Source organism: Lolium rigidum, chromosome 4 (genome assembly GCF_022539505.1).
Source record: "Lolium rigidum isolate FL_2022 chromosome 4, APGP_CSIRO_Lrig_0.1, whole genome shotgun sequence".
Taxonomy (NCBI): Eukaryota; Viridiplantae; Streptophyta; class Magnoliopsida; order Poales; family Poaceae; genus Lolium; species Lolium rigidum.
In genome coordinates, this window is record NC_061511.1 from 132,244,176 (window position 1) to 132,316,264 (window position 72,089).

Consider the following 72,089-nt stretch of genomic DNA (forward strand, 5'->3'; position numbering starts at 1 on the left):
AAAGCACAGCAAGTGTAAACATGAGCATCGCTAGTAGTTGGTAAACATCTGGTGCAATAGATCTTCTGGTTATATAAATATTAAACGATCAATGCATGCATTAATGCAGCTAAGTATGAATTCAATGCATGCATTAATGCAGCTAAGCATTACTAGTCGGATATGTTGTTCAGAAATAGACATGTATGATCAACAAAACAAAAAATCACTACATGATTACACAACTGATCAACAGCTGCTAAGTATGAATTCAACAAGTGAAATCAAATTTGCTGGATTCATCACACATCGATGTAGTGAGGGACACTTAGAAATTTCAGCAGAAGTTCAAATTAATGATATCATCAGCAATAAATAAGTGTGCAGCTAATAATTAAGTACTGAAGTTACCCGAGTGGCACCAGCAAATGCACAAAATATAGAAAGAACACCAGTGCCACAGCCAACATCCAACACAACCTGAAAAGTGCCAATTCGGACATTCATGAGAGTTAATTTAGTAAACAGAAAGATGTACCCTCTTTGGTACCTATCCAAGAATATTGTGTGGTCTAGCAAGCAGACAAATTCTAACCTTGCCTGAAATTAAATCTCTGTGATGCATGATAGCATTTCTGTAAGTATTAGTCCTCACATGATCCTGCAATTAGCAATCTCAAGATGAATAAGAATTAAAAAACGATGATGCTGCATTAGCTCGAGACCTGAGTGATGCACTACTGAAATCACCTAACATAACAACAAAAAGAGGACTTGGTGCGACTATTAGTGGTTCATTCTGGTACATCTTTTTTATTAGGTATACTAGGAATACGATAGATACATTGCGGTACTCTGTGTCAGTGATTAGCCATACCAGCAATTCATAATCAATCAATACACCCCAGGAATGCAAGCTTAGAACCCAACAAATGACCAGATAGCAGCATCTGGAAATTTCCAGGTCCGGGACCGTTGGCAAACAACGCTACCGTCACAGCATAGCATTTGGGCAACAGCAGTGTTACAGTAGTGCCTCCATACAGGAATACACAATACGGACATATACGATTTTTCTTGTTAATTTTCTGATAAACCGAAGCAATCATGACACTGTTCTTTGTGTGGCTTATGTTGTGCTACATAAGGATTCGGGTAGTGGTATTTTACCTACCAAAGCCAAACAATACTTCAGATAAATGTTGTATGACCGTAAACATTAAGACTATCCATATCCTCTCACAAAAAAATATGACTCCTACAATGCTATATTTAGTCAATAAATAGCATTAACTATGTGAGCTCATACACTAACTGAACCTATGGCAAACACTAGTTCACATCAACGCAGGTGGTGGAACAGTAAGGAACCTCAGAGCAGCGTGATTTGTTCGACGGAGACGAAGTCAGGTCCACAGATCGCCGCCCGCAGTAAACAAAACCCTAACCCCCACCGATGCAACAGCCGTACAACCCTCCCAACATGGTTACCCGGAGGAGCAGAATCCACAGAGAGAGGAATGAGAGGGTGGTGTGCGTGAGCGCGGCGCGTAACCTTGAGCATTTCCTCGTGGACGCCGAGGTGGGAGTAGGCCTTGAAGTAGGCCATGTCGTAGTCGGTGCAGGGCGGCGGCGCGGGATGCGGCGGCGCCGAGCCGGCCTGGTCCGGAGGGGCACCCATGCCGCCGACGCGCCGCGGCCTGCGCGGGCGCGGCAGGTGACCGTTGCCGTCGGCACCGCCGGCGAACATCGGGGGGAAAGGTCCGTCGCTTGCGGCTTGTGGCGAGTGGGGCGAAGGACACTGGGACTGGGAGTGGAGACGGCCAACTACTTTAGAATTCAGTTTCCTCGCGTGGGCCATCTCGTGCTCAGGTGGTCTAACGGGCCCGCTACCGTGCACGCACTCTTGCGTGGGCACAAATTTAGGCCCATTTCTTCTGAGGCTGTCATGAGTGGCATGCCTACCAGTGAGCAGACAGGGCCCGTTTAAGTTCGAAATAGTGCTCTGTAAATATTCTTGACATATGTTTTGGGCATCCCTAAGAAAGTTCATGTATCAAAAATGAAATGTCCATACAACACTGCAAAATAAAATATACTTGTGTAAAACTATCCTCCATATATATGTTTCACCAGAAATAATAAAATTATTATTAATTAAAAGGAAGTGTGATGAATTTAAGAAAATAACCTACCTAGTTTTCGATATATTATACTGTTGTCAAAAATATTAATTTTGAAACAAAATACCTATTAAGCACATAACATAATATGGATGATCACTTTACTATAAGCAAAATAGTGAGCTACCCATGTGGATAGCAACGCACATCAATCTGGCCCTTGAATCAACCCTATAGATTTTCGCCATCCATCCAAACAAACGCCATTAAGCAGCGATTTCTTTTAAATAATACACTTTTTTTCTTATTCCAGAAATAATATTCAGTTTCGAGATTTTCCAGCAATAATACACTGTCGGGTTCAGGGAACCCAAAATTTAAAACTCGGAGTGCAGAAACCCGAGTGGCTGGGGAATCTGCCTCTACCGCCTGCAGTCGGACTTCTCCACCCCAAGAAGATGTTGTCGGCCTGGCGCGTTCCGAGTGCGCGCTGTCGGCTGGACAGCAGCAGGCATGTCGGGCTGGAGAATCCCGAGGCAAGGGAATCGGGTTCCCTGACCCCGAGTTGTGTCAGCTCCTTTTAAAATAGTGCGTCAACGTTGCCGACGCTGTTCTTCTTCCTCCTTCGTTTTCTCTAAGCTCAGCTCAGCTGCTCTCTCTCTTTAGGTTTTGCTCTCAGTTTCACCTTTATTTTCTCTCATTTCACAGCGATTTGTCCAATATTTTATCGTTATTTCACCATCAAATGTAGTAGAATCACCTGATCTGTAGATGGATTGTTTTGGGGACGTTTTGGTGGAGGTGATGTTGGAGGTGGTGGTGGTGGTGGTGGGTGGTGGGTGGTGTTGCTGTTTGAGGTGGTCGTGGTGCTGCTGCTGCATGGTCGAGGAGCTGGGCTGCTAACGGAGCTGTTTCGCACGCTTCAAGGGTAAACCCTAATCCCTGATATTATATGGTATAATCATGCATGTTGCGTTCATTAGCTTGCCAGATTAGTTACAGATATAGTTACCGGTAGAAAAATATTTATGTAGTAGGTCGTAGTTGGTATATTTATTTATTTACGAGGGTATGTGCTCATTTTTTTGACGAGTCTGTATTTTGTATAGGTGAGCAGATATGTCTGATAGAGTAAACTTTGTTGTTTACTTCAGTAATGGCACAGTCCAAAATACTCCGATGGAAGCTGATCTGGGCGAGTTTCAGTACGAGGAGTTGCATTTCTCAAACCCAAAAACAAGGCGGGTTTGTTAGTTGAAGGAGTGGTCGACCGTGAATTTCAGGCTTAATCCCGAAGCATACACTGTGGGTGTGCATGCTTTGTGGAGCAGCTCCAGTACCCAAATATTCTGGCGGTTGAAGCCGATTGAGCGGATCTCTTAGTGGGTGCAGTGGTTAGAAGTGTGCGAGCGCAGGGAAACTCACCCCATGGCCTTAATGCCTCCCGTGGTGAAGGAGGTCAATTCCCACAAGGCGAGGGTGAGTTCCATCCTGGCCAGAGCAGTCAAACTTATGATGCTGGAGGCAGCAGTTTCCAATCCGGGAAGAGTAGCCATGCAGCTGCTGGTCATGATGGCAGTGCCGAGGTTGATAGCGACGAAGAAGAAGAGCAGATGCGGAACATGATGGAGGAGTAAGATGAGGATGGAGTGGAGGATGAGCTCTATTCAGATCAATCCGATGGATCCGATAATTCTGATGACAACGAGGAGGAGGATATGATCCCCTCTTCTTGGAACCAGGATTTGTCGGAGACAATGATAGTGGATGACCGACATGATTCTTCCTGGGAGTACAACATAAAAACCATCTCAATTGGTGCTAGATATGCTGACAAGAGACATCTACAGGAAGCAATCACTCAGTGGGCAATGAACACGCAAAGGGTATTTAGAACCACCGTTTCAAGTCAGAAGTTCTTGACAGTGGTCTGCAGTGATGCTAGATGTTCATCAAGGGTGCATGGGTACTGTCCGGAGTATGACACAACATGGGTTGTGAGCGACTTCGTGCCGCACACCTGTGTCCTTAAGAGTATGATGTTGAATCACCGAAACCTTACCTCCACTTTGCTTGCTCGCCTGTTGTCCAAGGAGATTGTAGAGAATAAAGCGATGGGGGTCAAGCCATCCAGCAAAGAGTTCACCTTAAATATGAGTATGTAATTTCATATGGCAAGGCGTGGAGGGCTAAACAGACGGCACTAGAGAACAGATTCGGGACCTTCCTAGATGCTTATGACGGTGTCGTCCGTCTCCTCCAGACATTGAAGGACCGGAATCCGGGCACCTATGTGGACATACAAGACTTTGGGATACCAGAGTTCCCTACTATCAGGGTTCTGCAGAGGGTGTTCTTCGCATTCAGCATATGCATCGAGGCTTTCAACCACTGTCGTCCGATGATGTGTGTAGATGGAACTTTTCTGACTGGCAAGTACAGGGGTCAGATTCTGACATCCATTGGAATGGACGGCAACAATCGAATTGTGCCTCTCGCATTTGCATTTGTTGAGAGCGAGAACACTGCTAGTTGGTTATGGTTGTTCAGGCAGATGAAAAAATCAATTGTTAAAGATCGCCCAAATGTGTGCGTACTACCACTCTCAGCACCGGTACTACCGGGTTTTCTGAAACCAGTTTATTTTCTTCACCTCTCCAACCACGTCGAGTCGAATCGCGACACACACACAAAACTAGAAAACCTATCAACTACTAACTTGAGTCTTCCGATCTTGAGGTGTTCAACGAGAACACCATGCACCTGCAAATTTTCAAAGCAACTATGCACACGATGAAATATATTCGAGTGTTGTGTTATCAAACACACAAAACACTATGGAGAGACCTTCTCTTTCACTTGTATTCATCCATACACTCGTATTCATTCCATATGCCTATGATGGTATTGTTGATTAAGTAAAAAACGATATTGTTGATTGCTTCCATGAGTGAGTAGTTTAATTTGTTATTTGGGAAGATGGAGAAATCCTAGCAATATTATGATACGAAATAAAGATGATTTCTAACTTTTGTTCATGATTATGTGTTAGTTTTCTCTCTAAAATATTATATGAAGTCGACCATGTAATATTTGACTCCGAAACTAGAGAGGGGATTACCTTTGGACATGTGATAGTATGTATGTTGTTAAGTGACATAACATGTTGGTGTGTTATTGATGGGTGTAGAGTGTATACGCTTAGGTTGAGCTCCAAGTGCAAAGTTTATAGATGTGGAAGACGTGTTTTCCCCACGAGGGTGACTCGAGGGTAATATCGAATTCTCGGGGAACTATGTGTTAAGGCTTTATCTTCTTATCCTTCTCTTATGAGACCTGCAAAACAAAGCAAAATGTTTTGTGCCCTCAACCTCACCAAGTTGTTGTCAAGCACAAGGTGTGAGCAAAGATGTGAAAAGATAATAAATGCAAACAAGAAATAAATATCAATGATATGGATGGTAATGCAACGGTGCTAGAAACAGTGTGGTGTGTGGAACTAGTGGGATAGATCTCTCTACTTGCACAGCTCCAGAAAACAACTTGATATGCAAATGATGGTAAATAAATATGCAAGGATGGTGGAAACAATAATGGATGATATTTTTGGATTTTATATTGTGAATGCATGAAATAAAAGTGTTTTTGTATTTTCGGATTTTTAAATGGCTGAAAATAAAAAGTATGTATAAAGTGTTGGAAAGGTGTTTCTTATGATTAAAATTGGTCTGAGGTTCATAGTTTCACAAATGCACTCTCTCTTTTATAAAGTGGTAGACAATGGAACAGCTAATTGACATATATGATTGCAACATAAAGGTTTCATGATAAGTTACTAGTTATATGAGCATCACGTTCTAACATAGAGATCTTCTGTGTATTAATCTCTCTTATACTCCACCAAGATGCGAACTAAATCATAACATCCTAGTAATTAAGAAAAATCAGAGTATAGCATTAAGTTCTATGACATGAAGTTAAAATAAGAACATGCTAGATCTAGTCACTGGGAAGTGGCAAGGTCACCCCACATCCCCGGTAGCATGGTATTCTCTTTATCCCTAGTGAGGTAACAAAGTAAGGTAAACACCCGAGTGGATCACGGAATTTCTATCACTTTCACCGGCCACCCCTCGTTACTCCATCTAATGCATACGTTCCCCCTCACACGCCCTCATACACAAGTTTGATCAGAACAAGTAAACAAGAACGGGGTACATAATATACATCTACTTTCATAACTGAAAAAAAAACTATTGCAATCTCAAACATATATTAACTCATAAAAAGATCCTGACCGTAATCATGTTCAGTAGGTCATACGGTGCTAATTAGTGAAGCTCAAAGAGAGGAGAGATACATAAGTTACTTCTACAAACCCATAGTCCAAGGGTGGACTACTCCCTCTTCATCATGGTGACGATGGTGGAGTCGTTGGAGGAGGTGGAGACCACGCCGGCAGCGCCTCGCCGGAGTTTCCCCCCTCCAATCTACAGTTCGAGGTCTCCGTTTTCGTGTTTCTGTGCTTTTGCGGCGCTCCCTTCCGAAGGGCATCAGGGGAGTATTTTTATAGACGTTTTAGGTCAAGACGGAGGCACGGAGATGAAATTGGACGGCATCGGAGGCTCGAGGGACAGGATGGGGCACCCCACGCGGCCAAGGAATCTGGCCTCATGGGCCTATCCCTTTTGGTCCTCGGACTTCCTTCCGTGTGTCCTCTCGCGTCCGCCTATTGCTCTCAAAGGGCAATGGCCCTTCGGGGTCCTATTAAATGGCACCGCGGGGCCTCGTCGTCCCCATGAACCCTATCCCCACTCCACAATGCAGCCACCTACACAAGGCCTAGGTAGCTACCATGGCCCTGAAGCGGTGATTCGGGAAGAACGACCACGAGGCGTTGTCGAGCCGACGTCGCGCACCTGCCACCGCGCCCTTTCGTCTGACCACGCCAGCGGTCAGGAAATACGTCAACATCTCAACGGACATGGCACATACCTTTTGGGACGCCCGCGTGCCAATGTTGTGGGGATAAGTTCACCTCCCACATGTGTGGTACCTGAGCCCAGATAGGGTTCTGGTCCCCCTCATCCGGCTGCACGCACTGAATGAGATCCAACGCTGATGTGCACTCGACGACCCATGTACGTGGATGGGTCGCGCCACTGGGACCTCTAGTTCGACATGGAGCACGGCCAGAGGAGGCACACTTACTTTGCATGCGAGCGGCAGCGCCCGAGCCAGCACTAATGAAGGTCCCCACCAGCTCGTGACGGCTGGTGAAGGAGGAGGTTGTCGAGGATGACGCGCGGTACCTTCCACCGCCACTGCTGGCCTCGGAAGCAAAGGAGGAGGAGTTCTAGGCCGCCATCGAGAGCTCTATGTTCATTCCCGTCCGCGTGGCCACACAAGTGGACAAATCAGACAGGGTGATTCCCTTGGGTGCCGAGGCGCCCCATGACAAGTTGGCTGGCCAGCTAAGCCCGACGCACGATCATAGTAGTGCCACCCCAGTACGGACTGAACGTGCACACCACAATCATGCAACGATCGAGTATAGCGTCTCTCGTATTAATGGCTCCTCTCGATGACACATTCTTCGCTAACATTTGTGAGATAACCCAAGAACTTTGTGCCAAAAGAAAGATAACCTAAAAAACTTAGAGATCAGTTTGCGTCATCCTCATTCTTCAACGCCGCATCCGTGCTTCCCCGACGACGGCAACAACGTCACGTTCGTCTCATCGTCCTTCCATGGCGTGCAGCATTCTAGCGCCGTGCAAGCGAGCCCTTGCTCGGCTCTTCCGCATCCCAGCTTCCATCAGGGCCTTCCGGTTCCGTAAGTCCGCCGCCAAGATGAGCCCCCACAACCGCCGCCGCCGCCGCGGTCGCAGCTCGAGCCGGAGTCTCCAGCTGTTCAGGCCGCTCATCCGCTCCTCCTCCACGCCGGAAACCTCGACGGAGAGCCCTACCGCGTGCAGGGAAGCAGTGCCTGAGGCGCCGGTGCAAGCCGCGGCGCCCGTGCCGTCGCCGGAGACGCCAGCTTACGTGAAGATGGTGGAGCGGCTTCGGTCGAGGACGAGCACGTGCACTGGAGAGGAGAAGGATGCATGCCATAGCTTCGAGAGCTGCCTCATGGAGATTTTGACGGAGGAAGGGAAGGTGCAGGACGTGGAGGAGCTGCTGCAGTGCTGGGAGCGGCTCAAGTCGCCGGTGTTCGTCGATCTAGTCTGCCGGTTCTACGGCGATCTGTGCAAGGACTTGTTCTCCTCGGCCGGGGCTGACGACAGTGGGAACGCTGACAGGGACGAGGGATTAGTCTCCACGTCGGCCGCTCTGTTAGGGTAACTCATTGCAGCACCTTTTTTGTAACACAAAACATTCGGTTTCTCCTCGATGCTCCATCAAAATATGGAGCTGAATAATTCAATTTTTCAATCCAGGTTTTTATGCTGTACCACCGGCTCAACAACTACATAGGTTGTGGGCTAACCAATCAGCCCAAATTTAAACCAAGTTCAAATGGACATACTGTACTTTTTACATGATACACTCATTTAAGGGAGCTGGGTCGGTAACCAAATCCTTGCTCTTGAGCTTTTCAACTTTGACAATGCACCCAAACCCCGGACTCCCTCTGGACAGCAGAACATGACCAATTCACCAAGGAATTGATGCCAGAACAAAACGAGATGATCATCATCACTCTTCCAAATGAATCACTAAAAAGTTTGTGTAGATTTTATTCCAATTTCCAAACCTGTTTGGGGACTTGCAACACTGACGGTCAATATAATTCTACATGGATTAAAAACACTGAAACATGTAGCATAAGATGTTTGATGCACCACTTGAAAAACACATGAATTTTCCTGGAGAATCAAGTATTTGCAATAGCTCTCGCAATAAGAATGAGAAATTCCATGAGTTTGTGCTTGGATTTTCTTAGGGTCGCATGAAAATTAATCCATACAAAAAGTTTACATGGTTTTCAATCATAAAATTAGAAAAGCGTATACAATTTTTTCAAGAAATAGAATCCTGTAAATTTTCTAGAAAATCCCTTTGCATTATAGAGCCACTAAATAATTTTCTCTTTCATTGTAAAAAAAAGGGTTTTCTCTTTCGGTGAATGCGTGATGAGTCTAAGCTAGAGTTATGCTAAAAAAAAATGCCACATCAAACCAAAAGCCACAGATCCACAAAACGATATCCCAATAATCAGCATATATAAAATATACCTAAACAAAACTTGACGATGTCACAAACGCAGCTCTTTATAGATCGAGCATGATCATCTAGCTTTCTGACGAGGTTCTGCATAAGTGCCACGCACATCAGATCAACACGTGGCATGGTCGCATGGACATGGAGAAGCAATGCGAAAGAAATGCAGAATTATGTTGTCCTTGAATCAAGTCCAGATTAGCGGAAAGCAGGCAGTTTTACACATCAGATTAGTCTCGCTCCACATCACACAGGTCCTAGCCATCACCTGGGCAGGGCATGGGCACCACGTTCTTGGACCCTGAATCTGGCAGGAAGACTTTTATTAGTTTAGTTTGTTTAACATTCAAGACGATTCCCAGCACAAGGGTATGGCCCAGGTACAAGTGAAAAGCACACAACCAATGTGGCGCCACCACAACTAAAAGATCTTGAGCCTGAACCAACCAAACACTTGTATCATGTATGCCTTTCCCCATTTTCTGTGTACCAGAACAAATGGTCGAAAGTCCCAGGAGAATAGTTCTTAGTTTTCTTTTATTTTTCTTTGATCAATAAGGTAGCATGGTATATTATTTTTAAGCAGTAGGTGTAGCAAAGTAATGCATGATATAACTTTGGCATATTCGAGTCCTTAACTAAGAAAAAACTGAAAATGCTTTTGCATGCATGTCATTATTGCCAATACGAAGTAGCCAAAATAGAGAAATTTGTCAACCATCATATTTGCATAAACAATGAGTTAGAGAAAAGTGAAACATAATAACCTCTTTTGTATAATTGGTGAATATCTTTATCACCCACTTCTAGTTTGATTCTGAACCTGGTTACGTAGTGGTGATCCAATGACACAAAACATCTTTCTTTTTTCATTTGTTGCTAGTTTCTTCACACTGGTCCATGGAAAAAAAAAGCGCGCTATTTCAGCGCTAATTGTACGCTATAGCATTTCTAGACAGCCCACGCTACATCACTCCGGCGCTATAGCACGCTAATAGCGTATTTTTGGCCGACGCTATTTTGTTATAGCGCGCTATTTTTTTTCTTGCACTGGTCACGTGGCATACTTACACCAATATGCACAGGCATTTTCCCAGTCCCTTCTAGACTTCACCATGTGGGCGTTTTTGTAGTTTGGTCAAGATTCCCGAACAATAATCATCACAAAAACGTGACCCAAATGCAAGAGTAAAGGAGATGAGCACCAAACTACCATGCACACAAATAGTATGTTTACCGGTAATCTGGCACAGGCCAACCAACGTGTTTACTTACCTTCCTCTTCACTCTCGAACCCACACTAGCTAGCACATTTCTTTCCCTGAAAGGGGAAAAGAAGAATGGCTACTGAAGAAGGCGCCACAAACTACTTCAAGAATCATGATAAGTAGGAAAACCTACATGGTCACCACCTATCAATAACTTATAAAGTTAACTGTAAAAATGCCATCAACTAACTCATCAACTCCTCTTATCATGGACAAACTGTAATCAACAGAAAGTGCACTAGGAAAGGAAAACACAGGTACCTCCTCTTCGTTCGCCAGGTTGAAAGCTCCAAGGTATTCTGCTCAGGCCCGTTCCTTTAGTCTAGAAAAGTGTTCCCTGCTTTTCATCCTGATGAGGCGATGGTGAGTATGCAGCATAAAGTGATGATTCATTTCGACCACTTTGTTCCTTGGAATAAAGCAACCCCTTTAACACAGCTTCGCCTTATAAAACCCCTAGATGCCTTGGAGCAGGAGCCAACTTCTCACTGGGAAAGAACCAACCTAACTAGTAACAAACAGTTTCAGCAAACAACAATGGAGAGTTTCAACCAGGAGCATGTCATTGGAATTCCATTGTCTTCCTTGAGATATGCTGATGAAAGAAAACCAACCTGTTCTACTTTGGCCTGCAAGAAGGGTAATGATATCACGATCTTTTTTCCCGTTTCTCTTTGTTCCACCTACAGTGATGTGTCTGTCAATACTGATTTCTATCCTTTCCTTGGTGCAGATAAGAAGAATTCCATCATTTATCGGCTAAGCAAGCTAAGCCAGAAAACAGATAGTTATATGCAAGGCTTCAAGGAACACTGTAAGTATGCCCTCTAATATCTACTTTTCCCAACGAGAAGTTGATATACAGTTTTATAGACCAACCAGGCAACAATTCTCAATGCTAATAAATCTGTTTTGCCTTGCAGTAGCACTTGGACCGAAAATTTCAGAAACTGTGAAAGGGAAACTGAGCCTGGGTGCAAAGGTTCTCCAAGCTGGTAGCATGGATAAAGTCTTCAGGCAATACTTTCCAGTCGAGGAAGAAGAGAAGCTATTGAAGGCTTTCCAGTGTTATCTTTCAACCACAGCTGGCCCAATAGCTGGAATGCTCTTCATCTCAACTGAGAAGATTGCCTTCCATAGTGATAGGCCTTTGGATTTAACATCGCCCAAGGGACGCATCACAAGGGTCCCCTACAAGGTAACTAAAGAAAAATCCCCTGGTTAATATCTAAAGTTTACTGGACAAAAAATCTGGCTAATATCTAAAGTTTACTGGACAAAAAATCTGGTTAAGAACTATTTGGATGTTCACTTGAAATCGAAGCTGATGAGATTTTTGTACCTTCCACAGGTCATGATTCCTGCAAAGAGGATAAAGAGTGCTGCAGTGAGGGAAAACTTGTATAATCCTGATGAGAAATACATCGATGTAGTTACTGTTGACGGTTTCGATTTTTGGTTTATGGGTTTCATCAGTTACACAAAATCATTTAGATATCTTCAGCATGTAATCTCGGAGTTGAGATGACACTGTACTTCTATAATCTCAGTCATACTATGTACAATGTTGAAATGGTATATGTACATTGGACATGTAGAATTGTAGAATTGAACAATCATACTGAAATGAAAAGCATTATTTCTTGACGATGTTCTCAAAGCTTGTGAACGTGCGATATTCTCAAAGGCCAAGGAATCATGTTGATACCTTTTCCTTACCAAGTGGTTATAACCATATAGAGGCTCCATTCTGGAAAGAAAAAGTTCATCTAAACCAAATGTAGCATGAGAGTGATTATGTTGAAGGCCACATTTAATGTTTTGTCATTACAGAAGACTGTATGCTCATTTTCTACCTTATGTGACAGTTCTACTTAGCGACGATATTCTTAGGTGAACTCTGCCACAAAATCATCTTGGGATCATGTTTATATGAAAGTGGATTATCAACTCATATGGTCATCATGCTTTTTTTCGAGAAAACGCAATGACATTGCGTTTCTTTTCATCATGCTTTTATTGGTTTATTTAATTTCTACATGTTTTTTTTACACTGTTACCATTGGGAATAAAAAAGTGTAAGATTTTTCAATCATACAAATAAAAAAGCCTATAACCACAAAAAGTTAACATTGATTTCAAGAGAATGGGTTTTTTACAAAGCAAAACAGGCACCTCCGGAAACACTCACACCCATGCGTGTAAGTACAAAAGTATTTCCCTTGTTTTCAATCATAGAATTAAAAATGTGTGTAAGATTCTTTTTAAGGATTATAGTCCTGTAAATTTTCTACGAAATTCTTTTGCATTACAGAGCCACTAAATAGTTCTCTTTCGGTGAATGCATGATGGATCTAAGCTAGAGTTTAGCTACAAACAAATTGCCACGTCAAACCAAAAGCGACAGATCTATCCCAATAATCAGCATATAATATAGACCTAAACAAAACTTAACAATGTCGCAAACACAGCTCATACCGATGGCTTTATCGACGAGCATGATCACCTAGCTTTCTGACGAGGTTCTGCATAAGTGCCACGCACATCAGATCAACACGTGGCAGGGTCGCATGGACATGGAGAAGCATAGCAGAATTATGACGTCCTTGAATCAAGTCCATATAAGGGGAAACTAGGCAGTTTTACACATCAGATTAGTCTCACTCCAGATCACACAGGTCCCAACCATCACCTGGGCTGGGCATGGGCACCACGTTCTTAGACCTTGAATCTGGCAGGAAGACTTTTATTAGTTTAGTTTGTTTAAGATTCAAGACGATTCCCAGCACTAGGGTATGGCCTAGGTACAAGTGAAAAGTACACAACCAATGTGGCGCCACCACAACTAAAAGAAGATCTTGAGCCTGAACCTACCAACCTATCATGCATGCCTTTCCCCATTTTCTGTTTTCCAGAAGAAATGGCCGAAAGGCACAGGAGAATAGTTTTTGTTTTATTTTGCTTTGATCAATATGGTAGTGAGGTGTATTATATTTAAGTAGTAGGTGAAGTAAACTAATGCATGATATAACTTTGGCATATTCGAGTCTTTAACTAAGAAAACTGAAAATGCTTTTGCATGTCATTATTGCCATTACGAAGTAACCAAAATGGCAAAAAATGTCAACTATCATATCATGGACAAACAATGAGCTGGAGAAGAGCGAAATATAATAACCTGTTTTGTATAATTTGTGAATGTCTGTATCACCCGTTTCTTGTTTGATTCTGAACCTAGTTACATGGTGGTGACCGAATGACACAAAAACAATTTTTTTCTTTTGTTACTAGTTTCTTCAGACTGGTCACGTGGGGTTCAACATATCTACACCAACATTCACCAGCATTTCCCAGTTATTTCGAAACTGTGCATAAAAGTAAGTTTACCGGTAATCTGGCACAGACCAACCAACGTGTTTACTTTACCTTCATCTTTACTCTCCAATCAGCACAAGATAGCACATTTGTTTCCCTGGAAGGGGAAATGAAGAGCCTGAAGAAGGCGCCACAAACTATTTCATGGATCATGATAATTGATAAGTAGGAAAACCTACATCTACACCTATCAATGACTTATAAAGCTAACTGTAAACATGTCATCAACTAACTAATCAACTCCTCTTAACATAGGCAAACTAAATGCAACAGAAGGATAGAGACGGTAACCTAAAGGGGGAGATGAATAGGTTCTGCAAAATTTTATTCACTTCTTTTGCAATTTTAGGCTTTTGCAGATAAATAAAGTTGGCCTAATGCAATCTAGGTGAGACAGCCTATATGATGCGATAAACAACTTCAAGCACAAAGGCTATCAAGATAAAGTAAAGTGGATAAAAATAACCGAAGCACGCGGAGATGACGATTTTATCCCGATGTTCACTTCCTTGAGGGGAAGCTAGTCGCCGTTGGAGCGGTGTGGGTACCACGAAGGACCCCGAACGCCACGAAGGCTCACCGTCTTCTCCGTGAGCTTCTTCCACGAAGTAGAAGCTCGATCCACTAGTGGAGACCTTAGGGAGGCCTCCAATCCCGTGCAATCACAAGTCCATTGCTCCCGGCGACCGTTACCGCCTAGGAGTCCTCAACCTCCAAGAGTAACAAGATCGAAGCTTGAACTTGACACAAGGCTCAAATCACAAATTAGTTCGGTGGAAAGAGAGGAGGAAGAGATCTTTCAATTGTGTGGATCCTCTCTCAAAATCGTTGGTTGAATCTCTCTTGATCAAAGAACTGAGGGAGAAGTTTGCAAGAGAGTGTGAGAGGATCAAGAACTTGATTTGGATCTCAGAATAATGGCCAAGGTAATTGATCCCGAAATCATGGCTTTCCTTATGTAGGAAAAGTAGCCTTTTTTTAAAACAAGTCGTGCAGAAAAAAGAGAGGGGCCGATCATACCGGGTGAACCTGATGGAATCAAACGGAGGGGAAGGCCGGTATGACCGGCCTGAGGCCCGATCATACCGGGTGCTGTTTTTGGTCGAGGGGAAACGACCCGGTATGACCGGCCTGACTCAGTGGTTCAGAAGTGGGCGCACCTGGTCATACCGGGGGGGGGGGGGGGGGCAGGCCAAAAGCCAAGCACCCGGTCATACTGGTCTAAGGCCCGGTATGACCGACCGTTATGTCTGGTTTGGAAAAGATCAACAAAAAGGGTCTCCCGATCATACCGGCTTGAGGCCCGGTATGACCGGATGGGTTTTCTGTTTGACAATCAGAAAAATAGGAACCAATTGGGTTTTTTTTTTACTTTTGAACTTTTGTGTGAGAATTGGAGCAAAAGATAGATGTAAAAACAAGGTTTTTGAAAGAAGGGAATTGATTTGAGCCAAGTAACAAATAAAAGTTTCGATCCCCTCTTAATAGTGCGGGGTTCCTATACTCAATAAAACCAAAAAAAGGAAGGACTACCATGTCAAGTTCTTTCCGACTCCGTCTCGAGTCACTTCGACCTTCTTTTCCCTTTTCGCATCGTAACCCAACACCAAAGAGGGGAGAGGACTCAACCTATAGATAAGCTTGATATAAATGGTCAGTCATCTCTAACCTTGTATTCACCAATTACCAAAATAAAGAGTAGGGACATAAATTCTCTTTCAAAGGACTTCAACTTCACTACAGCATCTAAAGTAGCGTAAGAGCAAGGCTCCGAGACTGTCCTATCCAAGACCGAAGAATTCAGCATGGCCACCAGCAAGCGAACTACATCCCGGCGGCGTAGGCTCAGAAGATCAACATCCAAAGTCTTGCCCAATAGAGACCCCACAGCCCATAGACCCAAGAAGTGTCGGAGTGTGTGAGGAACTCCTACATGTAACCAGACTTGCTCCAAATCAACTTTATGAGGAACCGCAGAAGACTGCCAGAGTTCCATTTCCGTAGGGCGCCTGCTGATTATATCCCTGATCCCGACTTTGTTCCCTTCCTCTGGGAGAAGAGGAATGATGGTAATGACAAAGGTGGGGCACCTGAGGCTGAGGATGATGATGCTATGGACACTACTGAGGGCCGGGCTGACCCTCCGGTTTCAGCTACTTCTCAGGTGCACAGTGCTGGTTTGGGCGGGACTGCTGGGACACACACCCAGGTGAATAGTACTGTACTTTGTGTAAGTACGTTCTAAGGAAGAGACCGTTTAAAGTAAAATGATGTGTAAATAAATATTATGATCATTCTAAGCCAGAAAAAGGACATGAGAATACTTAGTTTTTCTACTTTAACGGTATATGCTGCTGAATGCACTGATTTGTAACTACCATCCCCACGGAAAAAAAAAACCTACCATTCAGCTACAGAAGAAAAAAAACTTGGTTGAACAATGGTCGATTAACCACAAACCAAACACATGCTAAGATCAGCATCTGAATTTAAGCTTTAGAGTTGTAAAGAGAACTTACAGGAAAACAGCCAAGAAATTATCTCTGCATACGTTAAAATCGATCAGAGCTTCTGCATTGAATTCACAGCTAGCAATTCACTTCGGGCTCATCACATACGCATGTTACGATCCATCATATATGCTGCATGAAGTTCACAGCAAGCCAGCTGACTGGCGACAGTAAAAACGAAGCAGAATATTCTGACTATCTGAAACTGCTCCATCCTAGGAATCCAATACATTACACTGCATCCGTGACATGTCAATTTGATGGTAGCACTCTTAATCTACTGTCATGGTTGCATGTGGTACATGTATATACTTTGGACACATGCTGCAACCTTGATAAATCATGTGATCTCGCTGCTGCTTTTACAAGTTTATATACCCATAAGAATCAATGGACAACCGAGACATGGAAACTAGCAAGCAACACCTAGCAAACTTCCTCTCCCCCTTGGCGACAAGTACCAAAAAGGGAAAAGAGACTACCGAGACTAATGGCCACCCAAGAAGATCACTCGTCGCCGGCGTCGTCGTCAGCATGGGCAGGAGACTCGGCGAAGTAGTCCTCGTAGCCTGCCTCCGGGAAGGTGAACTCAGGTAGCACGGACAAGGCTAGCACGGACAAGGCGAGAGCCGGAGGAGCTTCATCATCACTAACTTGGGTATCACCAAGTGCACGGAGGCGATCCTTGTACAACTTGATGCGATCATAGGCAAGCTTGTTGTGGTTCACAAGCTCTTGAGCATTGAACTTGCACATGTTGAAGATGGAGCGCTGTGCCTTGGCCATGAACTTCTCAAAGCGGCTCAGGGGTGATACCACCGGCATGTTCGGGGGCGCTACCACTGGCATTGGGGAATTCTTCTTGTTGTCAAACCGAGGGGTCCAAACCTTATGAGAGCAATCCATCTGAATAGATGGCACAAAGGCGTCGTCGATCATGGCTTGAATGAAAGGCCCATAAGGGAGACTGCGCCCTTGAGAGTAAGAGGCAAGGCGCATCTCATGGAAGATGAAGTCAGCAACATTGAGCTTCCGGTCCAAGATGGCCATCTCCAGCATAAGATCAATAGCGAAGTTCCTCACGGAGAGGTAATCACCACTTTTGGGTACAAGAGTCCAAGTGAGGCACTTGAAGAGGAAGGCATACTTGGGTATCATGGCGGTGGAGGTACCAACGAGCTTAGAAGCATGGCCCGGAGGATAAAGAGGTGCAAGAGCCTTTGGATGCAACGCAAGCCCATTGGCAGCATGAGAATGGATGCTATAGCCTTGTGCCCCATTGAGCCCAAGAAGGTCGGCAAACCTCGCAAAGGTGCATGAGAGGTGTTCCCCACCGGTCATCCAATGCACGGTCCTTGCTTTATCCTTGGCAAAGAAGCAGGTGGCATAGAATTGAAGGATGGCTTCCTCATTCCAATCTTGCTGAAACTCCATGATGCCCTTCAACCCTTTGGCTTCAATGATTTCCACCACACCTTGCCCAAGCTTCATCTCATTCTTGACAATGAATGGCATATCCATATGCTTGTGAGGTGAACACATGTGTGACCGCGGAAGGATACAAATGCTCTCATAGATATCTTGATGCTCGAGCTTCCAAAAACGAGGATCAAAGGCAGTCCGTTGAGACCTCCTCCCGTGAAAATCAAGTGTGAGACGAAGCTCAACATACTCATTGGAGGCCATGGTCCTGTAGTCAGCCGCCACATAACGCTTGTCCTTCTTCGGCACACTCCGCACCATCCTCCTGCCAAGAGGGGCGGAGAGCTTCTGGACCACCTTCTTCTTGTTCTTACGGGCCTCAAATGAGAATGCCGCGAGATCCTCTTCTCCTTCTTCCTCTTCCTCCCCTTCTTCTTCTTCGGATTCTTCTTCTTCCTCCTGTTCAATCTCAGCAGCACGAGAGGTAGAGCGCTTGCGCGCGCGAGCTTGTTCATCACTATCGTCGCTTCTTCTGCGACGAGCACGACCACCACCATGGCTAGAGGAGCCAGGCCCGATGTTCCCGGTCCGTGCCATGGCGGCCTCCTCCCGAGCACCCCCGGGCGTGGGGAAGAAACCTGGTTGGTGGAGAGGGAGATCGGGAGGGGGGAAGAGGTGGAGTGGAGGGGAAGGGGCCGGGGAGGGTTGGAGGCGGCGGGGTGGAGAAGGGCGACGCCGGCGGCGGCTGAGGGAAAGAACAGAGGGGGCGGCGGCGGCTGGGGGAAAAGGGAAGATAGAGAGGAGGACCCCCTAAACGCAGCCCAAGTAGGAAAGGAAAACAGTGGTACCTCCTCATTCACCGGGCTGAAATCTCCACGAGTTCTGCTCACACTGATTCCGTTAGTCAAGAAAAGTGTGCCTTGCTTTCCATCCTAATGAGGCGATGGTGAGTATGCAGCATAAAGTGATGATTCAGTTCGACCACTTTGTTCCTTGGAATAAAGCAACCTTTAACCCAGCTTCGCCATATAAAACCCACAGAAGATGTATTAGAGCAGGAGCCAACCTCTCACAGGGAAAGAACCTAAGTAGCAACAAGCAGTTTCAGCAAACAACAATGAAGAGTTTCAGCCAGGACCATGTCATTGGAATTCCTTCGTCTTCCTTGAGATACGCTGATGAGAAAACACAAATAAAACCAACCTGTCCTACTTTGGTCCGCAAGAAGGGTAATGATCCCACCATCTTCTTTCCCGTTTCTCTTTACCCACCTACAGTAATGTGTATGCTAATACTGATTTCTATCCTTTCCTTGGTGCAGATAAGAAGAATTCCATCATTTATCGGATAAGCAAGCTAAGCCAGAAGACAGATAGTTATATGCAGGGCTTCAAGGAACACAGTAAGTATGACATCTAATATCTACCTTTCCCAATAAGAAATTGATATGCAGTTATACACTAATCAGACAGCAATTCTCATCGTTGATAAACCTCTGTATTTTTGCCTTGCAGTAGCACTTGGACCAAAACTTTCAGAAACTGTGAAAGGGAAACTAAGCGTGGGTGCAAAGGTTCTCCAAGCTGGTAGCATGGGCAAAGTCTTCAGGCAATACTTCCCTGTCGAGAAAGAAGAGAAGCTATTGAAGGCTTTCCAGTGCTATCTTTCAACCACAGCTGGCCCAATAGCTGGAATGCTCTTCATCTCAACTCAGAAAACTGCCTTCCATAGCGATAGGCCTTTGGATTTAACATCTCCCAAGGGACACATCACAGGGGTGCCCTACAAGGTAACTAAAGCAAAGTCCCCTCTGGTTAGTAGCTAAAGTTTATTGGATAAAAAATCTGGTAAAGAACTATTTCGACATTCATTTGAAGTCGAAGCTTATGAGATTTTTATACCCTTCCACAGGTCATGATTCCTGCAAACAAGATAAAGAGTGCTGTAGTGAGGGAAAATTTGTATAATCCTGATGAGAAATACATTGATGTGGTTACGGTTGACGGTTTCGATTTTTGGTTTATGGGTTTCTTACAAAAAATCATTCAAATATCTTCAGCATGTAATCTCGGAGCTGAGATGACACTGCACTTATGTAATCTCAGTCATACAGTGTACCATGTTGAAATGGCATATGTACATTGGACAAGTAGAATTGAACAATCATACTGAAATGAAAAACATTTTTCTTGATGATGTTCTCAAAGCTTATGAACTTGCGATTTTCTAAAAGGCCAAGGAATCATGTCGATACATTTTCCTTACCAAGTGTTTATAGCATTATATGTAGAGGCTCCATTCTTGAAAGAAGAGTTCATCTAAACCAAATGTAGCAGGAGAGTGATTATGTTGAAGGTCACATATAATGTTTTGTCATTACAGGAGATTGTACGTACAACACTTTTTGTACCTCATGTGCCAGTTCTACTTAGCTAAGATATGCTTACGGGAACTCTTTGCCACATAATCATCTCGGGATCATGTGCATATGAAAGTGGATTATCAACTCATATGGGCATATTACTTTTATTGGTTATTTCATTTCAACATGTATTTTTTGTTACTGTTATTAATTCTGATATGTGATGGGTGCTAGTAATGTTTCAGTAGAGCAATAGGTATTACCGTATCAGTCACTAAAAATCATGATAGTTACAGTCATCAGCACTCCGATACAAAAAAACTGAAAAGCCAACAATCTTCCACAACAGGGAACAGGACTGAGAATCAATGATATAATTGCATAAGGAGTTAGGAGGTAATCAACAACACATATTTCCTTATTATAGCCATACATTCTTGCAAATGACTGCGTAGAAAATACACATTAAAATATGTAATTACAGCAACAAAAAACGACAGAGTTTCGTTCCGTAAACTAAAAAAAACCTCCTCCAAAAGCCTAATAAATACTCCCTGCGATCAATAGCCACACCTAATGGTTTATGGAATGGGTAGCATATGTTTGCTAATTCAGCTTTGCATGCATGGATGCTGATTGATACCTTGTGTTGATTAATTCCCAGTAAGGAAAAAAAGGAGCTACTTTGTACCACAGATGGAGATAGGCTAATATGACTATACAGCAATGGTTTAATACCATCAAAAAAATCCAAGGTGACCACAATTGAAACTAATCATATAGTACTATATTTGAAGACAACCTTTCTGCTGACGTTATTAAAGCACTGCGTATTATATGATCATGGTGATCAGATGATGACTCTGCAGGCGAAAGTGCTGACTTAATCATGCTACTTAATTCTATCAAAGAAAGACACTTCTTAATTCTTAACCTATCTCACAATATTTAAATGGATAGAAGCAAGGATCATTTCTTACAGCAAAAGGAAGTTTGTGGAGAACTATAGCCAGGTCATGAATTTTATGCAGAGCATATTAAAGTTACACATCCAAGCAGTAGCATGATAATGATAAGAGGTTACCAACCAAGACAGTTTTTACCACTCAAGAGCAAGGAAACAAGTTTCAAGCGATAAGACCTTAAGTCGCATAAGAACTGGTTAGTACCACATTTCCATGTGAAATTAACTCTTATGCGAAGAGGCAAAGAGAGGAAACTCAAAAGAATGAAGAAATTTAGCTAGGATGCATAACTATATTTTAAGTGCCTTCAGGTGCCTGTTCAAACGCAGACACACAAAGAAAGTCATACTTAGCTTCCTCATGTCATGAGAACAGTAAAACCACAATCCTTAAGAGTGAGGTGTTGTACACACAGAAGGTTCTAACATTTATTCGATGGGAACATGCTGCATTAAACATAAAAGAATACACAAAAGGTGTTGGTGAACATCTTAAACTTGTTCTGTCATTCTGCTTATTTTATATTATTTGGCCGTCTTACTAGTTTTGAACACTTCTAAATGACTAATGTTTGAGCGGCTTCAGGACTGCATTTTTAAGCTTTTAAGGTGGAAAGATGGGTGCAGGGATTCTTCAGGCCGGAAGTATTGATTTTTTTTGACAGAGAAGGGGTAGGGAGACCACATCAGCATATAACTTTTTTAATAAAGGTAAAATATTTGCAATAGAAGAGGCCAGGAATGCATGAGCAACTATGTACTAGGAAACTCTTAGCCTTGGTAAAAAGAATAAGTTATATAATCTTCCCAGCCTCGGAGGGTCGTCATAGATTCCTGTTTGCATCTAAAAGAACGAAAAATATGATACCTCTATCCTGAAGATGAAATCTCCCCACTGAAGTCCCTATTTGTGCCAGCGAGTGAATCTAACAGGACAGTGGAAGAAAGGATGATCCGCACATTTCAGGGGTACCAATGTTGCATAGGAGTATAGGACACTAATGTTGTGTCTTCCAAACACATATTCGGAGAGCTGGGAAGTTGCTGAAGGTTTCTCAGTTATACCTATCAATTGAATCTGTTCTGTAGCCAGCGTCCTCTTTAAAAAACCAATAATGATTCCTTCTATAGTGAAGACTCATGTGATTAATTTCTTCAAAATGTTCAATTTCACAATGTCAAATCCAATTTTATTTAACACTTGCAATATGCTCAACTATGTGTGAATAGTAAGAACACAGCTCAAAGAAACAACAATGTGTTTAGTGCGGAATAGAAGAGTTGCATAGAACTTCTTTTGGTCAATGGAGCTCATTACGTAAAAGAAATCTTAAGTATCTGCATGCAGCAGGAGTTGCAAAGAAACAATTACTTAAGGGGCTGCAGTGTTGTTTAGAATAGAAAACTTCAGGTATTGTGCCTTGTAAACTACAATGTCTTGATTACGTAAAAACAAGAAACAGTTGTAACAGCACAAAATATATCTTGTCTATATTTGCATTCATGGCATGAACAGGTAGAAGCATTGGCAAGCATGTGCCTGTTTGCCATCGGGCAGTTAATAAATAGCATGCACCACAGCACCAATGAGCTTGTATCCAAATATAGTGACATAAAATTGAAGCACCGTGAATTGGGCAGATCACAGCAATTCAAGAATGTCCTTTCTAATGCAAAAGAAGAGATAAGATTTAATCACCAGTAATCTTCACAGGAACACCCCCCTTTCCCAAAATGGTGGAACCTGGAGTTATCTCTAACAATAATATCTCTGCTTTCTACCTTAGCAATGAACTTGAGTGCAGAATGGCAGTCTACGCAGATGCGCAAATTCTTCTTCACAATGATTGGTTTTGTAGCAGGCATGCTTATCAAAGCAAAAGCTACGGCAATCCGCTCACTGTGATAACGCAGAATCCTCTCCTTTGCAGCATCTTCCAAATTACATGGCAAGAACCGTGTGTCCGGGACATAACCTTCCTCTTTTATCCTCTCATAGAGTTCCTCGAGTTTTTTATATATCTTTTCCTGCTGTGGGTGTGACCAATCTTCGGATGCAAAAACATGAGTTTTGTTGTTAGCATCGACCCAGCTAAATCCAGGCAACTTCTTAATCCTGCTATCCCTCATCAACTTCCTGATTGCCTTCACATCCTCCCATTGGCCCAGCGATGCATAGATCCCAGAAAGGGACACATGGACACCCGTGTTATCTGGCTCAAGCTCCATTATGTTTTGTGCTGCAACCTCTCCCAGCTCCTTGTTTCCTCTCATCCGGCAAGCTCCAAGCAAGGAGCACCAACCATAGGCATTCGGCTTGACGGGCATCTCATGTATGAATTTCTCTGCTTCGTCTAGTCTCCCAGCTCGACCATACATATCAATAATGCAGGAATAGTGCTCCTCTTTAGGCTCAATACCATGGGCATCCTTCATGGAATAAAAATATTTCAGTCCTTCATCCACTAACCCAGCATGACTGCATGCTGTAAGCAGGCTGACAAACGTAATGTGATTTGGCCTGATACCACTAGAGGTCATCCTATCGAAAGCTTGGATTGCTTTCCTACCATGGCCATGTTGTGCTAATACATTGATTAGCGCATTCCAAGCAATATCAGTATGGTGTTCGATCTCATTAAACAACTGACTGGACAAACTTATGAGGCCACATTTACCATACATATCCAAAAGGGTGGAGCCAACAAAGGAGTCACTGATAATATTAGTCTTGATCACTTGAGCATGCAACTGAGCACCTTGCTCAAGCAGAGCCTGCATAGCACAGCCCTTGATCATGCTGGAGAAAGTAAATTCATTGGGCTCGACTCCTTGCCTCCGGAGTTCAATAAACGTCCGAAGGGCGTCCTCAACACGGTCAGTCTCTATGTAGCCATCGATGAGCGAGGTGGCCGACACAACAGTCCAACCTTCAGGGTCAACCTTCAGCACGCGAGCAGCATCCTCCATATCCGCAGCCTTAGCGTACATGTCAGTGAGTGCATTCCTCACGGCAACCTCCCGATCAAACCCTGCCTTCATTACACTACCATGGATGGTTCGGCTAAGCCACCCATCTTTGAGCCCTCCCGATGCACTCAAGACACTGCAGAACACGTGCTGATCAGCCCGAACCAGTCCCTCTCGTTTCATATCCCGGAAAGCTCGAGCGGCCTCCTCAAGGCTCCCGTTCTTGGCGTACCCATCGATCATGGCAGTCCACGCGACAGCATCCTTGTGCGGCATTTGGTCAAACACCTTGCACGCCTCAGCCAAGAGCCCGGACTTGGAGTACATATCCGCGAGGTTACTCGCGACGAAGAGCTCGGAGTCGAAGCCGAGCCTGACTCCGATGCAGTGCAGCTGCGCGCCGGGGCGTGGGGCAGCGAGGGCGGCCGCGGCGCGCGCGGCACTGGAGAGCGCGAACTGCGTGGGCGCGAGGCCCGCGCGGCGCATGGAGGCGAAGGCGGCTAGCGCGTCGGCGTGCATGGAGTTCTGGGCGAGGCCGGAGATGAGGGTTGTCCAGGAGACGAGGTTGGGGCGGGGCATGGCGTGGAAGAGGCGGAGCGCGGACGTGACGTCGGCGCAGTGGGAGTACATTGTGATGAGGTGGTTGGTGAGGAAGGCGGAGGCGGCGGCGGCGCCGGAGAGCACGAGACGGGCGTGGAGGCGGCGGCCGAGGCGGAGGTCGCCGGCGCGGCCGCATGACTGGAGCGGGGCGGCGAGGCGGAGCGAGGTGTCGGTGTCCGGTGGGCGGGAGTGCTGGCCGCGGAATTTCCCCATGTGGTTCGGCTGGCGGGGCCAAAATGGTGGTGGCCCTTATTTATGTTTTTCTTTTGGAACAGATTTTTCTCTTCCTCAATGCAACTATGCAATGTTTTTATCAAATCATTAGCTAAGCCTAAGCATTGCTATTCTAATAATTTGTGCTGAAATTGGGATGATGATCCTCCTAGTTTTCTGTTGGATAGGCTTTCGCATGATGTAAGGATCATTTGATGTCAATGCGGCAAGTTTCTTACGCACTTTTTTCCTCACCAGGGTACCTAAGGGGACTGGAAGGTTTTTAATGAGGCGGTTTGCTGACCTAATATATGGTGTTTTCAAAAAAAATGCAATGTTTTCATCAAATCATTAGTTGAGTGGGGTAAAACAGTAACCAAAATAAAACTATAATAGCACAAAACATGTGCGTTGCTACGGCGCCGTAAACTTACTTTCATATGTGTTAGATTTGTAATAAAGATCACACTACTTCAATTTAATTAATATATCAATACATAAATTATGTTAGTTTTCTTGGGGATCACATGTCTATAGCCTCGCATGGGGACATTTTTTTATCTCGCGTGATGATACCGATCTGATCTCAATCAACCAATCCAATTCTCTCGAAGGATATGGAGTTATGGTTCACCTTCAAAATTCTTTTCAAAACCAATAATCCACACGGAAGTGCCTATTATAATAATTTAACAAGTGCTCACAAATCTAAAAAATAATATGATGTAATTTATAGCTATCAAAATATATTTTATTTCATTTTGATTTTTATCTGTACAAGTGTTTGCCTCTACCGACGTCTAAATCATAAAATTACTAACATGCGATGTCGTGAAAGAAAAAATTCATAAGAGGAAACAAACAATCCTAGTGTTCCTATTTTTGAAGGCGGAGAGCAAAGAGCCGAAACAAATTCTTCTTCCACTGCGTGTTGTGTTCCCAATGGCTTAATAAAACGATGCAGGATGTTTTTCATAAATGTAATAGATAGATGGACTAAAAATGAAAACTGACTAGGAGATAAGATAAGGTCTCTAGCATATATTCCATCGCGCTCGCAGCTTTACCTTCTCCCGTGGTTCGCTAGATCTTCTTTCGTTTGGGTCGAGGGATAGTTCGGCGCACGAACCACTTTATTAACTTGACGGTGGCAAGTACCGTAATTGTGATAAAAAAATATGAATAATTAAAAAACGGACGAAAAATAGAGGAGAAGCCTTACTTCCTTTATTAGTAGGTAAAGATAAAGATACATAGAACTACAGAAAATTCATATTATTAGACACAAACCGCATCATTATGAGCTGCTCACTCCGTCTATAAAAGATTTATTAGACTGGTCACATATTTTTAAATTTAGATAAATTTATAACATTATTTTATGGTCAGAGGTAGTACATATGTCGTCGCTTAAGCACTAATTATCTCATTTTCTCCAGAGGCCAAACAATATGCGAGTCTTGCTTACAATTTTGCAGGTTTCTATGAGATTTTCAGCTAGAGAGCGCAAAAAATGACAAGACTCTCCAGTTCCCAAACCATTACCTGCCGGTACAGAACTTCAATCAATTCCGCAAATTTTATAAGCTTGTACAGATTGAAGTCTTTTTCTAGGAAACAACAAAATTCTGCTACAAGCTTTATTAATCAAATCACATATATATCACCAATTATGAGAGAAGCTATAAAATGTGGTGATTCATCTACCCAAATACATGAGAGTGAAGTCTTCTTTCTCGCTAAACAATCAGCTACACAATTTATTTCCTATTATGAAAACTAAACTACAACCAATCTGATTGAATAATTCTCCGAAAAACATCCTACCTCATTAGGAATGGCCAAGGCTCTACAAATGGCAGAAGCTTTCACAGTGTTTGCACGGGATCATTGCAGGCTGCAATGAAGCTTCATGGATTGTCCCGAAACACCGCCCCAACTCTACATGTAAATTTTTCTAGTTTAAAACTTCAATCCACATTTATGTGGAACTTTTTTCCTTCGGTTTAATCCGTGAACTCTTCTATTAGCTGAGTTCTTGGCCTTATATTATTTTCAGTGATTACTCAAATGGACATAGCGGTGATTGGAGTTGGTGGTACTCGCTCACCATGCACCATTTGTCTTCTCATCCACCAAATATACCATGACACCACTAAGGAACCAGGGGCACGAAAATAGAAATCCCTAAATCATATGTGTTATGTATAAGACATCCTATAAGTTGCAAGCCTCATGCATAGAATACCAATAGTGCTCGCACCTTGTCCTAATTAGCTTGGATTTACATGGATTATCATTGCATAACATATGTTTCAACCAAGTGTCACAAAGGGGTACCTCTATGCTGCCTGTACAAAGGTCTAAGGAGAAAGTTTGCATTGGATTTCTCGCTTTTGATTATTCTCAACTTAGACATCCATACCGGGACAACATAGAAAACAGATAATGGACTCCTCTTTAATGCATAAGCATTCAACAACAAATAATATTCTCATAAGAGATTGAGGATTGATTGTCCAAACTGAAACTTCCACCATGATACATGGCTTTGGTTAGCGGCCCAATGTTCTTCTCTAACAATATGCATACTCAAACCATTTGATCATGATAAATCACCCTTACTTCAGACAAGATGAACATGCATAGCAACTCACATGATATTCAACAAAGGTGTAATAGTTGATGGCGTCCCCAGAAACATGGTTACCGCTCAACAAGCAACTTATAAGAAATAAGATACATAAGCTAAATATTATTTACCACAATAGTTTTTACGCTATTTTCCCATGAGCTATATATTGCAAAGACAAAGAATGGAATTTTAAAGGTAGCACTCAAGTAATTTACTTTGGAATGGCAGAGAAATACCATGTAGTAGGTAGGTATGGTGGACACAAATGGCATAGTTTTTGGCTCAAGGATTTGGATGCACGAGAAGTATTCCCTCTCAATACAAGGCTTTGGCTAGCAAGGTTGTTTGAAGCAAACACAAGTATGAACCGGTACAGCAAAACTTACATAAGAACATATTGCAAGCATTATAAGACTCTACACTGTCTTCCTTGTTGTTCAAACACCTCACCAGAAAATATCTAGACTTTAGAGAGACCAATCATGCAAACCAAATTTCAACAAGCTCTATGGTAGTTCTTCATTAATAGGTGCAAAGTACATGATGCAAGAGCTTAAAAATGATCTATTTGAGCTAAACAATTGACAAGTATCAAATTATTCAAGACAATATACCAATTACCACATGAAGCATTTTCTGTTTCCAACCAAATAACAATGAACGAAGCGGTTTCAACCTTCGCCATGAACATTAAAAGTAAAGCTAAGAACACCAGTGTTCATATGAACGAGCGGAGCGTGTCTCTCTCCCACATAAGCATGAATTTATTCAGAGAATGAAAATAACAAAATGAAAATAAAAGCACACAGACGCTCCAAGTAAAGCACATAAGATGTGACGGAATAAAAATATAGTTTCACTAGAGGTGACCTCGATAAGTTGTCGATGAAGAAGGGGATGCCTTGGGCATCCCCAAGCTTAGATGCTTGAGTCTTCTTGAAATATGCAGGGATGAACCACGGGGGCATCCCCAAGCTTAGACTTTTCACTCTTCTTGATCATATTGCATCATCCTCCACTCTTGACCCTTGAAAACTTCCTCCACACCAAACTCAAAACAAACTCATTAGAGGGTTAGTGCATAATCAAAATTCACATATTCAGAGATGACACAATCATTCTTAACACTTTTGGACATTGCTCAAAGCTACTGGAAGTTAATGGAACAAAGAAATCCATTCAACACAGCAAAAGAGGCAATGTGAAATAAAAGGTAGAATCTATCAAAACAGAACAGTCCGTAAAGACGAATTTTTCAGGGGCACTTAACTTGCTCAGATGAAAAAGCTCAAACTGAATGAAAGTTGCGTACATATCTGAGGATCACACACAAAAATTGGCTGATTTTTCTGAGTTACCTACAGAGAGGGCTACTCAAATTCGTGACAGCAAGAAATATATTTCTGCGCGGTAATCCAAATCTAGTATCAACCTTACTATCAAAGACTTTACTTGGCACAACAATGCAATAAAATAAAGATAAGGAGAGGTTGCTACAGTAGTAACAACTTCCAAGACACAACAAAACAGTAGAAAAATAAAACATGGGTTATGTCCCAAGAAGTGCTTTCTTTATAGCCATTAAGATGGGCTCAGCAATTTTAATGATGCTCACATAAGGATGAGAATTGAAGCAAAGAGAGCATCAAAAAGAAAGTATGAAACAAATTTAAGCCTAACCCGCTTCCTATGCATAGGAATCTTGTACACAAATAAATTCATGATGATCAAAGTGACAAGCATAGAAAGGCAACACAAGCGCAACTTCAAAATTTTCAGCAAAAAGAGAGGTGTTTTAGTAACATGAAAATCCCTACAACCATATTTTCCTCTCTCATAATAATTTCCAATAGCATCATGAACAAACTCAACAATATAACTATCACATAAAGCATTCGTATTCACATGCATAAAAGTATCATTACTCTCCACATAAGCATAATCAATTTTATTAGTAATAGTGGGAGTAAAACTATCACAATCATCATTGTAATCATCATAAATTGCAGGCATGGTATAATCATAATAAACTTTATCCTCCATAGTAGGTGGACTGAAAATATGATAGTCATCATTGTAATCATATATAGGAGGTAAAGTATCATCAAAGTAAATTTTCTCCTCCATGCTTGGGGACTAAAAATATCATGCTCATCAAAACCAGCTTCCCCAAGCTTAGAATTTTCCATAGCATTAGCAACAATGGTGTTCAAAGCATTCATACTAATAACATTGCTACAACTATTTTGCAAACAAAGTTCCATGGGTTTTTTAATTCTCTCTTCAAACACATCATGTCCTAATTCAATATAAAGTTCATAAAGATCTCTAAGTTTTTTGTTGTTTTCCATTAAGCCTAACTAGTGAAAATAAAAACAAGAAACAAAAAGATGCAATTGCAGGATCTGAAGGAAATAGCTTCGAGCACTCACACACCGGCAACAGTGCTAGGAAATAGCTTAGTAGTCGGAGGATGTGAATACCTTTTACCTTACCTCCCCGGCAACGGCGCCGTAAAATAGCTTGATGTCTACGCACGCTTCTATTCCTGTAGACAGTGTTGGGCCTCCAAGAGCAGAGGTTTGTAGAACAGCAGCAAGTTTCCCTTAAGTGAATCACCCAAGGTTTATCGAACTCAGGGAGGTAGAGGTCAAAGATATCACAACTCTGCGATTACGATACAAGAAGTCTCTTGTGTCCCCAACACACCTAATACACTTGTCAGATGTATAGGTGCACTAGTTCGGCGAAGAGATAGTGAAATACAAGTAATATGGATGATTGTAAGTAGTAATTGCAATCTGAAATAAAGATGACAGCAAGCAAACATGTAACAGAACTTGTTGGAAACGGTGTTTCAATGCTTAGAAACAAGGCCTAGGGATCCTACTTTCACTAGTGGACACTCTCAACAAAGATCACATAATAAAACTACTCTACACTCTCTTGTTGGATAACAAACACCATTCATTGTGTAGGGCTATAAAAGCACACCTCAAGCCGGAGTAAACAAGCTCCACAACATCCGGAGTTCATATTAAAGTAACCTCTAGAGTGCATAATAGACCGTTGCAATTTAGACCGAGTACTAACATAGCATACACACTGTCAACAATAGCTATGAAAGGGGAATAGATCACATCAATACTATCATAGTAATAGTTAACTTCATAATCTACAAGAGATTACAATCATAACCTACGCCAAGTACTACATGATGCACACACTGTCAACATTACATCATGGAGGAGGAATAAACTACTTTAATAACATCACTAGAGTAGCACAAAGATTAATAGTGATAAAAAGCTCATGATCACATAAAGATCACACCATGGGAGAGAGAGATGAACCACATAGCTACCGGTAAAGCCCTCAGCCTCGGGGGAGAACTACTCCCTCCTCATCATGGGAGACAGCAACGGCGATGAAGATGGCGGTGGTGTCGATGGAGATGACTCCGGGGGCAATTCCCCGTCCCGGCAGGGTGTCGGAACAGAGACTTCTGTCCCCCGAATTGGAGTTTCGCGATGGCGGCGGCGTCCCTGGAGTCTTTCTGGAGTTTCGTCAATTGGTATAGGGTTTTTAGGTCGCGAGGGACTTTATAAGCGAAGAGGCGGCGTCGGAGGGGCACCAGGGCGCCCTCCCCATAGGCCGGCGCGGCCAGGGGCCCACCCGCGCGGCCCTGTGGTCTGGGGGCCCTGGGCCTCCTCTCCGTCTCCCCTTCGGTGTTCTGGTCCGTCTCGGTGAAATAAGATGTTTGGCTTTCGTTTCGTCGAATTCCGAGAATATTGCCCGAACAGCCTTTCTGGAACCAAAAACAGCAGAAAACAGGAACTGGCACTTCGGCATCTTGTTAATAGGTTAGTTCCGGAAAATGTATAAAATCATTATGAAGTGTATATAAAACATGTGAGTATTGTCATAAAACTAGCATGGAACATAAGAAATTATAGATACGTTTGAGATGTATCACTCGATTCTTATGGGACAATTATGAGGGGCACCATAAGTATCATTTAGCCAACTGGGCTTGGTTACTAGGAAGAAAGAGTATGGAGGCTTCTTGGGCATCCCTGATTTAGCAGAGATGAACATGTGCCTGCTAGCCTCTTGGATTAGGAGTTATCACTTAAGTGATGATAAAATGTGGAAGAAAATTGTGGATACTAAGTATACTTTGGATAACCCTAATATTTTTGCTTGTTCTTTAAATGGTGTGTCTCTCTTTTGGAAAGGAGTTATGTGGGATGCCAAGGCTGCTAAAATGGGTTATCAATGGAAAATTGGTGATGGCAGGAACATTAAGTTATGGGAGGATCACTGGTTTGGTTCTTGCTCTCTGGCCATTCAATACTGGGAGATTTATTTCCTAGTGAATGAGCAGAATAAATGTATTGCTAATCTTTGGGATGGATCTAATTTGAAAGTTACTTTTAGGAGATGTTTTGATCATAGATTAATGTTGCAATGGTTTGAAATCCAACAAATTGCCCAATCTATCTCTTTTGATGGTACAAAAGATAGTCTGATTTGGATGTGGGAGGCTAGTGGTTTCTATTGTGTGAAATCTATGTATGCTATGATTAACTTTGGTGGGATTACCCCTGTTATATTCACTGTGTCTGGAAACTCAAAGTACCCCCAAAAATTCATTTCTTTCTCTGGTTACTTTTCCATAACAAGTTACTCACTAGAGATAATTTGGTTAAAAGACAGAAACGTTGATGACTTGACTTATGTGTTTTGCAATGAAGTGGAGTCTTGTCAAAATCTCTTTTTTGATTGTGTGGTAGCAGCAAAACTCTGGAGAGAGATTGGTATCACCTTGGAATTAATTTTAAAGTTTCAAGTATGCATGACATTTCTGCTCTCTGGGTTAACAAAAAGAACAATAGTAACATTAATATGATTTGCTGCTGTGTTGAGAGCTATCTGGATTATCAGAAATGATTTTTTCTTCAATCGTTCTCAATGGCTTGGCATGCAGAGTTTGTGGAAAAACTTGGTCTGCAGTTGTGTGCAATGGAAAATCCTCCTGAAGGAGGAAGGAAGAGGAGAACTGATGATGTTGCTGAACAAGGTGGAGGCGTCGCACTCGGCGGCCACCGCTGCTGTTGTGGCCGGAGCCTGGTTGACTCCTCAGAAGAGAGCCAGGTCAGCTTTGGAGGTCTGTGCTATGAACAACACAAGGGGTTTTGGGCCGATGCTGATCACTGCCGAGGATCTGAGGAGGACGATGGAGGCGAACGATCTAATCCTGGTGGGTGATGGCGCTGGCTTTCAAGTCCTAAACCACCCCTGAGCTTGGATGATGAGGTTTACTTTGGTGGATAGGTGTGTTTTCTGTGCAAGTTTGTGTTTGCCTCAAACTGCTGGCTGGTTTCCCCCCTGTTGTTGGGGTTTAAAAGTGTTAAGTGTTGGTTGGGTGTTTGTAAGATAAATGTGGTAGGGGTGTGTGGTGAAGTTTGATCGTCTGGAAATACTGTTGGTGCTGTTTGGTTTCAATATACTAAAAAAATAACCAATTAAGAGAGAAGCTATAAAATGTGGCGGTTCATCTACCCAAACACATGATAGTGAAGTCTTCTTTCTCGCTAAACAATCAGCTACACAATTTATTTCCTATTATGAAAACTAAACTACAACCAATCTGATTGAATAATTCTCCGAAAAACATCCTACCTCATTAGGAATGGCTAAGGCTCTACAAATGGCAGAAGCTCTCACATTGTTTGCACGGGATCATTGCAGGCTGCAATGAAGCTTCATGGATTGTCCCGAAACACCGCCCCAACTCTACATGTAAAATTTTCTAGTTTAAAACTTCAATCCACATTTATGTGGAACTTTTTTCCTTCGGTTTAATCCACGCACTCTTCTATTAGCTGAGTTCTTGGCCTTATATTATTTTCAGTGAGTACACAAATGGACATAGCGGAGTTGGTGGTACTCGCTCACCATGCACCATTTGTCTTCTCATCCACCAAATATACCATGACACCACGATGATTAATCTTTGACATCATCAGCATGTTGTTTCACCAAAAGTTTCTCAAGCACCCGACTACCTGGTCGATCAACTTGTAACACATCCTTAAACAATAGCTGATAAACGCAATTTTGGCCATAATTCCTTTGCATGTAGACAGCCAAAAAGAACATGGTATTTTATATCTTCACAGTATAAAGTACACCGTCTGCATTGACTTGTGGACACACATCTATATTGTTAAAAGTCAACCATATGTGTAGCTTTAGACCATCTAGCCACGCGACAGCAGTGCACCGCACTCTGCAATGGGCTATTACTTGACCGCATAGAGATACATACATATTACAGCAGACAAAATGACAAGAGAAGAGCACTGAGCAATCACCAATCTCCCTCTTTTCAGTAGTATACCTTAGCAAGTAATTACATCACAACTCAGTGGTTCTTGGGCTCTGCAAAGAAGCCCCTCTGTGGAAGAACTATACAACTCGCCCTCCACGAATCACATATCCAGTCCAACACACTGGACTTGGCAGCACTCACCACAAATCTCTAGGACTAGCACTGACGTGTAAAATGCCGGCGCATCTACTACATGGTTATACATAAAAAATCACGAAAACTTGGAGGTGTTGAGCCTGCCCCACCACTTTTTCTTGGCAGAGTTGGGGGAAGAATCGTTGCCCCCACCGCTGCTCCCCGTCGTGGCGAGCTTGTTGAGGATCACTTTGGTCTCCCTTATGCGGGAGCTGAAATCCTTCTTCCACGAGTCAAAGTTCTGCTTCAGCCTGCGGAGCTCCATGTCCGGGTTCAGGCTGGCATCCGCCTGCCCAGACTTGACCTCGACCAAGAACTTGGCGTCGTCAGCGAAGACCTGGCTCCGCTGCTCGAATTCCTCCGCTAGGCGGCCGATGACACTGATGCTGGCGTTCATCTCTCGCCCAGTGATCCTCGGGACCAACTGGGAGCCCCCGCCGACATGATTCCCGTTGGTCTCCCAACTCTGCTCCACGGATGAGTCGGACATCCTAGGTGTATCATCCAGAGCAAGGCTCTTCTTTGCTACGGAAAGGCTTGACTGCAGTGATCGCATCTGCTTCTGCCACATTTCCTCCATCGATTTCATTTTCTGCTCGTACTCTAACCATCGGTTTTCGTATTGCTGAAGCCGCTGGTGCAACATCTCATTCTCTTCATCCTTTTCTCGAACTGTCGCCTCGGCCCTCAGGATTCGCCTTTGTAGCTCAGCCAGGAAAGATGCCTTGATCAAAATTTGGTCGCCCTCTGCCTCCTGGAAGAATTCAATTCGTGTGTAAACAACAAGCATATAGAGTATAGATTTTTTTCCTACAGTTCCAAATAACCGGGTACGTCATGTCTAACATGCATACTAAGGAGGAAAAACAGTAACAGAGAATAGAAAGAGGCATAGTGTACCTTTTTCGATTCAAGTTCTCTTAACACGTTCAGTAGATCAACATTGCCGGCACATCTTCTAACAAGACAACCACGGATGCCTTCACATTTATTTAAGACAACGGGAACCAGAAACAATGAGTCATATTACCACTTCTATCTATGCAAAGTCTTACGAAAATAAGAACAGCATTCTTACCAGATTGTATTACCACTGAGGCCTTCCTTATCTTAACGAAATATCTTCTTGCAAGCCAGCCTCTTAGATTTCTTTGCAGAAGAGTAGCTGCCCTATGTTTTCTCAACAGAGATGAATAAGTTTGTCTTGCATTCTCACCACGAATGACTGCAAGATAAGAAGAGCGACCAGCCCATACAGTAAGATGAGCAGGAAAAGATACAGCAACAAAAAAGTACAGAAAGGTGCATAAAGGCAGTAGGCTGGATGTTTATGTTGTACATGATTGAAGAGCCAAAACTCCTCTCATTCGTTCAATTGCATGCCGCCGTGCTTGATACCCTCTGAAACAGCTTTGAACCCTTAAAACGCCATGTAGAGTACGATTTCGAGTATTCTCAAGTTTGCCAATCTTCAGTTCCAAAATATCAACAAACAGAAGCAACAGAAGATACTTGTCATTATAAGCTTAAATAATAGTAGTAGACACATGCATAGACAACATCCAAAGAAAAAACAATTATGAATTATAAATTTTAGGAAGGACCACTCATATAAATATCAGACCAACGGTTTTACTTAAAAAGTATGTCACCTGATACACGATACAGGTATGGAGGTACAAACACAGTGATGCGACATTTTCCTCGGGTATAACTTTAGAAAAAAGAATACATCATATACACAATATAAGAGGGACAAAAAACAAGCCGCGCATTAGAAGATTGAGAGTCTCTAGTCATTCGCTAAACAAATCACCATTCTAGCTCTAAAATTCGTGAACCACTGTACTCTTGGCTTCCTCTTAAAAAGCATCCCCTACCTGAATGTTTTTCGTTATTACATATTTGAAGTTGTCATCTTGTTGTATATATATTCTTTCTATTTATAGACGCCTGTTGTGTGTATATCAGTGCTGCTTTACTACATGGATCTTGTGGTCCCAATTTCTGTATACTCTTACTCCTAGTAAAACTGTAGAATATATATATTTGATGCCTTACTGCCTCTACAAGAAAATCACTGAATGTACTTAGTGATGTCCTTACTAGACAATAGCAATTCATTAGCATGTCAGTAGAATAGCAAATTAGTAAGCTGCTCTACTGTAAAGAATCAGGGAGTATCCGGAATATTTATTTGACTATTAAATAATATTGAAAGTCAACCCCAATTTGAGTATCAGGAAGTATACTCAGAGCCAAGGCCCGGCATGACCGGGCGGCTGCCCAGGCTCAGCTGCCTAAGTACATTGAAATTTTATAAGAAAATAAGGATTGAAGATGGAGTTTGCCAATGATGCAACTGTGGTTAATGTATGAAATACAATAATAACCCAAGGGACGTTAATAAATGAAACAATAACTGTTTAACTGACCTGACCAGTTCGGAAGAACAATTTTGTATAGCCAACTTGATACATCTCAGGCAAAATGTTGAACTGATGAAGAATTGCGACCGAAACACTGAGTGGATCTTGAGATGCGACATCCTCAAGAAGAAAGCCATACCTAAAAACTTGAATTGTTTAACTTCTGCACAAAGAAAAAACAGAAATGTAATGCATATACTGATATTTGTTTTACCGGCGAGCAAACTTCTGATGTGTCATTCTTGTTGGATACCCAGATCTCGAAATTCGTACAACCTCAAGAACCCCACAGCATTTGAGCTGTTGGAGCACAAGTTCTTGTCCGTAAATGGCAGGGAGTTGCAAATTGTTTGGTTTAATACATCGTATGAAGTGTGGCGTTGTGCTTTCAAGTCTTTGCATAAGTTGGAACAATTGTCCCTGTGGAACATTTGAACAGTTGATCGGATTCATTCAAGATCTCATAAAATTGTTATTTGTGTGCACAATTTTCTTTACCTTAAACTTCATTGCTACACTTAACTTCTGTGAATCAGCAACACTAGGCCGATATGGAACAGATTCTAGATTATCAGATTGAGCGAGCATCTTGGATGCAAACATTTGTGGTATAGATAATTTGCATTTGGCAAGGAACTGAATTGAGTCCATGTGCAACAAATCTCTATTCTTCTCTAGAAAACCCGATGTGTCATATGCCACCTGATCATCAAGGAAATGGAAATAAAGTCAACACATGGCAAAAGAAAGATAATTGTGAATGTAACAGTGGATATGTAACAACTTCCAACCTCTCCTGCATAATGACGAACAGTGAAAGCCTTGCCCCTTTCTCCTCTGAAGCAGGAATTGTTGTCAAGATGCTGCTTGAGCTTGTTCGCAAAAGTAAGGTCTGTGGCATTAGGAAACGTAGATTCCTCATCCAGCAGAGACAACAACCCCAGTGGTTTCTGTATCCAGTAGAAGCAAGACAAAGAATGATAGAGGCAAACAGTTATTACTGACTAGTAAATAGGATTCATGTCAAGTCAACAAGATATACAGAAAAGAAGAGAATGTCAGATATTTTATTAGTTTCTAAAACAACGATAAAAAAAAAATTGCAAGTACATGATTCTTTTTTATTTTGCCACAGGACACTACAGAAGTCATCAAAACTCCAGCAAGATTAACTAATACATAACTTTGTGGGAACCCAGATTCCATTGTGATAAGCCAGTTATATGTTCCACCCTTGTTTCCTAATGCTAGTTACAAGGTAAGGGTGAGTGTCAATCAAGCAGTATTTACCAAGTTTATAGAACCCATGTATTTCTACAAATGGAAGTATATGCATATCTCAAATTTGGAGGCTTTAATTTTAAGGAAGTGGAGACCTTCTATCAAAAAACATTTTGATTTTTAGTAGTGTATTTTGAGCTAAGAAATGATTGCATAATATGGAAATAGCAATTATCAGTACATGAACTTAAAGCATTTCCAACACAGAATAATATAATTACAGTATAATTTCATAATGATGCCAACATTGAAGACAATGTAGTGACCCATACTTTCTCGAATAGATTCAAACAATCCTGGTTGTCCTCAAACTCAACCTTAGCCCAGTCAATGCCATCCTCAACATATTCCTGCTCACAGAAACCATATATTTTTCAGACAACTTCTACAGGAGAGTCAAGAAATCATGGAGTGACTATATAACAATCTTGGAGTCAACATTAGAGTTTGCTCCACCAGTAGTGTTTAACATTACAGTTGTGACAGGATTTGAAACCATAATCAGTAAGGAAACTTCACAGAATAATAGAAGCAACAATGTTCTTCTAGAAAAATATTTAGCGAATGATGTTAACGTATTTTGAGCTTGGTTAAAGAACAAGAATAGTCACTATAAAATTTACACATGCTGGAACCTAGCTGAGTAAAACTGCAACGCTGCATCATACACCTGCTAGTTAAACCATAACAATAGCTCACCTCTTGCTCGAGCTTAAACAAATGGCGGTTGAAATGTTGTTGTAGCCTCTCATTGGCATAATTAATGCAGAACTGTTCAAAACTGTTCTTCTGCATATTGATAGCATGCCATGAGAATACATTTGACAACAAAAATGTGATGCCAGCAGGTCAAAGGTAAGTTCATTACATCAAATGATTCAAAGCCGTAGATGTCAAGAATACTGATTGATCTCCCAGTTCGACGCTTGCCAACAGAAAGAGACTTGTTAATTTGTTCTACAAGCCACTCAAACAAACTAGCATATAGGGCTTTGGCCAGCGCATCTCTTGTGTCAGTTGCCTGCAATATCCAGAGAGAAGTGTGTGCATAAGAGATGAAAATCAAATAGCACGTCATGGCTAACTATTTTCCCTAGCCTTTAGTTGAGAAACCATACTAACCTGTGCAAGTGTAAGCTTCTGGACAATATTTTCATTATTAACTTTCATGTGACGCTTTGACAGAGCTAAATTGAGATCTTCAATACTGCAGCCAAGAAGTCTTGAAACCGTTTCAGCAGCTGAAATAGGATGGTAATTTTTTTTCAATCCTTTAAAATTGCAGTATGTTATACAACAGTGAACAAAATTAACGAAAAAAATATGCAACATCGTATGATCAGTATGTAAAACTAATGATGTCTAACAATATACTAATCATCAATGAGGACCACAATATTATGGAAGTTATTGTCCAGACGACCATATTATTGACTAAAAGCATACTTGTTCTTTTTACCTTCTTCTACAATTATCTCAACATGATTCTCATTATCAATAATTGTGAAAGAGACATCTCCCAGCCATAGCACAGCAGAAACCATTGCGAAAACATTATCTTGGTCCTCCTTGCTGATATGGACGATGTTCATAGCTTCCTAGAAAAAATAGAAGTCAGCAAACATGACAGTAGAGAAGAACAAATACAAGTATGAAGATGCTTCCATGGAATTAGCCTTATATAGCAATGTATTTACTGTTTTGGCCGAGGTAATGTAAAAAAGGTATCTTATTTAGAATGAGGAACAAAAAAATGTACTATACCGTTACAGTACGGAACATTTGAGCATCATCCACGCCAGCAATTGAATAGCAGCAACTCTGTTTCAGATATTTGTATTCATCGACCTTCTTCAAATTCAACTTCTCTGTATCAAAACATTGTAAGAAACCATGTACAATAATTAAGGATCATGCAGTGCAAAAGAGTAGAGCAACATCAAAAGCAACGCCGATTGTCAACATAAAGATATAATCTCTGTTGGAAACCGCGCAGCACAAATAGTGGTTCTTGTAATACACAGAAGGAAAAGGACTATATCCAATAGAAGATTGGGAGGATATACTTATATGTCATCATAAGTACTTATGTGTCAACCAAAATAAGCCAGCAACTAACCAATTCAGAGTGGATGAATAGATTATGTACCTCTGAGAATCGGTGGAGCACCAGCACATAGCTGATAAAATATATGGTAGGAACGCTCACCAACTGCACACTGTACAACCCTTGACTACCATAGTGGAAAAAGGTGGGATTAGATTACTTATCATAAAAATGCATTTAGATAAGGAAATTAAATAACCAAAGGACTCGAAGTTACCTTCTCAAGTAAAACTGTCCAATTGTGCATGCAGCAAGACCATTAGAAAATTTCATCAATAGTAATCATAAATTAATATCAAACAAGAAAATGCTAATGACATAAAGCAGGTATGCTCGGTAGAAACTGCATACATGTTTGAATCATGGCACCACATATTCTTCCAGTTGTACTGAAATGAATTTCAATGAGCTTTCCCTGTAATAACGACAAGAATATTAGCCAAACTTTGTTCTGCAAACTGCAGTACAGTATTGTTATACCCACAAGAAAAAACTTACGAAGCGACTTGAGTTATCATTTCTTAATGTCTTTGCATTGCCAAAGGCCTCGAGTATTGGGTTGGTTTGTAGGATCTCATATTCAATGCCACTTCCACCTCCAAGAGAAGCCAAATACTGCATGGCAATCTTTGCAGTTTCTGTTTTTCCTGCTCCACTCTCACCACTACATACAATAATGGCAAATATTTTAAAGTTTGACCAATTTTATGGGGAAAGCAACAACATTCTGATACCAATTTAGTATCACTAGATCCGTCTTGAGATGGAGTTTCATATTATACAGATTTGATGACATATATCTCGCTACTGTTTTCAATAAAGTTAGTCAAAGTTTAAATTTTTTGACTTAGTAGAAGATCTAGAAGCACACTTATTTAAGGATAGAGGGAGTCCAGAAAACTAGAAATTTTGGAGCCACACGATATCTAACACATTTATTATTACTTCAAGTGAATCGGGTAATGGAACAGGTAAATGAGATTATAGAGTTTGGTGTGACTATTGAATCTGTTGGAAGGAAGCGGAGTACTCAAGTCCCAATTTTTGTAAGACAAACATCAGCAAAATTTTTAATATCCCTGAGGATCCTTACAGTGTGGCCTGAACTGAACCGAGGGACAATGCATGTATTTATCTATCAATGAAGCAATTAATGTAAGTACATTTGGCTGGTTAAGTCATTATTTATTTTGTTCGGCAGACTCAAGAAGTAGCAGAAAATGAAACCGTACCGATCCCAACAACACATTTCATGTTACCCAAATAAACACATTTCATGTGGCTGGACTAAATGAGTAGCAGAAAATGAAACCATGCCAATAAAGGTGCAACGTATATACAATAGGAATCCCACTGGATGTTTCTTAGGGAAAAAACAATACCAACCTTATAATAATGGACTGGTTAACTTCATCTGCAAACAAACATGGCAATTAGTTAGGCATTGATGTAGATGATTTTCCTCAAAAAAAATTGTGTAGATCGTATCATCAAGACAGATGTAACAGCAACAGCAGACTGACCTCTTTTCATTTCACGAAGGGCTGAATCTGCTATTGCATACACATGTGGACTGTCCATTGTTTTATTCCTATATGAAGTTATATACTCATCACCATACAGCGCAACCTTTTTAAAAGGGTTGACGGCCACCAAAACTGGACCTGCTTTAGTCTACAGCGCAACAACATATCAGTAAGAGAGCCATCGAAATCCATAAAAGCGAAGACAAGTTCTGATCTATCCTCACATAAATCATGTCTTGGGAATATCTGTACTGCAAGTTGTAGAGCACAGATGGTTCACTTAGATAACTAAGCTGCATAAGATCGTCCACTCCATCAAGAATTTCAGGATTCGCAGGCTGAAGGTTCTCCGTTTGCAATCTTAGCACCTTAAATTGCAAGAATGGGAGTCAAATTATGATGATTTCAAAGTGATAACAAATCTTCCATGCAGGTTGCAGGTAGCTTACCTTCCCTTCAGGGACCTTTACTACGGACTCGTCACCAGAGGTGGTAATCACAGTGCATAAGGCCCAGTCGCCATTTGGAAGCTGACAAAAAACTCTTTGCTTCTGCAAGAAGTGTGGGGTTGAAGGTAAATTAGCATTGTACACCAAGTTGAAAAAACAGATCCAAGCATATAAATTGCATAATTCCAGAAGCTGGTCGATTAAGAATTGCCTGTCTAACAACTAGCTAATGCATCTCTTAATTTGTGACATAACAATAGTATGTAATAAAAATGTGTAAACAGAAGAGGCCAACTACCAAAGACGGAACAGCAAATAAGTAGGAACCACTGAAACACCACTGGCAGTTCAAGATTTGAAATGATGAAGCTAGATTTACTGGCTTAGCAAACCCCTGCTACTAGTGAACACATAAATCTACTCAATGGGTGGAATGATGCCTGATCACATTTCGATGGCCATCTAGAAGGCACGCAAGTGCAGAGGAACACATTTCCAGAACTTAACTTGGCACTCAGGTTGGCTCTTTACAGTTGTGTTTACTGGCTGTTGGAAATAACCTTCTACTGCGGGGTGACGTAACAGCAGAAATCGGAGTTACTGAACTAGAGAAAATAAAGGGACCGGAATTGCCGGTGTTGGGTGATTCGGAAATCACAAACCGACCAAATCTCAAGCATTATCCGTAAGAACTCTGTCATCTCAGAAGTGTGTGAGAAGAGAAAGGGGTGGGGGGGAAAGGAGAGAAGGAAGAAAAGCACCTTTTTAGCGCCGTAGGAGCTGGTGTCGCCCCATCTGTTGTCGCGTTGCGAGGAGGGGCCGGCAGGCGCGGCCGGCGGCGCAGAGGACGCCGAATCGGCCTCCCCGCCACCTTCGGCGGCGCTCTCCTCCTCCTCCGCTGTGGCCGCCGCGGAGCTGTAGGGCGAGTCCGCGTCCCGCTCGGCCGGCGCCACCGCCTCCTCGTCCTCTACGTCATCCGCCGGGGAAGCGCGGCGGCCGACGCCGTTGGGCGCCGGCGCGGCGGGCTTGGGCGGCGCGTGCCTGTAGTCGAGCGGCATGGAGCGGGTGGCCTGCAGCTTGGCGGGCCCCCGCGCGCGCAGCGCCGACGACTTGCGCACGGACCGCACGTCCACCGACGCCATCGCGGGCGGAATCAGCCCCGCGGCCGCGGAGGAGCAGGACTCCCTGCCTCCCGCGGGATCTCCGCCGTGGCAGCCTCAAATCTCCTCCCGGGGGCCAATCCACGCCTCCGCACAGCAAAAAAGCTAGTCCAAATGAAACCGCAGGAAATCACCGCAGGAACGAGCCGATCTGGCGGACCGCCGCGGAGGCCTCGGGAATGGCGGCGCCGGCGGAACCCGGATGCGTGAGGCCGTGTCCGTGGCCGTGGCTCGTCCTCCTCCACCGCGGCGGCGGCAGCAGCAGCTCGCGTACGGCTCTGCCTCTCTCTCTGTTCGCGAGAGCGAGCCAGCGACAGGGACAGAGTCAGCAGAGCCAGAGAGGGAGAGAGTGGTGGGGAGGAAATATTTTAATGGAATTAAGGTGGCTCGCTTTTAGTATCGGGAAGGAATTACTTACTTGGGGGGCTGGTTTAAAAATGTTCAAATCCAAATGGCGTGGCCGGGTGGGTGAGAGGTTTGGTTTTGAAACAGCCACATGGCGCTGCTCGCACAATAATTCGGCCTGCGGGTAGGATCAGCCAGATCCAGAAAAAAAGAGTGTGGCTGTGTAGGAGTGAGCAACGGGTGGCCGGATGTTGTGGTGATGGTGGTAACGGCAAGCTAACGGATAGTACGGCCGTTGCAGTACTTGACAAAAAAAAGGCAGAATGCGTTGAGGAATTAGGAGCGCGATAAATTCTGGGAAAGGTTATCTATTGGTACGAGAAAAAAAGAAGGTATCTCTTGACTTTTCATCCTGTCCTGGGCGGTGCCACTGACCGCATGTTTCAACCTGATGACTGGGTTAGCATAATTAATTTTTTTATTTTATTCAGGAAGCAGTCAATTGTTGGCAACGCGTATATAAGCATTGGTTCTCAAGCAATGCCATTTTAATATTGTTTGTCCACACGTGCTGCAAGCCTGCAAAGATATATCTTTCAAAAGCAAGCTGCTTCTTTTGATTTCACTGAAAACTGTTGAGGAAAATAGATATGGAAAATAATCAAATACTATAAATATTCGTTGGTTTATTTCAGGTCAATGGTCGAGGATTTTTTTTCCTTGAGACCAGTTTCACAGAAATATGCGGGAATTTCACAATCCACTTGGAACTATTCTCAGAGCTCGTACGTATAAATTACTACCCGACCGAAATCTTCGGTACCATGTTAGCGCGTAGGTCTTGTTTGGTCAGGGGAGGTTGATCTACTAAACCTTGTTCACGCTCCTGACTTTCAATCACGCCTGAAATCATGATTTTCCACAGAGTGTTTGGTACACAAATTCCGACACTCGGCCATACCGGGAGAGGCTAGCCTTCACCGATGGGCTTTGCACATGCTCGGACTAGTGGAAAGAGGAGAAGGGTCTGAGCCTACATTAGTTCCTCGAAGGCATCGTTGGTGAAGGGAGCTGACGGTGGTGACCATGGTCGGTCAGTACTACACAAGCCAAAGTCACGAGACGACAGAGGAAGAGGGTCCTAGGAGGGTTGAGATGAGGCGGGTGCATAGGAAAGGGAAACGACACTGATGTGGGGTTGCGGAAACATAAGTGTGTGGACTGTGGTGAGTGGCAACAATGGTGGCAGTGATATATGGTTAGATCCACGAAAACAGATTATTAGGTGTGGCTCCACTCACATTTTTGGTGGATTTAGGAGCCAGAGGGCTTATTAATTTATTTCCGTGTGTATTGCAGTAATTTGACTATGTTAATTAGAAGCAGATGTCCTTCTATCCATACGAACCGAACATTCAAGTTCATGTGTTTGCCAATGTTCCATTTTGCGCATACATTTATACCATACTCGCTATGTTTCATGTGAAACAAACTAGTTGTATGCTTAAGTATGATGTTTGTCGAAATGCGCCACTAATATTTTGAAGGTACTTAATTATCATTTATCAAGAATAGTCCTTCAGGCATTTGGTCTGCGAGAGTGGATCATTTTTTTGCCCGTGAGCATAGGAAGACCTAAAATAATGGAAAAAAGTAAGTTTGAAAATCTACTCTTTTTTGCGGTAATGAGGTTACATACTTGCAAAGTTGCGGAGCTAAAGGAACTCTAGTGGCTTGAGGTCCCTTGTGTCGTCAAAACATATTTTTGGACAATACATGAGTTGCCGTGTTCACCGTAAACGTGCATTTGACATTGACTCATTATTACTATAGATTAAGTTGTTTTGGCTGCTGCTACGAGTAGTAGAAGGACTGATTCAGCATTATGCAGGCAGCTTTACAGGTGGCGTCATGTTGTCAGAGTAAAAGCGATCTTCCTAGGGACGGTTTGTCCTCCCATCGACTGGGACATCCCCGTGAACTTCTAACGGTCGCTGCGAATTGACGTCTCAGCCCCTAGTACGCCTCAGCAGCTACACCAGGGGCACGAAGGAATATTCGCGGCCTGGATAACGTACAAAAGCAGTAGCAGCTGGTAAACAAATACCGACCTCTCAGGAGCCACGACGACTGACGGTGCGTAGCAGCGAGACGGGATGACGGACGTCCGGCGCCAACGTCTCGTCCCGTTTTGAACTGCAGCCGTCGGTTTGCGATCAGATGGACGGGAGCGGGTCGCCAGGTGCGGCTCCGGAGAACGGGTCTCCCTGCGCCACAGGAAGCAAGCAGGACGGCAGGCCGATTTTGTCTCGGCTCGTTTCGATCCACTCAATTTTTGCTGTACCTGAGCGCCGTCCAAATTGGTTTTTCTGCTTGCATCGTTTTCCGCCAAGTTTTGTTAAACTAGAATTTCGCACGAGCGATACAACGATATTGCTCAAGATCGACGATGGAGGCGCGTGTATGGTGGTTGTTTACATGTAGTACGCTGCTAGCCGGAAAACTACTCTCTCCGTTTCGTTCATTATTTTTATGATGGTCTCAGTCCAAATTTTAATTACAGTCGCGACATGAATTATAGAACAAGTGGAGCAGCAACTATCGTAAAATATAGGAGATACCAAATTACCGTGAACCTTTATTGGATACTCATATAGGATGTTTGCGCCTTTTCTGTATCGTGTGTATTTAGACGAGGTTCACTGTGAATGTTCACTCGTATCAGTTTGTATATAGTCAACATTAAAACATCCCCATAAAAAACATTAAAAAATCGAAAACGCCTTACAATTCGGAAGAGGGGGTACATTGTCTGTCCACATCAATATATCGTAACATCACCGACTAACAAAAATTAAAAGCACTGAAAAATAGATATGGGTCATACTAATAACTAGTGGTGCAAGCAGGTGGGATACAAGTTTTCACCAATCCTTCATTAACTCTACTTTATCCGTAACCTCATTTTGCTCTATTTCTGCATTTGCGTGATAGAATGCGGGCGCCGCTTGCAACTCTAGTCATAACTAAAAACAAAGAGTAATTGAATTAATGCAATCAGAACAATTGGGGAAAGATGCTGCATTGACATTATCACTACTCTCTCCATCCCAAATTAAGTGACTTGCATTTCTAGATAAATATGATCCACTTAATTTGGGACAACAGATGTACACCATATTCTTTGTGTAAGTGTGTAAGAAAGACACGCACTCGCTCGCAAGTCACACAACACCATACGTTTACCAAATACTCACAACAGATAAGCTTCATATGTATATGGTCCAGATCACTCTAGTAGGAATATAAAACCTGAAAGGGCACGTTGTAGTTTAGAGTTAAATCCACCGGAAGTCATCAAACTTGTTGAGCAAAATCACTTTGGTCATTGTACAACAGGAATACGAATTTACGGTCACTGTATACGCGTCCGGGCTTCACACACGGTCACCGCTCGCGATGTAGCATCGTATTTGCTGATGTGGTGAGCTGCACGGCCCACCGTCAGCTTACTTAACAAGGAAATAAGAATACCCAGCTAGATGAGGGCGTTTTTGCAAAACCGTGATGCCCATAGCAATCCCTCTTGGCGATGAGCCCGTGCAGCCGCCTGCTGCCGCCCCGGCCGATGCCGGCCGTCCCCGGCACCGCCGATATCCAGCGAGGATCCGCCTCAACCTCCTTCACCTGTTTTCCTACTTCTCGACGCCGCCCCGCACCTCGCTTGTGCCCCCATGGCTAACCCTAGCCCCGCTCGGGCTTGTCACCGGCGCAGCTCACCGTGCTTGTGGCTCCGGTCCGCCGAGTCCCAGCGCCGCCCGGATGAAAGGAGGAAGACACTGTAGGACTCTCAAGACAGATTAATATTGAGCTCAACAACACTCAAATCATCTCGCTTAAGAAAAACAAAGGCCTAATATTATATCATGGATGCAGTTTAAGATAGAAGACTGATGCATCTACGAACCAACTTTGCATCTGCAAGGTATGCAGTGAGCCAATACATATTAACATAGTAATATAGTTGGACAAAGTATAGGCTGCCAATTGATGTTATACCTGATCTCAAATGCATGAATTGGCGTTGGCAAATACAATGATGAGGAAAAAACCAAGTACAGTACATAACAAACTGAACCGAATTTGTATTGGTAAGAGCAGGGGAGCAATCTAGAGGAAACTAAAATGCTATACATAGTTTGAAATAGAGATAAACAAAAATCTCTTATATGGTTAGAAACGAAGACCAATCAGACATAAATAGTTAGAGCAATCTAGGCTCACACCATACAATTCCATTAGAATTCAGTGTTGAAGTGAAATAAATTTCGTTTAAATATAGGGGAGTGCAATATAGAGCAAAACATCCTCATATAAATTAGTATTGGCAGGCCCAAAAGAGCAGTCAGGCATAGTACATTAGTTTGTGATGAACCACTGCCTTGTAGAATGATTACATTTGGCCCTGCATAAGATGGCAATGCATACATTCCAGAGCTGAAGTGAAAGAAATATGGTCTAATACTGTAATGACTGAACCTGATTTACTTCCAGGACAAAAGTAAATCGAAAAAAGGCCAAATAAACTCTGCAAGGGCAGGTGCGCAGTGCAATTTTCACATGAAAGAAAGTTCATTACCAGTTGCTCACTGCAATTTCCAGATGAAAGAAAATTGAGCACATCGGGCTTATGCCCGTCGTCAGCAAGGTTGTACACATGCACTTCATCGACACAGGTCTTGGTGGCCACGGCGATGCCACAAGCACCGGGAGCGGAAGATGGACACGGAGGAGGGCAGGAAGACGCCGCCCGGGCATTTCGGAGTTGGTATTCGTAGATACATCAGTCTTCTATCTTGAACTGCACCCATGATATAATATAGTTACTCGATATAATGTAAATCAATTTGGCTTCCAGCTATCTAAATCATGTATCTGTTACTCCACACTTCCCTGCTACACCTATATCTGAATACTAGCTGTGCATTGGATCAGCACAACAACGGCAGATGATTTGAGTATTAGTTCGTGAGGTAAAATTTTGTAAGCAAGACATTAGGCTTTTGTTTTTCTTCAGCAGATGATTTGAGTGTTGCTGAGCTAAATATTTATTTGTGTTGAGAGTCCTACAGTTCTTCCTCCTTTCATCCGGGCGGCGCTGCGACGCGACGGACCGGAGCCACAGATGGCACGGTGAGCTGCGCCGGTGACCAAGCCCGAGCGGGGCTAGGGTTAGCCATGGGGGCACTAGCAGGTGCGTGGCGGCATCGAGAAGTAGGAAAACATGAGGAGGAGGTTGAGGCTGATCCTCGCTGGATATCAGCGGCGCCGGGGACGGCCGGCATCGGCCGGGGCGGCACCAAGCGGCTGCGTGGGCTCATCACCAAGAGCGGATTGCTTGAGAGAGCCAGGAAGGGCATCGCAGTTTTGCAAAAACGCCCTCCTCTAGCTGGGTATTCTTATTTCCGTGTTAAGAAACATGACAGTGGGCCCTGCAGCTCGCCACATCAGCAAATACGAGGCTACGACGCGAGCGGTGACCGTGTGTGAAGCTCTGACGCGTATTCAGTGACCGTAAATTCATATTCCTGTTGTACAATGATCAAAGTGATTTTGCTCAACAAGTTTAATGACTACTGGTGGATTTAACTCTTATGCTTTACGAATGAGATCGAGCGATCACGAGAGACGGATCATTTGCCGCACGCAACAGGAGAATATTTGTCATATTGGTCCCTGCCTTTTCGGTACCGTGATAAGCTTAACTAATACCAGGTCCGTGCTCCTTTTTTTTTTTCCAATTGCAGCAAAGTCGCCGGTTAATTAATCAACCTCGTGCTCTCGATGTACCTGTTGGTACGTCCTCAGGCATGTGCCCATGTACGGGAGGAGCTTTTCTCACGAGCTCCCTAGCTATGGAAAGGGGCATTGATGCGATCTAGGCTTTATTTTTCGTTTTATTTTTTATGACAAGAATGCTTTTGTTTTGATAGTGGAGAGCAAAAGAAGAAGTTTCCCCATGAGTGCAGACTTTTGTCTCCTGGACCCCGCCCAGTCCAATATTTCAAAGGTTCGAAATTCATGTCTTAAATCCATGAAAAAAAAAACTGAAAAACAATTATACACGTAAATAGTCACTATGTATCCATGCGTATGTGAAATTTGACATGTTAGCTCATGAAAAACATATTTTAACCTAGCTAAATTTTGTAGGTGTAATGCACATCATGGTGTCTTGTTTAAAATCGAGGCTGAGAAGACGCAAGTGTACAGACTAAAGCTTCCACTTAAAGGCACAATTTATGGAGTAGTCAACAAATAGAATAGCACTGACAATATGAGAAGAGACCACACACACCACGACCACGACAATGCCTTAGAAAAAGATAACAACATCGCATCCATCCCAGGAACCACGTTAGGTCAGTAATTTTCATGTTGGGTGTAGGCATGTCGGTACAACAAATCAAGACCAGAACATTGGGTAAGAAACAAAAAGCCTCCAACAGAACACAACACAAACTATGTTCTTGGCAGATCCAACCAATGAATCACATATCCAGGTTTTCACCCCAATGTTCAAATCATCAAATCGATATTATATTAATCCTCCTAAATTCACTATGGTGCTCATTAGAGCTAGCCCACGGCATGCCACCGTAAGAACACAAGCACGATCCTCCATCAGGGCCACATTTTGGAACGGAATAACCATTCAACCCATCCCTAAATCAGCGTGACCTGCACCGACATCGACAACCAAATGAAAAGCAAACATGAGCACAAAGTCTTCATACGAAGAAATTGTTGCTGAAAAATTTATGGCCCTCACAAAATTTTATATCCAAGGGCACACGGAGTGTGGATTTTTGTGGCTCGAGCTTAGTTGTTTTTTCCGAAAATTCGAAAACGATATTTTAAGGTTTTAAAGAAATCTGAAAGAAATATTTATGTAGATAATATTGTGATCTACGTGTTTGCAAAATTTTGACTTGAAATACCGTGTATTATGGGCTGCACAAAAATGACAAAATCTGGCAGATTTGATATTTTAAAACCTTGCACTGTTCACTACTATAGATGACATATTTTTTCATCTCACAATATAAGGTATTCCGAGTTAAAATTTTACACGGTGGTAGAACACAACATTGTTGACATCTAGATTTATTTTTAGATTTTCCTAAAAATTTAAACTGCTGATTTTGAATTTTTCAAAAATAGAGATACATGTAGCTCGTTCTGCAATGGTGGTTTCCGAGCGCATAAGCAGTTATTGAAAGTGCATGGAGCCCCCATGTGTGGTTTTGGTAATTAATGACAATCCCTATGGACTAATGTTTGCATTGAGTTATATTTGTAGGAGTTGTCCATAGGCAATGCTTGAACCATATGTTGGCTTCAAGGTTGCAATAAGAAGAAATTGATGAAGGATATCAAGTGTCAAGTATGTCTTGAAGATGAAGATGAAGTGAGCCCTCAAGTTATCTCAAGACATCAACATGATGAAGAATGAAGAAATGAAGTGCAAGTTCAAGATGAGCCAACCCGAAGAGATCATATGCTTGAAGCTTGCCATCCATATGGTGTTCATGGATTTGTGAAGATGTGCCGAAGAAGAAGCTCTCCCATGGTGGTTATGGGGGAGCAATCCACAAGACTTCATCAAGCAAGCACAATCAAGAAAGGCGTTCCATCTTGTTGAGGTCAAGATCGTCATCATCGAGCTCAAGTGGAATGCGCAAGTATAAGGTTTGCTCTTGATAGGGTTTCTTTCTCACCGGTCTCATAGTGTAGTTGGAGACCGGTTTTAGTTTAGTTGCCGTACTATCAAGAGGGCTCTCGAGTGAGTAACTCGATCGGATCGTTCGGAGAGAGCTCAAACCTTTGCATCCTTGCATCACCTTTCTTGGTTGTTATTTGGATCTTATCCATGTGATGTTTTAGAGCTTGTGCGTATTCTCATGACAAGCTCTAGTTCATCAAGAATGGTTTTTGCTTGGGCAACTTGTTGCATTTTCGAGGTTGGAGGTTTTACCGGTATGTCTTTCTTAGATAGGTCAAACCTTTCATCATTTGTTTCTATACTACTTTGCTGGACTATGATGTTTCTATGCATATTGTTGTAGAGCTTGTTGTTGTGATTTCAACGAGCCCAAGATCATCGAAATCGGAGTCCGGATGCAAAAGTTCTTAAGGTTTTCGTATGGGTGTTTAAGCAAAAACGTTTGGTGAGGAGGGCCCTGGCCGGAGCCTCCACCCTGCCCTGGCAGGAGCCTCCACCCAGCCCACGGCTGGAGCCTCCAGGCAAGGTACCGCTCGCGGTACCCAGCCCACGGCTGGAGCCTCCAGGTGAGGTACCGCCCGTGGTACCGGATAATCGCCAAGCCTCGCAGACATGTTCCAGGGCTATGGGGAGGTTCGGCGGTACCCGGCCGGTACCATGGCCGGAGGCTCCGGCCTCCCCCTCCCAGCCCGCAGCACACCCTCCGCCACCTCCTGCCATCTCTGGCCGGTAGTACCGGCCACCAAGGGCCGGTACTACCGGTCCCTTCTCCCTCGCGCGCTGCAGCCTCCAACGGGCAGAAAATTGGGGCCTCCTTTTTAAGCCCCCTCTCTCACACTTTTTGGGCTGCTTCTTCCTCCTCTCTCTAAAGCCTCTCTCCTCCATTGTTGTTGACATTTTGAAGCTTGAGATCTCTCTCCCCTTCCCATGATTCTTGCATCTATTTGAGAGAAAGATTGAGGGGATCTAGATCCACACTTTGACCAAACCAAATCATCTCTTTGTGAGTGAATCTTTGGGATCTAGATCTTGGGGAACTTTGTGTTCTTCTTTTGTTCTTCCTCTCTTATTCCCCCAATAGCTTTTGTAGCTTTGTTGGAATTTGAGAGAGAAGGACTTGAGCATCTTTGTGGTGTTCTTGCCATTGCATTTGGTGCATCGGTTTGAGTTCTCCACGGTGATTCGTGGTGGTGAAAGCAAGAAGGTTGTTACTCTTGGGTTCTTGGAACCCTAGACGGATTCTACGCCTTTGTGGCGATTTGTTGGGAGCCTCCAATTTAGTTGTGGATGTGTGCCCCAATCTTTGTGTAAGGCCCGGTTTCCGCCTCGAAGGAAATCCCTTAGTGGAACCGTGACCTAGGCCTTCGTGGCGAGGGTCACCGGAGATTTAGGTGAGGCGCCTTCGTGGCGTTCGGTGTGTGGTGTGAGTACCGCATCTTGGGGTGAGGCCTTTGTGGCGTTGGTGTGCATCGAGCAACCACACCTCAAGGTGAGCCTCTTGTGGCGTTCGGGAGCACTAAGCAACCGCACCTCTCCACCGGAGATTAGCACTCGCAAGAGTGTGAACTCCGGGATAAATCATCGTCTCCCGCGTGCCTCGGTTATCTCTATACCCGAGCTCTTTACTTATGCACTTTACCTTGTGATAGCCATCGTGCTTGAAGTTATATATATCTTTCTATCTCATACTTGCTTGTATTGCTTAGCATAAGTTGTTGGTGCACATAGGTGAACCATTGCTTAGAATAAGTTGTTGGTGCACATAGGTGAACAATAGTATATAGGCTTTGGGCTTGACAAAGTAAACTCTAGTTTTATTCCGCATTTGTTAAGCCCATCTCGTAAAAGTTTTAAATCGCCTATTCACCCCCCCTCTAGGCGACATCCGTGTCCTTTCAATTGGTATCCGAGCAAGGTCTCTCATTCTTAGGCTTCACCGCCTTGAGAGTAAAGATGTCGGTTAGGGGATTAGTGCACAATAACTTGTTTATATTTGATGGCACAAATTATGATCTATGGAAAATTTATGTGCTTAATATTTTACGGCGTATGTCCCCGGACATGGAGCGATTTCTTGGCATGGTTTTTTCTTCTCCTAAGGATCCTCAAAATTTATCTCTTGAGGAGGAGAAAAACTCTTGCCTCGATGCTCTTGCTTCTCATGTGTTTTCCATTGTTGTGAGCAATGTAGTTACTTCTTCAATCATGCCTTTTGGGAGCGCTCATGAATTATGGACAAAGCTTCAAGATAAATATGATGTGTCCAATATCATTGAGGATGATTGTTTTGCTTCCACTTCCGGCCGTGATGAGTTCTCATCTTCATCCACTTCACCAAAGTGTGGTAAGACACAAGGTAATGATATGGTGAGTGGTGATGAAAATTGCAATGTTGATTTTGAGCTTACTATTGATGATTCTTCATCTCTATCTCATTGCAATGCTTCATCTTTGGACTTAAACACATCTAGCACTAGAAATGATTTACATGCTTGTGTTGATAGTCCTTGCATATCATGTGTAAGTTGCTTGAATAAATCTCATGATGATATGCTTGATTTGTCTTGTGGCCATGATAAAAATGCTTCTATTTCCTCTAGTTGTTGTGTGGCTAACAATGTAGAGGAAACCAAAGATTCTGTTGGTCAAGACAAGATCTTGAAAGGAGCCTCAAGTAACTCCTCATTTTTATCTCACGGTCCTCATATATGCCTTATGGCCAAGGGTTCCACGGTACCTCCTACCATAGAACCTAATATTTCTCGTGGTGATAAGGATGAGGATGAATATAAAGAAGAGGATTGGGTTGTCTCTCTACGCGATAAAGGTGAGAGTGTATTCAAGGCTATTTGCAAAGATAAAATTGCTAGCACTCACTTCTTTGAAATCTTGACTACCGCTATTGAGAGCCAAAAACTTATTTGGATGCATGAGAACACCATTGATAAAAAGGGTGCTCTTGAACGAGAGTATGCCGATGATGTAGCATCACTAAAGAATGATCTTGAAGAAGAACAAGAGACCGTAGCCTCTCTTGAAGAGCAACTTGAAACCCTTGAAGTGTCTCAAAATGAAATAGTTTCTAAACTCACTAAGGAAAGAGACCATGCTAAAGCTCAAGTAAAATTGCTTAAAAAGGAAAATTCCAAAGTTGGTGTTGGTCATGATAAACTTGTTAAGGATCTAGATGATCTAGACAAGGCCCACAAGGTCTTGGAGAGCGAACACTCTATCCTCACCAAGTCCCATGAGCAACTTCAAGCTTCCTATTTAAAAGAGCATGCTATGTTACCTTCTCTTCTTAATTTGTCTTGTGATGATGCTTGTGCTACTAACTCTACTTCTTGTGAAGCATCTATCTTGAAGGAGAATGTTGAGCTAAGGGCTCAACTTGAGTTGCTAACTAGAAATTATGGGAAATTGGAAGAAAATCATGGAAAGCTTTATAGCTCCCATGAGGATCTTCTAGCTTCTCATGATAGGCTAAAGTTAGCTCATGAGGCTATCATATCAAAGGAAACACCTTGTGAGCCTCATGTGGATACTAGCACTACTACCCAAAATGCTATAGTGCCATGTGCTAGTCCTAGTAATTCATCCACTCATAGTATTGCTAAATCTTGTGATGAATTATCTTCCTTGCCTTGTTGCTCTAACAATGAAGGTTCTACTTCCTCTAGTACTTGTGTTGTTACTAACCATGTAGAGGAAATCAAAGAGCTCAAGGCCCAAGTCACTTCTTTGAAGACCGACTTGGTAAAGAGTCAAGAAGGGAAATGCAAACTTGACACGATGTTAAGTGTGCAACAATCCCCCAATGACAAGAGTGGACTTGGATTCAACTCCAACAACAAGAACAAGTCCAACAACAACAAGATTAAGAAGGGCCAATTACAAGTCAAAGACCCGGCCAAGATTGTTTGCTTCAAGTGCAAAATTGAAGGGCATCATGTTAGATCTTGCCCTTTGAAGAAGAAGCAAAAAGGGAAGCGGCCTCAAGCTCAAACTCATATTCAACCTCAAGTTGAAGAAATTCCACTTCCCAAGAAGAATCAAGCCAATGCTCCCATTGTGGAGAAATCTAGTGAGAAGAAGGAGAAGAAAAGAACTTGCTACATATGCCGTGAGAAGGGCCACATCTCCTCTTTTTGCACTATTGGTACCTCATCCAACTCTATCTCCATTGATGATGTTTATTCTCTTCGTAAGGATGAGGGTGGCAATGTGTTTGCCAAATATGTTGGTGCTCAAAGTGGTGTCAAGAAAAGAACCATTTGGGTTGCCAAGCCTATTGTGACTAACCTCTTAGGACCCAACTTAGTTGGGGACCAACAATCCAAAACTTGATCAATAGGTGCTTGTTGGAGGGCATTGGAGACTTGGATACATCATGAAGAATTAAGGGATCTTCATCATTTATAGTATCTCAAGCCAAGTCTTTTGGTTATCTTACTTCTATCATACACCCAATGTTCCTCCTTGCGGTAACATGTGTTCAACTCATTTATATTGAAAGTTACTCGCCCCTTTGCATGTGTTAGTTTTGTTCCTAACATGTGTTTGTATATGTTGTGCATCCTACTTGTTTTTCTTGAGAAATCAAGGCTTTGTATGTTAGGTTGCACACCATGTATCTGTGCTTGTGTTGGAGCCTCTTTGCATCTTGTTGTATCTTATATGGCTCTTATGAGAGATTAATGGACTATAACATTTTGGGGGAGTGATATGCCTTTAGGAATTTCACAATCCTAACAATGTGTGTACATGAGGAATATCACTTAGAATTGATATTGCAAGATTATCTAGTCTCTATGTGGTATGTCATCTTCATGAGAAATTCAAATTCTAATGTTCATTAATATCTCTAGTTGGATCTTATTTGCCTCTTGTGAAAATAAATTCCTTATCACATTATGGGGGAGTAATAAGCTTTGTGCATATTACAAGCCTAGGAAATGTGAACATTTGAGGTTGTGTCACATAGAATTGATATTGTAGATTATCTCCCATATGTGACATGTTTTCTCAAACAAGTTCCAATTTGCTTAAATGGCTTCATTGCTAATATTTTAGTGGATCTTTTTTGTGAAAGTTTTTCTTGGCATGGTTTTTCACAATGTGTCCCTCAATACATTTTTGAAAACCATATGCTTCAAGTCATACTATTAATTGCTTTGCATGTTGGTATGAATACTATTAATTGCTTTGCATGTTGGTATGAATATTATTAATTGCTTTGCATGTTGGTATGACTAAATGAAGCTATCAAGAAACTATCTTTGCATGATGGTTAACTCTTATCTTTTACCATATGCTTTGTTCATTGTAAATATGATCTTATGTATACTTACAAACTACCACCGGGAAATATTTCCTAATACCTCTTGTCCTAGGACAATTGGTAATCAATTATGAGGTAGATATTTATTGATCATATCTACATTGGCTCTTGTATTTATATTGCCTTATTTATTGCCATGAATTTGTTGTGCTTTGACTCCCATGTGTCTTCCTTGCATCTTATGGATCTAAGTTGTCTATTCAAACTTTCTAGCATTTTTTAGAAGATATAGGTAGCGTGATGATCCTAGTTTTGTGCATTTTGTATTCATATGAAAAATCTTAGATAATGCACCAATCTTGGGGGAGCTCTTCTATATTTATTAGATTGCTTAACATCTCTTGATCATTATCAAAAATTTGGTTTTGGGAGACATAAACTTTCTTTTTTGTACTTTGTGCCATCATAAAAAGTGTCGAGGGTTTGGTTTATTTGTTGGAACCTTGCTCTCTTGGGAGTTGGTTATCTCATTCCTTTGTGTTTAGGCTTAATTAGCTTCTTATTATGAGATAAGTCTTTGGAGTAAATCTTGTGTTGATTTGATTCTTTGATATAATTTGGGCAACCATTGTCTCTTGATTTATTTGGTGTTTTGTTCAAATTGTATCTTCCTTTGGTTCTTGAAAGTAGTGTGCATGCATATTTAATATATGTATATCTTATGGCATGTGTCACTTTCGTTGATCCAATATATAGGGTAAACTCCATCAAATCCTAATTTGGCTAAGATGTGCATGAAATTCAATTTCATATCTATATGCACATAGAATTGTGGAGTTTGTCCTATATGTTGTAGTGTGTCTAACTACTTCGGACCCAATTAGTTTGGGGACCATTTTGTACTTACCTTTGTGTTAGGTACAATGAATATGCATTGGATGCTTGTCTCACTCTTGGAAAGAAGTGGTGACTCAATGGTAACTTGAGGCAAGCTAGGATGGTCAATGAACACATATCTACTACATCCACACCAATGCTATCTCGGTAACAAGTATCTTCTCATGCATATTTTTCTAGCATCCAACCATGTGGTTGCATCTTGGCATGAATCTCTTGATTTGCAAATATTGTGCTTCTTGCTAAAGTCTTAACGAAACCTCTTTATTGCGAATGTGAGTAATTTGAGATGAGTACATAAGTTGGGAAGTATATAAAATCATGCTCATGATTCACCCATCCCATCTATGTCCATCTAGCAATTTATTGCATATCAATTCCTCAAGGCTCTCACGTGTGTAATATAGATGAAAGTGCAAATTTAGTTATTTCTTTTGGTATCCTTGTTTGTGATACTTGTTGCCTTTCTAAATGCATCTCAACTAACTTCTATCCCTTGTTGATATTTGTGATGTATTTTAGATGTTTGTGGTTGAAGTTCATGAATGTACAATAAGACAAAATTGAGCCTTTGGCCATGCTATTAAGCAAAAATTCTTATTGGTATATTGCATGACTTCATTTGGGATATCATACTATATTTCTTGAGTATCCATTTTGTGTGTGCATGTTTCTTTGTGGATAAATATCTTTGTGATATTGCTCACTTAGAGAAACTTATACACATAAGAGATGATACATCTCCATTTGATATCTTATTTATTTGTTGCATGTTGATTGGTCATGCTAAGCAATATAATTCATTGAAGACTATGATGATGCTTTTTGCTCATCCTTGTAATAGTCTTATAATATGCTTTATCATGCCTTTCACATATCCTCTTGGTTGAGCCTTTTATTATCGTGCCTCCTACTTGTTGCTCAACCATTTGTTTGTTGCAAGTGTTAAGCTTAATTTTCTATCTATGATCTATGGCAAATGTTTGTGTTTTAAATGGTAATGAGGGAGTAAGGATTCCATGATATGCATATTGTATTCAAATGCAACATTTTAATTTATGCATGTACCTTGGGGAGCTTCCTCATTCTATTTAAGGCACTATTTTGTGGTGATCATTAGAGTTTGATTCACTTGGTATCTTTTGTTTTGAATGATATTATGGGAGTGATGATTCCATGTTTGTGCACTTTATACTCCAATGCAAATTGTCTAGTTTTGTGCACAAACCTTGGGGAGCTTCCTCATATTACTTAGAGCAATCTTCTTGATCGTATCATAATATCTATCTTTCTTTTGGTATCCTCTTTGTGGTTCATTTGGTTGCTTGCTTCATTTGTTGAAGCTTCTTAACCTTGTTATCTTTTTGCAATCTTTGATCCTATCTATGGTGCGATTCCTTACGAATATTCGTTATTGGATACGTGCATTTGAGTCCACTCAAATTATGAGAAATGCACACGCTATGGAGGAACTCTCACTATATTGGCCTTCTAAATTTTTCACCCATTTCGGCAATTAGTGCCAATGGGGGAGAAGTTTGGAGGGTTTAAGGGAATTTGGTTATGTCTTTGCTTTGTGCTTAAGCATGTGCCTTTATTGCATTGCATCTTGTTGCTTTGCACAGTTGAATATTTAGAGGAAACTCCACTAGGCTTTGAATGCCAATATATGCAATGAAAGTCAAGATCATTCACACATGCATATATTATGGGGGAGTTTGCTCTATATATTCAACTTGTTTGTTACTTAAATTCCTTATATAAACCCTCTCAAAGAGATTGTCATCAATTACCAAAATGGGGGAGATTGAAAGTGCATGGAGCCCCCATGTGTGGTTTTGGTAATTAATGACAATCCCTATGGACTAATGTTTGCATTGAGTTATATTTGTAGGAGTTGTCCATAGGCAATGCTTGAACCATATGTTGGCTTCAAGGTTGCAATAAGAAGAAATTGATGAAGGATATCAAGTGTCAAGTATGTCTTGAAGATGAAGATGAAGTGAGCCCTCAAGTTATCTCAAGACATCAACATGATGAAGAATGAAGAAATGAAGTGCAAGTTCAAGATGAGCCAACCCGAAGAGATCATATGCTTGAAGCTTGCCATCCATATGGTGTTCATGGATTTGTGAAGATGTGCCGAAGAAGAAGCTCTCCCATGGTGGTTATGGGGGAGCAATCCACAAGACTTCATCAAGCAAGCACAATCAAGAAAGGCGTTCCATCTTGTTGAGGTCAAGATCGTCATCATCGAGCTCAAGTGGAATGCGCAAGTATAAGGTTTGCTCTTGATAGGGTTTCTTTCTCACCGGTCTCATAGTGTAGTTGGAGACCGGTTTTAGTTTAGTTGCCGTACTATCAAGAGGGCTCTCGAGTGAGTAACTCGATCGGATCGTTCGGAGAGAGCTCAAACCTTTGCATCCTTGCATCACCTTTCTTGGTTGTTATTTGGATCTTATCCATGTGATGTTTTAGAGCTTGTGCGTATTCTCATGACAAGCTCTAGTTCATCAAGAATGGTTTTTGCTTGGGCAACTTGTTGCATTTTCGAGGTTGGAGGTTTTACCGGTATGTCTTTCTTAGATAGGTCAAACCTTTCATCATTTGTTTCTATACTACTTTGCTGGACTATGATGTTTCTATGCATATTGTTGTAGAGCTTGTTGTTGTGATTTCAACGAGCCCAAGATCATCGAAATCGGAGTCCGGATGCAAAAGTTCTTAAGGTTTTCGTATGGGTGTTTAAGCAAAAAACGTTTGGTGAGGAGGGCCCTGGCCGGAGCCTCCACCCTGCCCTGGCAGGAGCCTCCACCCAGCCCACGGCTGGAGCCTCCAGGCAAGGTACCGCTCGCGGTACCCAGCCCACGGCTGGAGCCTCCAGGTGAGGTACCGCCCGTGGTACCGGATAATCGCCAAGCCTCGCAGACATGTTCCAGGGCTATGGGGAGGTTCGGCGGTACCCCGGCCGGTACCATGGCCGGAGGCTCCGGCCTCCCCTCCCAGCCCGCAGCACACCCTCCGCCACCTCCTGCCATCTCTGGCCGGTAGTACCGGCCACCAAGGGCCGGTACTACCGGTCCCTTCTCCCTCGCGCGCCGCAGCCTCCAACGGGCAGAAAATTGGGGCCTCCTTTTTAAGCCCCCTCTCTCACACTTTTTGGGCTGCTTCTTCCTCCTCTCTCTAAAGCCTCTCTCCTCCATTGTTGTTGACATTTTGAAGCTTGAGATCTCTCTCCCCTTCCCATGATTCTTGCATCTATTTGAGAGAAAGATTGAGGGGATCTAGATCCACACTTTGACCAAACCAAATCATCTCTTTGTGAGTGAATCTTTGGGATCTAGATCTTGGGGAACTTTGTGTTCTTCTTTTGTTCTTCCTCTCTTATTCCCCCAATAGCTTTTGTAGCTTTGTTGGAATTTGAGAGAGAAGGACTTGAGCATCTTTGTGGTGTTCTTGCCATTGCATTTGGTGCATCGGTTTGAGTTCTCCACGGTGATTCGTGGTGGTGAAAGCAAGAAGGTTGTTACTCTTGGGTTCTTGGAACCCTAGACGGATTCTACGCCTTTGTGGCGATTTGTTGGGAGCCTCCAATTTAGTTGTGGATGTGTGCCCCAATCTTTGTGTAAGGCCCGGTTTCCGCCTCGAAGGAAATCCCTTAGTGGAACCGTGACCTAGGCCTTCGTGGCGAGGGTCACCGGAGATTTAGGTGAGGCGCCTTCGTGGCGTTCGGTGTGTGGTGTGAGTACCGCATCTTGGGGTGAGGCCTTTGTGGCGTTGGTGTGCATCGAGCAACCACACCTCAAGGTGAGCCTCTTGTGGCGTTCGGGAGCACTAAGCAACCGCACCTCTCCACCGGAGATTAGCACTCGCAAGAGTGTGAACTCCGGGATAAATCATCGTCTCCCGCGTGCCTCGGTTATCTCTATACCCGAGCTCTTTACTTATGCACTTTACCTTGTGATAGCCATCGTGCTTGAAGTTATATATATCTTTCTATCTCATACTTGCTTGTATTGCTTAGCATAAGTTGTTGGTGCACATAGGTGAACCATTGCTTAGAATAAGTTGTTGGTGCACATAGGTGAACAATAGTATATAGGCTTTGGGCTTGACAAAGTAAACTCTAGTTTTATTCCGCATTTGTTAAGCCCATCTCGTAAAAGTTTTAAATCGCCTATTCACCCCCCCTCTAGGCGACATCCGTGTCCTTTCAGTTATGTAATTGTGAGCACTATGATTTGTACGCTGGAGGGGGAGAAGAATTCTCACAAAAATGAAGAAGAGTAAAAGATGATAAAAATAGTTTGTTAGGGCAGCCACAATTATGGCATGGGAGCATTTTGTGGAGGGCATTGTCATAGCCAAAAAATTATGGCGTGTGAGCAAATTGCTGCTCCTACAACTAAAATTTTCCTCTCTCTAGTGTCTCTCTTTGTTGTGGGCCATGAAATGCTAAGAAGAGAGAACACATAGTTTTTGGCAATCTACACACTATGGAAAACTTAGCCATTTAACACCAAAGCTATTTTCATTATGTGACATATTTAGCTTTTGGCAACATTGTGGCTGCTTTTATTAAGCGGTGAGCTCACTTAGCTAGAAAGTAGCTGGTGACAGAATGCTACCTTAACACACACATGGGCAAGTCAATCTGATCAAGCATATTATAGTCCAATTACCCACAAGAAAGGGAGGTTAATGGAAAACCACCACGAATGTTTCCAGCCGATGTTGGTGCTGAATGGCTCTAATATCGGCTTGTTCCCCCTTTCCAAACAAACAATGGAGTCGGTCAACCACCTCTTCATTCATTGTCGTTTCTCCATCCACATTTGGGGCGACATCATAGATTGGGTTGGTATCCCCGATGTGCAACCAAGGCAATGGTAGGGCCTCTCTGTAAAGAATTGGTGGAGCATGATGACGATGGAGCAATTCCACATCATAAGGCTATGAACTCCCTTTCCTATTTTATATTTTAGGAGATTTGGAATGACCGAAACGCTAGAGTGTTCTACAATAAGCACACGCCTCCGCTTGTAATAGTCCAAAAAAATTTAAGAGGGAGGCCGTTTTATGGGTTATTGCGGAAGCTAAGCGCTTCTCGGGGGAGGGGGGTCATGCTGGAAGAGTACACCTTTTGTTTTTAGTTTGTTACAGGCTTGTAATTTTCTAAAACTTCTCCTTAACTTGTATCATGTTTAAAAAATGAATCTTTCGAAAAAATGAAGAAGGATACTACCTCCGTTTCGTTAATTCTCAGGTATACAACACAAAAGAGATAGCAATTGTTTCAATTGAAGTCAACTAAATGAGAACAAAGAAATTAGATGATAAAAATTAGCTTGTATTTAAACACTTAGCAAAAAAGGAACTCTTATAGCTAGTAAGTAGTTGACGACACAATGGTGCTTAACACACATGTGCCACAAGTCAACCTGGTCAAGAGTATTCTAGTTAGGGACGGAGAGAAGGGGGGACGAGGGGGGATTAGCCACCGCATGGTTTGGATTTTATGAAGAGCTCCGCTCACTATAGTTTTAGGTAACTATGCCCCCTCATCAACATTACAACACCATTTTGCCCCCTCAAGGTGGAAAGCTGGCTCCGTCCCTGATTCTAGTCCAATTAGCCACGAGAAAGCGAGCTAGCCATGTACTCTCTCCATACGCGAATTAGTGTAAGTTTAGCTTTTGTTTGAGCTAACCTTACCTATTTTACAAAAATAATTTCGATAAAAAAACGTTTTACTATAAATGTAACAACATGTTGGATTTCAAAATGAATCTACTCGTAGTTATTTTTTTCCTACAAAATTAATCAAGTTTAATAAAATTCAACTTAGGACATCGGCCAAACAAAGATTTATTGGTGTGAGGAGGGGCCCTATATACGTTGTGTACCCGCCTTTCACCGATCCATGCTGCGGAAAACAACTGAACATACCGAACTCCCCTGTTCCATTAATCTAAGCACGCCGCACACGAATTGAAGGAAGAGTTTCCCTTATTTCTCAAGAAAATATCGAAGTGGGACAAACTACCTTGTTGTCATGGAAAATGTCTTGATGAACCAGCATGTGTATGCGAACACCTGCAACCAAACAATGGGTGCCTTCATCAATCATAGGATCATCCGCATCGAGAGTCGCTACTCTCTTGAGCACAACATGACAGAAACTAAATTGGTGTGCCCCCGTGGGTCGCTCCCTAGGGCAACTCCGGGGCCGATCTCGCCGCTCCGCCGCGCCCTCCTCTCGCCGCCGCCGGTGGCCCTCGCCGCGGTGGCGGCGGACCCAACCGCTGAAGGTGGTTGGGGTGGAGATCGCCGGGATCCTCGCCATGGCCGCTAGGGTGGGTCTGGTCGGGTCATCGCCGTGCAGCATCCAGGGCGGCTCCACAGAGGCGGAGATCTCTTCCTCGCGGCGCCATGGATGGAGTAAAGATGCTGAGCCGATGGGTGGCGTTGGTGGTGATCCCAAATCTCGATCTGGATGTCTCTCAGGATGCCCCCCCCCCCGCGATCTCGATCTTCGCTGCGCGTTGGGCTGGTTCCGGACTTCCGTTGGAGGATCGACCCTGCACTGTGGTCTCCTTTCCCTGCTGGCCTTGCCTCTGGGTCGCTGGTAGGGTTTGGAGCGGCGGCTTGCAGGTTCCGGCGGGTCGTGTGGGACTGCTCGATCGGCATGAATAAAGGTGGTGGTCCTCGGATCTCTCTCGCACCAAGACGGTGATTTTCCTTGTGCATGTCCGTCTGGATTTGGCTAGATGTTGAGTTCCTGAAGGCTCCACTGGCAAATGTAACAATGCTCGTGCCTGAATTTTCTGGTTTGGGAGGTATTCGGTCGTGCGCACCCATGCATTTATTTCGACCATTTAGTTCTAGAGGAAGCGACGCGAAGCTCTGTGTGTGTTGCCAGCAGATGACATCCTGGTCCATGGTGTATCAGAGACGGAGAATTTCTTGAAGCCCGGATTGGAGGACTAGCAGTGAAGGATCGAGTCGTGGTGTTGTTGAGGGATTTGCTTGGTATTCTGAGTCTCATAACAGCAGTATTCAAGTGGGGGCAGCAACACAGGTGAAGTTCAGTGTCCTACCTTTCAGGGTAAAAATCCAACGTCTAGCATTAATTGGTTGTGCATGGCTATGGTCTTGTTAAATGCATTGTTTTGAGAGTGAAGACTATCTACAGGGTGAAAACCTAAGATCTTTTGATCGGGCAACGATGACGCTTGTGCACTGTTCTCTTATTGGAGGCGTCGCTGGTGGAGAGCCTGGATTTCAGGTGCTGTCTTGGTAGTGGTTGTATTGTTGTTGCTAGGACTGGAGTACTGTAGCGGGACTTCTTTCTCTTAGTTTTTTGTTGTTGTGTGCACCCGTACTACCATTAGGGTACTACATTGTTGCACAGGCTAGATGTAATTGATATCTATCGATATTAATATATTTTCTTTATCGAAAAAAGAGTCGCTACTACTCTCTTGTGCGATTCTGTCAGCTTGCCTTGATATCTGACATGGCCGCCAATGCTCATCAATTCTTTGTTGCTACTTTCTTTGTCCTACATTACATGTCTTGGATTTATCGAGTATACAGATAAATCTGTAACAAATTTTGGACGAAGGGAGTATGATTTCTGGCTAATACTCCAGGAAGGTACTAGTTGTTAGAAATAAAGAGATGAAGATCGTGTAGATCAGGCAGCCCGAACACGCATAATTGTGCAGCGTGATCATCATTCGTGCGGTGGCGCTTTATTGTGACCATGTGTGTCCATAAAAGTGCAGACCCCATGGATCTACTCTACTCGTGAACATGTCATGCGTGATGCATGCAGTCCATCGCTCGCACATGACATGCACGCTCGTCTCCTCGTAACCCAAAAGCAAAGCACCCCAGCCCCAGCTCCCAGCGATCGATCATCTTCATCTATCTACAAAAAGAGCTCAGATCGATCGATGCGACCAACAAAACAGAAGTTCATTCCGCAGTGGCCGCCAAAACGCAACAGAGGACGGAGCACATGCGCATGCATCTCCGGACATCTGGGGCCCGTCCGCTGATCCGCGGACACATCCGGACCCATTTCTGTAGATCCGTAGTATGGGCCTGGCCCCACGAAACCTAAAAGGAGCAGGACTCCAGCTGCACTTGACAGCACGACCCGTTTATTTTTTTTTCCCGAAAGGAAACACGCAGCAGATATCAAACTCAAATACGGAGTACTTTGTATTCTCGGCTACATGAAAATGACAACACTGTAGATCTGGTATGCAAATTTTCAAATATTCAAAAAATAGCAGTTTTTGTCGTTTTTGTTTGGCCCATAATAAAAAGAATTCTGGGTTGAGATTTTGCATGCTTGTATGAAATCACATTTCTGTGCAAAATATCAAGTTCAAAGACTTCGTATTTTCTGGTACATACAAATGACATAAGTGTAGATCTGGTATGCACATTTTCAAATCTCCAAACAAAAAAGTCAGATTTTGTCACATTTGTTTGGCCCATAAAAAAAAGAATTCTAGGTTGGGATTTTACATACTTGTAGGATTTACCATTGAAAAAGTCCAGAACTATTTTTAGATTTTGTTAAAACTTCTAAATATGCTATTTGGTTAAAAAACATGAAGGGAGCATTGGTGCTTGGGTGCACTTGTAAACCTGAGCTCCTTTGGAGCAGGCGACGTTGACACATGTGTCACTACGTTTTTGAAGGCGTCACTTTGGAGTTCTTGATTGCTCCGTGGTGACGATGGTGGATGCCGGCCGGCGGGGCAGCAGCTTCAAGATTTTTTAGGTGTGGTTTTCCTTTTAAACTAGGTCAATTGGATCGTAACGAAAACAACACTTCTTCTGCTACTATTTTAAAAATATTATCAGAAGGAGATACGCGCTGATCAATGATCATCTATTCACATACACACACGCACCGAGTCGAAGAGCATCATACATGCACAGGCACAGCGTGATGATCTGGATTCGTTGGACACCATTCAGGGTTTAACTACCAACAAGCAAGCCGCCAGCCTACACCGGGCCGACGTGGACGCACGGGCATGCGTACGTCCAACTGATTGAGGAGACCTCGATCGCCCTTTTCATCTGTCATGTTCCTCGGCGGGCGCCGCACGCGATCCCCTTCGTCCTGGACGGATCGACCGATCCATGCATGAGATATTCACGCCATTGCCATGCATGTATCATGTATGAACTAGGCAACGCCCGAGATCGACCTCAAATCTAGATCGATCGATGATGCGCGTCTCCATCGCTACATGCATCTGGTTGAGCAGTCCGCGTCGGCCGTCTCTCGGTCTGGTCCTGCAGCATGTTGTCGTGCTCCTGCCCATGTTTTGGTTGGAACAGCGAGACGCGGAGGTGGGCATGCATGCTGATGCGGTGTGGAGTTAATGAACTGACCCCGGTGCTGCAGTGCACGAGCGCTGCACTCGTCGATTAAGAACTATACGACCATCCATATGGTTATGGCAGTGTCTATGTCGCTCAAAACTGAAATCACTGTGACTCCAAACAGCATGCCTACACAGTACACACGCCTTCTACATTATCTCTAGGACAGGCTTCTTGCTCTCAAAGTATGTATTTCTATGTATATATACTCCTTCATGAGGCTCAATACATTATCCGACGTATTACACCAACTCCATTCGTTCTCACTCGCATGTTGTTTTGACGCAACGATTAACTTGACAAAATATGCGCGCCCCTTCCCTTCAAGCTACCTTCAAGCTGTGGCGGAGTTAGAGAATATAGCACCGGGTTGTCTACTGGTGCCAAAACAAAGAAAACCGCATAATTTTCGGGGTGCACATATAGTGAAAAATTGTTGTTTTGTAAAGAGAAAAATTTGTACCTGTTATCGATCTAGTGCAACCGAGTAACTTCATGTACATCCGCCATGCCTTAAAGTACAACACTACACACATACTGGGTAGCCCGGCTAGCTGCGCGATCCCATGCTCGTTTAGTCGCTACATGCACAATGCAGCAGTGTGGTCAGAAACTGAAGTGGGCAAAGATGCCAAGGAGTAGGCTACACAATATATAGTTTCCAGTTCTAGTTATATCATCCGAGGGGATGTAGCTCAGATGGTAGAGCGCTCGCTTAGCATGCGAGAGGCACGGGGATCGATACCCCGCATCTCCACATTGTCTCTTCATTTTTTTCTCCAGACATATTTCCCCCCAATTCAGATCGCAATCGCATTGGAGCTTGCAAAAGCCGAAGCCTAATTGGGTTAGATGATGGGCCGTGCTACAGTCTTAGACAGTGCCCTACCCATATATGGAATAGAAAAAGTCCGACATCGCGCACCATCCAAAAATAGAAACTTCTCCACCCGCGTCTTCTCTTTCCCGTGCTTCAGTTTAGATAGTTTTGATCGTGGAGAAAAAATACATCCACATCCGTGGACTACAAATTCGGACCAAAAAAGTTTGAAAAGTAAAAAATTGTATGCAACCACCTTTTTCTGTAAAAAATATAGCATCTGCGGGTGTAGAAAAAGTAAAATAATTACATCTAGATCTTTGATGAAGCTACTATTATTACATCCAAATCTGGAGAAACATACTATTTCCAACATCATAGATGTAGAAAAAGAAAAAAGAAGGAGATGGTAGATGTGGAAAATGAAAAAAAATTATACATGCAGATCTGGAGAAACATGCTATTTTCAACATCCCAGATGTAGAAAAAGGGTAAAAAGAGAACCTAGATGTAGAAAATGAAAAAATATACATCCAATCCACCACTGCCATTATTCTGGATGTATAAAGAGAATAAAAAATACATCTCAGCTCCAAAAATTAACAGCAGAATACAGCATCATGAATTTGAAGAGCCAAGGAGGTGCGGGAGTTGGGAGGAAAATAAGCATCAACCGTAATCAGGTCGGCCGCTGAGTTCGTCGGAACTCAGGCCGGAGATGGTGAACGGCGGCGACGCGGTACCGTCGCTAGGGAAATGGACTCTGGGGGAAGGGGAGGTCGGGGCTGCGCGAGTGGCTCGACTCCGTGCTCGGCCACACGTCCATGGCAGAGCTTTGGGCGGACGTTGCCGACGCCGTCCACGACGCCCGGTCATGGGGAGGCCCTTCCCGGCGGCGTGGTGGTGGCACGAGGTGGCGGAAAGCGCGAGTAGATCATAGGGGCGGAGGTGGGCGGATATGAGGATGAGGATGTCGTCGGGAACCCCGGCGTGGTGGCGGAGGTGGTGGCCGGCCTCGGCAATCGTGGAGGTGGCGGTCGGCGGTGGCGGTGCGCTCGCGGAGGTGGCGACCGGCGGCGGCCGAGCGGACCATGGCGGCAGAATTCTCCGTTGTGTGCGAGATGGAAGAAGGGAAAAGTTCTGTGGAGAAGATAAGGCTCGCTCTGTGGGGACCAACCCGCTGTCTCCCATCAGAGAGCCACGCCACGAACGAAATAAAGCTCGTGGGTTGTATCATGTGTTAGATTTTGATCGGACGGAGGGAAAGTGTGGGCACCGGCTAAGACCAGATCGTGCCCAGGCACGTAATAGAAAACGGGTTAGATGATTCCCTTTTTTATCTGCACCGGACTTTGGATCTTTCCCTGACACTGCTGGCGAGTACTGAGCCTCTGAAGACCCGCAAGGCGAGCTGAATTTTTTCTTCTCATTGACAGGAACTTTGGATATCTCCCTGAATGCTGAAACTAGTGGCCCGCACCGAGCCTCTGAAGACCCGCGCGCAAAGCTACCTTGCGGGCAAGCTGCACTCCCGTCTGAAATTTTCTGAAGCAGCAACAACAGTACTAGTCATGTTCCGCTAATCAGAAGCTACACAGTCGCCTCCCACGATGAATTAGCAAAGTGTGCATCAACTCAGCCGCCGTCCGTCTCTGCACAGCTCGAGTACATGTGGCTGCTGGCCTTTGCGGCATGCCTCGCTGCATCGGCTCTCCCTCGGTCCCTCCTGCTTATTTAAGCGGCCTATATAGCTAGGAGAGCGCCTCCCCTGCACGCGCCTAGTACTAGGTCATTGTAACGGATCACATCGGCCAACAAATTAGCCCAACCTAACCATTCAACCGAAACAACTTTTTCATCATTAGATTATTACAGGACGGATGTTACCGGTGCAAAGCTGGCAAGTTCCTATTACAGATGAGGTTATCTGTCAAGATTTTGCAGCTCAGAGAAGATCGGCCATGCGTGCCCGTCCAATAGGCAATAATATTACAGTATGGTATTTGAAAAGAAAAAGTAGGGCCAATCAGACACGTTTTTCTTAAAGATCGATTATATTCCTACAGTAGTTACCTTTTTACGCGAAATGGTTTTGCATCCGAATTCCAAAACCCATGGCAATGGATTGGATAAACTAACTTACATGCATCAGGCTACGTACTGTAATTCAAGCGCAAAGCTAGCAATCTCCCTGCATGTTCGGTTACAGATAACACCAAGCTGGATGTTTAATGGGCAACAGTAGAAAGCGTACGTACGTGCTGCTAAACCAAACCAAACATGTGCAGGCAATCGGATTAGAGCGGGCGGATCGAATCCGCCTTGTACCAGTAGCTTTAGGCTTTAGCAGCTATAGCTAATGGCCCTAGCTTAACTAATGTGTACTTTGAACCTTCCTTTTGTTCGGCCAATCCACATGCTGGATGCCTGGATGCATGACTCTTTCTGTTTTTCATCACAACGGTTGTGTTAGCATTGTCTTACATAGTAAGAAACTACACATACTGATCCAACTTTAGTGGGAAACTAATGCATGTGGTGATAAACTTGCAGAATAAGAACAGATTTGCACGCGCTGATCTTCAGAATGGGGAGCGAATAGGCAACACAGCCATAAACTCCCTGCACTTCCCGTTATCGATCGCCTCGCCGCTGGTAGGATCAATAGTTCAATACGTAGGAGCTGTAGTTTCAGGACCAAGGAGACTTTTCAGATATCAGAAGAAGGTGCCAACGCGTATAATTGAGCAAAAGTCAGGGTGTGTACGTGCGAAACAGTGAATCGCTTGTCTTCATGTGTATGTCCTGGTATACTTATAACAGCAGAGAGCATCAAGCAAGTACCGTTAGCAGCTTAACTGCAGCAGATAGGTCGTTTACAGTAAAGCTACTGGGAGATAGGACTAGACATTAATCTTTGGTTTTCTTTGCTTATCTGTTGCTATACTGGGTACTGTTACTGCCTTGTGTTGTGCCCTTGTTCATTTGGTCAGAAACTCAGAATAAACTAACTGCGACATATAGGTCTACGTGGGCCAACCAGTAGAGTTCCGATGAAATCCTTATGGAGGCCCGTAATGGTAACCTAGTAGACCAAACCACCAGCATACCGGGCCGCTTCCCCTTTTAAAAAGCCCAGGCCGCTTCTAGCCAGTCCTACTGAGCCACGGAAGTATACTCTTTCTTTTTGGAAACGTAAGTGTAATTTTTTTTGAGGCTGAACAGTGGGTTTCTCCACTGTATACATTTTATTTTTTTATAATAAATAGTTATTATGTACAAAGATAAAAAGTTGCTTGAGAGTAGCAACCAAAAGGACCATAAGCCCAAAAAAGAGATAGAAAAAAGTCTATCTGAAATGTTCTACCGAGGATATTATGCCATGATATGATTTTCTCTTTGCTTTATGAACAACAAGGACAATTTCATCATTAAATCTCTTGCGGCATCTGTAGATATTTGGGGGAACACCCTTGAAAGTGAAGTCATTTCCAAATTAACCATGTAATCAACATAATGATCTCCATATAGAAAAGGCTTAGCCATGACAGTCTTGAGGCTCAAAATAGTTTCCTGAAAATCCAATTGATTCTGGGCCGTGGAAACCATGAAGGCACATATATTGAGAGTAGCAAAGGGGCACTTGAAAAACAGATGATCTCTGGATTCAAGTTGCCGAAGTCCACCCAGGATGACCGGACACATGAGTAATGACCCAACATGAAATCTTCCTCTGAAGCATAACCCTAGTGTTGAGCCTATTATATGTAAGCAACCAAAAAAACATCTTATGCCATCCATCCCACATCCACTTCAATGCAGGAATAGTGTCAGCAGTTCCCGTAATGGTTATGTAAACCAGGGAAACTTTAATAAGTGCAGTTTTGTATTCTCTTAGTCTAAAAAAGTAATTTTTCCTTCTTTTTGTAGGTTTTCGGTAGATATTGTCTTCGAAAACATAGGCACAAGGTTTCCCTCATTACACCGATTGATTATAGGATGTTTAATTTTTCACCAAGGATACATTCTGCTTACACAGGTTTACTCGCTCTATCAAGGCTACACGTGACATGCATTTCCAGCAACACTTTTTTTTCCAATAAGGAGCGCTTTATTACTTAAGAGATTTAAGCCGTAGTTCAGTCGAGATGAAAGGAAAAGCAAAAAAGGCGAGATTACATATCACATTGAGAAATTGCAAAAACGCCTAAGTTGGAGTAGCTCCGATGCGCAAGTTATGCTGCCACCCATGTTGTGAAAAAGTATCTCTCACCGTAGCCTCCAACCATGAACAAATCTCCGTAAATAGGTCTCGATGCTCCACCCGCTGAAGCGACGACCATAAACGGAGAGTATTGGTACACAGACAAATAACCTGCAAGAGAGAAGAGTTAATATCATTCCAGCAACACTA

General features: G+C 43.0%; 4 protein-coding genes, 1 non-coding gene and 1 pseudogene across 5 annotated transcripts in view; 3 read left to right on the plus strand and 3 right to left on the minus strand.

Annotated features, from left to right (window-relative positions):
- Window positions 1-1,729, minus strand: part of LOC124708359 (probable protein arginine N-methyltransferase 6.2) — a 5,730-nt gene extending 4,001 nt beyond the window's left edge. The window contains exons 1-3 of the mRNA XM_047240027.1: window positions 1,535-1,729; window positions 575-640; window positions 391-459 (exon numbers count right to left, since the gene is read on the minus strand). Coding sequence (XP_047095983.1) covers window positions 391-459; window positions 575-640; window positions 1,535-1,729 — 330 coding nt within the window. The remainder of the gene's footprint in view (window positions 1-390; window positions 460-574; window positions 641-1,534) is intronic.
- Window positions 1,730-11,085: 9,356 nt separating this feature from the next.
- LOC124708360 (putative GEM-like protein 8) lies at window positions 11,086-12,244 on the plus strand. Its single transcript, XM_047240028.1, has 4 exons — window positions 11,086-11,234; window positions 11,328-11,408; window positions 11,518-11,792; window positions 11,946-12,244. Exons 1-4 carry the CDS (start codon window positions 11,132-11,134, stop codon window positions 12,120-12,122), a joined length of 636 nt encoding a protein of 211 aa, XP_047095984.1. The 5' UTR covers window positions 11,086-11,131; the 3' UTR covers window positions 12,123-12,244.
- Window positions 12,245-19,018: 6,774 nt separating this feature from the next.
- On the plus strand, window positions 19,019-19,984 carry LOC124705574 (annotated as a pseudogene).
- Window positions 19,985-22,723: 2,739 nt separating this feature from the next.
- Window positions 22,724-25,010, minus strand: LOC124649162 (putative pentatricopeptide repeat-containing protein At5g52630). Its single transcript, XM_047188827.1, has one exon. The coding sequence runs from the start codon at window positions 25,008-25,010 to the stop codon at window positions 22,923-22,925; it is 2,088 nt and encodes a 695-aa protein (XP_047044783.1). The 3' UTR covers window positions 22,724-22,922.
- Window positions 25,011-34,014: 9,004 nt separating this feature from the next.
- LOC124705670 (myosin-1-like) lies at window positions 34,015-43,126 on the minus strand. The gene is made up of 23 exons (XM_047237372.1): window positions 42,731-43,126; window positions 41,970-42,071; window positions 41,745-41,888; window positions 41,518-41,668; window positions 41,381-41,408; window positions 40,493-40,658; window positions 40,346-40,409; window positions 40,212-40,225; window positions 40,037-40,121; window positions 39,652-39,755; window positions 39,347-39,485; window positions 39,010-39,128; window positions 38,756-38,908; window positions 38,587-38,676; window positions 38,160-38,237; window positions 37,398-37,556; window positions 37,105-37,308; window positions 36,821-37,026; window positions 36,613-36,745; window positions 35,517-35,646; window positions 35,256-35,402; window positions 35,078-35,157; window positions 34,015-34,931 (listed from the first exon to the last, which is right to left on the minus strand). The coding sequence occupies exons 1-23, from the start codon at window positions 43,109-43,111 to the stop codon at window positions 34,254-34,256; spliced, it is 3,555 nt and encodes a 1,184-aa protein (XP_047093328.1). The 5' UTR covers window positions 43,112-43,126; the 3' UTR covers window positions 34,015-34,253.
- A 24,413-nt stretch (window positions 43,127-67,539) lies between these two features.
- Window positions 67,540-67,612, plus strand: TRNAA-AGC. Its single transcript has one exon. It is a non-coding gene; the product is annotated as a tRNA-Ala (tRNA).
- The last annotated feature ends 4,477 nt before the right edge of the window (window positions 67,613-72,089 follow it).

Coding starts and splice junctions, on each gene's coding strand:
- LOC124705670 (XM_047237372.1), bottom strand. CDS start 43,111: ATGGCGTCGGTGGACGTGCGGTCCGTGCGCAAGTCGTCGGCGCTGCGC. Junction 39,486..39,651: donor AAATGTTCCGTACTGTAACG/GTATAGTACATT, acceptor TATTTTTTCTAG/GAAGCTATGAACATCGTCCA. Junction 38,238..38,586: donor TGTTTAAGCTCGAGCAAGAG/GTGAGCTATTGT, acceptor TTCTGTGAGCAG/GAATATGTTGAGGATGGCAT.
- LOC124708360 (XM_047240028.1), top strand. CDS start 11,132: ATGGAGAGTTTCAACCAGGAGCATGTCATTGGAATTCCATTGTCTTCC. Junction 11,235..11,327: donor TACTTTGGCCTGCAAGAAGG/GTAATGATATCA, acceptor TCCTTGGTGCAG/ATAAGAAGAATTCCATCATT. Junction 11,793..11,945: donor TCACAAGGGTCCCCTACAAG/GTAACTAAAGAA, acceptor TACCTTCCACAG/GTCATGATTCCTGCAAAGAG.
- LOC124649162 (XM_047188827.1), bottom strand. CDS start 25,010: ATGGGGAAATTCCGCGGCCAGCACTCCCGCCCACCGGACACCGACACC.